Source organism: Zootoca vivipara, chromosome 9, assembly GCF_965207765.1.
Source record: "Zootoca vivipara chromosome 9, rZooViv2.hap1.1, whole genome shotgun sequence".
Classification (NCBI taxonomy): Eukaryota; Metazoa; Chordata; class Lepidosauria; order Squamata; family Lacertidae; genus Zootoca; species Zootoca vivipara.
Window position 1 is genome coordinate 24,258,832 of NC_142592.1, and position 72,089 is coordinate 24,330,920.

Below are 72,089 nucleotides of genomic sequence, written 5' to 3' on the forward strand. Positions count from 1 at the left end.
CACCATAGTTCAAAAGCATCAATTCTTCGGCGATGAGCCTTCTTTATGGTCCAGCTCTCACTTCCATACATCACTACTGGGAAAACCATAGCTTTAACTATACGGACCTTTGTCGTCAAGGTGATGTCTCTGCTTTTAAAGATGCTGTCTAGGTTTGTCATTGCTTTTCTCCCAAGAAGCAGGCGTCTTTTAATTTCGTGACTGCTGTCACCATCTGCAGTGATCAAGGAGCCCAAGAAAGTAAAATCTCTCACTGCCTCCATTTCTTCCCCTTCTATTTGCCAGGAGGTGACGGGACCAGTGGCCATGTTCTTAGTTTTTTTGATGTTGAGCTTCAGACCATATTTTGCGCTCTCCTCTTTCACCCTCATTAAAAGGTTCTTAAATTCCTCCTCCCTTTCTGTCATCAAGGTTGTGTCATCAGATATCTGAGGTTGTTGATATTTCCTCCGGCAATGGGAATTCATCCATCCATCCAGCCTTTTGCATGATGAATTCTTCATATAAGTTAAATAAGCAGGGAGACAGTATACATCCTTGTTGTACTCCTTTCCCAATTTTGAACCACTCAGTTGTTCCATATCCAGTTCTAACTGTAGCTTCTTGTCCCACATAGTGATTTCTCAGGAGACAGATGAGGTGATCAGGCACTCCCATTTATTTAAGAACTTGCCATAGTTTGCTGTGGTCAACATAGTCAAATGCTTTTGCGTAGTCAATGAAGCAGAAGTGGATGCTTTTCTGGAACTCTCTAGCTTTCTCCATAATCCAGTGCATGTTTGCAATTTGGTCTCTGGTTCCTCTGCCCCTTCGAAATCCAGCTTGCACTTCTGGGAGTTCTTGGTCCACATACTGCTTAAGCCTGCCTTGTAGAATTTTAAGCATAAGCTTGCTAGCGTGTGAAATGAGCACAATTGTGCATTAGTTGGAGCATTCTTTGGCACTGCCCTTCTTTGGGAATGGGATGTAGGCTGATCTTCTCCAATCCTCTGGCCACTGCTGAGTTTTCCAAACTTGCTGGCATATTGAGTGTAGCACCTTAACAGCATCATCTTTTAAAATTTTAAATAGTTCAGCTATTCCACTGGCCTTGTTATTAGCAGTGCTTTCTAAGGCCCATTTGACTTCACTCTCCAGGATGTCTGGCTCAAGTTCTGGCTTATTAGTGCCAGTGATTAGGTATGTGCATTTTATTTTATTTTTTGTTTGATTTATATACTGCTCTTCATCATAAGAGTTCAGGGTGGTTCACAGAATAAAATACAGGATAAAAACAAATAAATAAGGAAAACAAAACAGCAAAAAACAACACACACACCCTTTGCACAGACACATTTAAAAGGCTGTAGAATATTAATCAACCAAAGGCCTGGTTGAAGAGGAATGTTTTTGCCTGGCAATTACTATATATGTAATGAAGGCACCAGCCAAACATCCCTGGGGAGAACATTCCACAAATGTGGAGCCACTACAGAGAAGGCCTGTTCATGTGTTGCCACCTTCTGGACCTCATGTGGAGGAGGCACACAAAGAAGGAAGTCAGGTGATGAATGCTGAGTCCAGGATGGTTTATATGGGAGAGGCAGTCCTTCAGGTATTGTGGTCCTGAGCCACTCAAGGCTTTAGAGAACAAAACCAGTACTTTGAATTAGGGCCAGGATGTCTAACATTTGCTGTGTAGCTTAAGAAAACAACTTCACCCAAAAGTGAATCTGTCTCCAAATCCAAAAGATTATTGTCTCCAAATCCAAAATTGTTACTACCTGTGGCAGACTACGCCAATATTCTTTTGCAACGTTGAGAATTGTTGTTCCCGATTTTAGTGTAGTCCTGCATAATAATGACTCATCGTAGATCAGCCATGAGGTTTCACCTAATGGGATTTGCTGTGTACCAAATGCAACTAGCACTGCGGCAATAAAACTGCAAGTTCCAAGCACACAGAGGTGATGCCTAATTTCCATTTTTAGGTATGAACACTGCTATACGAGCTTTAATTCTGCTGAAATTAATTTTGCATGAAGATTGCTTCATAACTTCCTAGAAAGTCAAGGGACACATAGACATTTCTGCAGCAGGATGACAGGAATTACCAAATAATGTGACCATGTCCATTAGCAGAGATGGCTCCCAAGATGGGTTTCTAAAAAGGATTTACGGAAAATGGGTCTATCGATAGTATAAGCTAAGAATAACCTTTTTGTATTTAAACACAGTAGACCTGTGTTTACCACATACTGGGGACAAACAATAAGAAATAGTCACACTTTTTATGTATTGCTTTGGAAATGCCACATCTATCGGAGATAAATTGCTTGACAAAATGGACTTTTTGGTTTGCTCTAGGATGACCAATTCTTGGGTAAGTTTATTGTAACACGGTTGAGTCGATAACCCAACAGAAGGCACCAATGTCACACCAGTCATTGCAGCCCAACAGTCTTTTTCTTAGTAATAGCAAAAAAACTTTGCCAAATTTTGCAAATATTCTTGCAAAATACTCCCACTGGCTGCGTTCTGCAACTACCACTGACAGCTAGAGCATGAAAATGCTACCAGCTTGAATCTTTAGAGACCTGACGTAGTTTTAGTGTCTGACAGCAGAGCTGGGAGCAGCACAACAGCTTGAAAACAATTTTGCCTTGATTATTCAGGGCTCAGGTCCTTTCTAAATACCTCTGCGTCATAGCCATATCCCTCTCCTGTACCCCAACAGGACTCTCCATTCTTGCAGCATATGCAACTTCTTATCCACCATCCCAACAAGCAAATATTAAAATGACAGGTGATGGGCTGTACCTTTCCCCTTTTTGTGTGTGGAATGAATGTAATGTGCAAGAATACATATTTTGTAAATTTGATTCAGGTTCCAGCATGCAGAAATTGAAGGAAGCTGAGTAAGTGGATGGGTTAAAAAATATATATACCGTATATATAGGGACCTTCTATTTGATGATGTCTTTCTTTCCTTCCTTCCTTCCTTCCTTCCTTCCTTCCTTCCTTCCTTTCTTTCTTTCTTTCTTTCTTTCTTTCTTTCTTTCTTTCTTTCTTTCTTTCTTTCTTTCTTTCTTTCTTTCTTTCTTCTTTTGCTCTGAAATAGGCATGACCAGGACATATTTAGAAAGCATAAGTTCAAACTTAATTAGGATGGAATAATTAATCCACTTGAGACCCTATTAGTTATGCATCTAATGAGAGACTGTCAGGTTAAATTAGTTTTCACACATGTCCTAGCTAAATTTTGAGATTCATATGCAGAACCTAGTATGCAGACGAGTACTATATATCTATAATTTCCATCAGGGAACGGACAGATTAACTGATTACACATTTGGCTTTTACTCTGTGACATATTCATAAAGTTATTCTCCATACTAATTTGTTCACATTAAGAAATGGAAGAAAATAAAAACAAATAATGCACCCATGTGACTTTTGTTTTCTTTTCATGGCTATTATTTTGCATTTTTCTATTTTTTCTATTTTTTATTGATTAGCGTATGTTTTTGAAAATAAAAAATAAGCAGGAAAAAAAGAAATGGGAGAAAATTGATTGGAGTTTTGCAGCAATGAAATTAGTTTTGCGGCAAAGAAAACTAGGGAAGCTGCAAAACACAAATGCATGCTATAGTACAATCTTGGCATTTACTATAAGTGCAAAGAAGAGAGCTAGGGGTTATTACAGGTGAATGGACAGGCTTTTTATTTTATTTATCATTTGGTTTATAAGTGCCTAAGGAAGAGAGGGAGTTGCCTTATACTTATTCAGCAAATTGATCCATTTATTACAGTATTAACTAATTAGCAGAACATCTTCAAGGGTTCAGACCTGGAAGTTTCTCTCAGCACTACCCAGAGACACCAAGGATTGAACCTGGGACTTCTTCCATGAAAACCAAGTGCTCTGTGACTGAGCTATGGTCCTTCTGTCCTCTTATAAGACCATGGACATGTAAGGCTGGCCAAGCAACAGCATGTACAAGAGAATGCATGGGCTGACATGGCAGAACAGATGCTAATGGATGCATTATTGTCAGAAACCTGCTTGAGTCTCACTGCTGCTTGATCCATCCACTAAAATCAAAGAGGAAGATAAAGGCACTTACCAGCTGCTGTGTTATTATTGGTGGATGGTTTCTTTTGGGGATTACTGCCTGTGACTTCTAACTAAGTAAAATTTCACTCTGAAGGAGCATGTTGTAAATCAAGTAATGAAGCCAAACAGCAACATCCCAAAGCCAACAGGGGGAAAAACAAAACTGATAAAGAATCCACTGGTGTCAAACATATTATTAAGCATAATGAACTTCCAGACTACAATCTACAAGTATCTACAAAAGTGTTTACAAAGTTCTATATATACCTACCAAAAGATGCCATGACTAATTTAGGAGAAGTTCTGCTTTCTTTCCTTATTATTAAACTTTGAGGATGCCCTTCATATAATCAAAGTAGAACTCCCTCCTACTGCCTATATAACATCATCTGCTAATGGTCGTGACGAAGTTTTCCTAACACATTTCATTGTATTTACTTTATAGGCCACTAAAAACACCACAGATAGAACATTGTCTTTCTGTATGCTAAAAATACTACAGGTAGAGCAGGGGTGTCAAACTCAAATTCATCGGGGGCCGCATCAGCAGTTTGGTCACCCTCAAAGGGCCGATTGTATCTGTAGGACTATGTGTCCACTCTTTATTATCATAAATTAATAAAGATGCATGGATATTATTTGCTCCAATTTGTGAATATTTTTTTACAGGCTAGCATTCTCTAGGGCCATGGCTTGCTGCCAGATAATAGCCAAAGGCACAAGTGCAGTTATCAACTCCATATTTTCATTGCTTTATTTATTCAGATATCTGTGGCATTTATATACCTCCTAATTAACCATGTTCCCTGGGCAGTTTGCAAATTAGAAACAATAAAACACAGATGCAATTAACAACTAAATACAATCAATATGAAAGCAGCACCAGTACAAAAGTCTGCGTAAAACCACCATTAAACAATACAAGTTGCAGTACAGTACTAAGATTTGGAGACCATCATCCATGCTTTTGTAACTCCCACATTTGATTGCTGTTGATACATCACATGTGTGGCTTCCCTGGTATTTAAATGAGCATAAAATCATACAGTTGTAAAGCTGGAAGGAACCCCAAGGGTAATCTAGTCAAACCCCCTGCAATGCAAGAATCTCAGCTAAAGCATCAACGACAGATTCCTATCCAACCTCTTGAAGCCGAAGAAACGGGGCCTGACACACGCACACACACACGCCAGCAGCTTCGGGGAAGGGGGAAGAAAGAAAAGGGGCTTCCCCTTTTTTACCTTGCGGAGGTAGCTAATTGGCATGGGCGGTGAAGGCAGTCTCCATGCCGCTGCCGCTTCCTTCCCGCTCTCGGCCGCTCAGCGGGAAGGGGCGGCGCCCAGAGGCGCCTGCAGCTTCTGATTGGCTGCAGGAGATTTCTGTGGCCAATCAGAAGCCGTGCTGGAATATTTTTTTTGTCTGCCACATATTTTTTTGTCTGCTTTAATGTTTTTACTGCTATTTTAAATGTTAGAATTTAAATGTTGTGTTTCATGTGAGTTGCTGTAACTCACCTTGGGTATATGTACCCTAAAGAGGTGGGCTTAGAAAGCAATTTTAAAAATAATTGACAAGCCACGCCCTTGGAGAATCCAGTTATACTAGGAACCCGCCTCCATTCAGAACAGTCGCTCCTACAATCCTAGTCCTGATTGAGGACTAGAATTCAAGCCTTCTCTGCCCCGCCTAACTGAAGGGCAATGATCGCCTTCTCCCGCTAGGCATCCCAGACTCGTCGCAGAGAAAGATCAGAGTTTATTCAAACAGTTAAAAATATTCCGTTAGCCGCAGGGGCCGAGAACTGGGAGGGGTCTCCGGAGTAGTAGCTACTTGCTTTGCATTCTAGCTCGGCGCGCTGCCTGGAAACGGATTCTCGCCGAGAACAGAGAAGACCACCGTAATCGCGAGGAAAAAGGTCTGCGCCGGCTCTGGGCCCCGGGGGTTTGTTGGATCGTGCGCGCACGAGGTTGCTTGTGTGTAACCTGGAGCGGCAACAAAGGCAACCCTCGCGCTCTGGCCTTGAAGCCGGGAGCAAGGAAAGCGGGCTTGCTTTGCAAGGTTGTTTGGGCAGAATTGAATGTTCCTGGAGTTGAGCGAGGTGGAGGGGAGCAAATCTGGGCGCGCGAGGCCCGCAAAGCTAGTGAAAGCACGAGGGATGGGAAACTTCTCTTGCTCTTTGCGCAGCTTCTGATTGGCTGCAGGAGATTTCTGTGGCCAATCAGAAGCTGTGCTGGAAGGGGCGGCGCCCAGAGGCGCCCGCAGCTTCTGATTGGCTGCAGGAGCCTCTGGGCGCCACCCCTTCCTTCCCGCTGAGCAGCGCTGGCCAGCCCGCCCGCCGCCGCCCAGTGCCGCCTGCAGGGCCGTCTCTGGGCCCGGGCTGGGGGAGGAGGACGACGCAGGAGGGATCCTCCTCTGAGGCCGCTGCTGCTCAGCGGGAAGGAGGGGGCGGCGCCCAGAGGCGCCCGCAGCTTCTGATTGGCCGCAGGAGATTTCTGTAGCCAATCAGAAGCTGTGCTGGAAGGGGCGGCCCCCAGGGGCACCCGCAGCTTCTAATTGGCTGCAGGAATCTCCTGCAGCCAATTAGAAACTGCGGGCGCCTCTGGGCGCCGCCCCTTCCTTCCTGCTGAGCAACGTCGGCCTCAGAGGAGGATCGCCTCCCGCGTCGTCCTCCTTCCCCAGCCCGGGCCCAGAGACAGCCCTGCCGGCGGCGGCGGGCGGGCTGTCCAGCGCCTCTTCCATTTCATCGCTCTGGGCCTGCGCGGGCCGCATGACAAGGTCTGGCGGGCCGCATTTGGCCCGCGGGCCTTGGGTTTGACAACCGTGAGGTAGAGTCTTCAACAGAAACCCCCCCCCCCACACACACACACCTCAGGAGTAATACCTGCTAAGTGGTTTTATGACCCTTTGCATCGGATAAAACCTTCACAGTTGGGGTACTAATCTAACTGTCATTCAAGGTCACACACCCTGTGAGGAATTATGTCTAGAAGGAATACCCTTTAAGGTTTTGTTTGTTGGTTGCTAAGGATGGAAAAACCAGTCTGCTAAGGTCGGGGTGTGTGTGTGAGAGAGAGTGTCAATTGCTTCATATTGTGAGTAAAAACAAAACCTGCATTTCTTTGCTCTGTTTCATAATACCTGGATTTCTCTTTTTAATGGTTTCTTTTAAATGTTAAAGTTGCACCCAGCTTTTTTTTGTCAAGGAGCTCAGAACTGCTTTTAGTGTCACAACGTTCTCCTGAGTTGTGGGCCCACTCGCCGGGACCTGCAACCCCCAGGGACTAAAGCCTAGACAGTTATAGGTAGGCTTTGCCTCAGGCATTTGGTGTATATCCATTCTCAGCCTCCAGATGGAGTGCTGACACTGGAGCAGAGTTATGTCTGGGATTATGGGACCACATGAAGATGCGGGTCTATCTAGGTGGCCCTTTGAGGCCACTGCAGGAAGCTCTAAAGCAGGCATCCCCAAACTGCGGCCCTCCAGATGTTTTGGCCTACAACTCCCATGATCCATAGTTAACAGGACCAGTGGTCAGGGATGATGGGAATTGTAGTCCAAAACATCTGCAGGGCTGAAGTTTGGGGATGCCTGCTCTAAAGCCTTTCTGCCCCACACTTGGCTTTGGGACAGAGACTTTCATCAAGACCCCTCTGGGTAAGTAGCCATATTGTCCTGCACAAAGTTTCATGAGTTTGAGCTTCATGAATTGCAAGAAGTGTGGAGGTTGCAACATTCTAGTTATCTGTTGGGGTTCAGATCCCCATGCAAACCTTTGAGGCTGAAAGATCTGAGCTCCAGTCTGTGAGTGGAGCAACCCAAAATTCCAAGGGGATGTGTGAGTTCCTTGTTGTACTACTGCTTTTCTGCACTTCTATTGTAATGTCCGATGGAGAATTAGCCCCAGAAGAGATGTGAATGCTGCCTGTGCATCTGTAGTACAGGAAATTTAAAGTGCACATAGAGGAAGCGAAAAGCAATTTGTGCAAATGCATGCTAGTATTTCTAGCAAAATCTAAAGCCTTTCCTGGCTACAGATAGATGGCAGCTGCAATCCCTAAAACCTGGTAAACCATGTGAAACATATGCTTCAAAAATGTAAGCCTCACCATTTGTAAACCCTCCAGGACAGGGATGAGGAACAATTTTCCAGTGCTATGGCTGCATTTCTGAGGGCCGCATGCCAATGATGAGCAGGGCCAGATGGTTACCTTTGTACAGCAGGCTACAACTGAGCCACAATAAAATCAGGGGCTTACATACTTCCCATTTATCTGACCAGGTGAACAAGAAGCATTGTTACAGTTCAATTCCAACCAAGCAAAAGCAGTTGAAGGGCACAGAGCAGGGACAGTGAGGGGGTGTGGCCTGGGGAGAAGGAGGGGCTTAGGCATCATTCCCTAGGCTGAATGGAGACTCCCAGAGGATGCATGTGGGCAGGGGCGGGGCGTGCCGTCTGCAGGGGCGTGGCTCCCAGCACTCTTCTTCCTTCGCCAGTGCATGTGGGCCCCAGGCCCTGAAGTTCCCCACCCTGTTCTAGACTCCAATCTTAATTCAGGATGAGCTCAAGAGATTGTACCTCGCTCCCTCAAAGAACAGAACTGCATTATACATGTGAAGCAGAATCATACCACTTTGCACAGTCATGGCTCCCCCCTAAGAATCGCGGAGACTGTAGTTTGTGCTGAGAGTTGTTAGGAGATGCCTGTTTATGTACCTCACACCTACAATTCCCAGAGTGGTTTAACAGTCAACCCCTCTTCCTGGGGAACTTTGGGAATTGTAGCTCTAAGGGAGGGAACGGGGTCAACAAACTCCAATTCTGAGGATATTGGGGGGGGGGCATGACTGTTTAAAATGATTTGGTGCTGTTTAAAATGTATTGGAGAGAAGGGGTCTTCATCTCTTCAGTACTTTTGATAATATACAATAACCCAAATATTAGGAAGCAAGGCATTTATTTTCTAAGCATGCTTTTTTAAATAAAAAAAATCTGACAGCACCACCACTGTTGCACAACATGGCTTTTATTTTAAGATGTTGGAAAAACCCCATGCGCTTAAGGATATTTAGAGAACACATTTCAATGTATGAATAACTGGTGGAAAGTTTAGCTTCTGAGATGATGGTGTGTGCTGCTTACACTTTTCTCACATAAGAAGATTTAAGCCTCCAACAAAAAGCCTGACAGATTGTTTTGTACTGCGAATACAATATGAATGAGCTAAAATCACAGCAGCCTGAGTACTATGAAGTGCACATCTAACAGGGAATAAATGTTTTAAAAGAGGTGCTCTGTTTTCACAGGCAGCAAAAGCAGCACGGCAGAGAATATTTATATCTGCATTTTGCAAGGGGTTGTGTTGGGGATACATCAGTGCAAAAACTTACAGTTTGTTTGACTGATTCTAGGAAAGACGCTGTTGTGTCGTGGCTTAATAAATCCAGATACGCATCTTCAAGGGAACAGTTCTTTATTTAGGGCAAACAGGACTGGGGATTACGGTAAAGGGAAGCTGTATTTATAGGAACAAGGCTTGGGTGAAGAAGGACACATTTAGGCGGGAACCAATAACACACTAACTTCATGGCGGAACCCAATCATGCTGAGGATTGTGTTTGTCCCCTTTAAACAGACAAATGGACAGTACTCCCGCCAGATTACAGAATATTTGAATTAATACACAACAGACGCGATTGTTAAGTCTGAAGCCACTGGAGAGACCAAGAATTGCTATGGATGTTGCACTCAGTATCTACAGGGAGCATTGAGGAGGGTGTCCTTCTACATTAGTAGCTCACCCCCAGAGCAGGCCCAAGGCATTTTCCTGCCTGAGGTGAGCTGGCAAATGCCACCCCCAGCCCACTCAAGAGACATAGTTTTCTATAGCTGACCAAGGTATTGTGGCACCTGAAGCAGAAAAACCTCAAGTGCTTCTCCCTGAGAGGAAAATAAAATAAAATAAAGGAATAATGAAATAACTAACTAAACATGGGCTGCCCTTTCATAATACAACTGTACCCACAAATCAACTGCATGAGGGACCTCTCTCATTCTGCCTAATGGTAGGACCGGCTCTGCTTTGCTGCTCAACCTTCCCCTCACTGTTCAACCCATGTAGTGGTTAAATGAAGGAAAGGTATTTTCCACATACAAATTACAACTGAATCATAAACTGGACAATAAAGGATCCTTACGCAGAATTTGCATCAATGGGAGTGATAATACATTTAGGAGTAAAATGTTAATCTGATACATACCATGATTTCAGAAATCTGACATGTGGGAGGAACCTTGAAATACCCTTTGCCCCTTCTGCTCTCCTTTAAAAATTTCTCTCTCGTCTTGTGCTTGTGTCTGTTCCAGCATTCAGTTTATGTTTTCAGACAATCTGTTGACTTGAATTGCAAGATTCAAAATAAAAAGTTAGCTTGGACATCCTATGGTTAACAAATTGACTGGTTTATGTGATGACAATTAAGCTGCATGGATCAAATTTCCATTGCTGCCTACAAATAAACAATCTCTTTATTCCCGGGATGGCTGAACCCTGTCACCGTTGTTGCTACAGCAAATCTTTCCATCTACAAAATAAAAGTAAAGACAGCATTAGGGCTTTACATACATGCAAGCTTCTCCATGGATGGCACAAGTTGATCTGCTGTTTTTATCTTTCTTTCTCATTCAGCTGTAGCTGCATACTTTTTCTTTTTTCATCACCATTGCTGAATTAATCATAAAATGAGCATTGTGGGTCTTGTGTACTCTACAGCTGTTGGCTTTATCACCTTTTGAAAGATAAGCAGTCTAAACCATCTGTTCCTCACCTTCCATTTGCCTGTAACATGGCAGAATACCTTGTTCACTTCCCAGGAACTATTACCGTATTTTTTCGTCTATAAGATGCCCCCATGTATAAGACGGCCCTTATTTTTTGAGCCCAAAATCAAGAAATAAATATTTTACACATCAAACAGTGAGGCAAGCTGTGTAATGGTGGCTGCTTCTCTCAGCCCACCCTGGGTGCCATCACTGAGCTCTTGCAGGGGAGGGGGAGGGGCGCACTGCGCACTGCGGGGTCTCCAACTCACTTGCCCTACAGCTGGGGGGGGGGAAGCAGCGCAAAGCCTGTGCGCGCCCAAGGGGCAGACCCTTGCTTCCGTCTTATTTATTCTACCTCTCACTTATTAAAAGAACTAACAGGGATGGTCTGGGGTAAACCGAGCCTCCTCCCTATTGCTCCCCTTAGCCTTTCTGTATTCCCTCATGCACTCGAGGGTTTTATTCTATTTCCTCTTCTTTTATACAAAAGAGAGTCCTCTTCCAGCACAACCTATTAAAGTTCAGGGCTGTATCTGAGACTATCTCTTGTGTCCACAGTATAGGGAGATCTGCCTCTAAGAATCCCTTTCTGTAAAAGCTTGTCCCTTCCCTTTATGATACCCTGGGTCTGTCTGCCTGGCTCGCCCTCTTGGTGCACCCCAAAGATACAAACTAACAGTTCCACTCTTGAAGGAAATGTTGTCTTTTTAATATGTGTCCTCATGGATGAGTTTCATGTACCTTGGCTGGAAAATAACACAGACGATTTTCTGATTGGCACTTTAACACTGGAAATTTTCTCAAGAACGTAATGGTTGCTTTAAGGTATTCCTGTTGTACAAGCTTAGTTTCAATGGTAATAACCTTGTTACTCATGTACTAGATAACCTAACGACTACCTAGCCTAAACCTACTCTCCTAGATCTTCTTTACAAACACCCTCACACTCCTGCTCCCCCAGCACCCTCCCAACTGACAAAAATGACTGTCCCTTCTCTTTAAACATTCAACCATTCCCCTCCCCTCATGGAATGTCCAGTCAGTCGACATGGAGTCTGAGTTAACCCTTGATGGGTCGGGTTGATAAAGCTGTAACAAACAGCATAAAAACGTCACACCCCCATGTATAAGACGGCCCCTATTTTTTGAGCCGAAAATTAAGAAATAAATATTTTAAACATCAAACAGTGAGGCAAGCTGTGTAATGGTGGCTGCTTCTCTCAGCCCACCTTGGGTGCCATCACCGAGCTCTTGCAGGGGAGGGGAGGGGTGCACTGCGGGGCCTCCAGAGTCTGCCTGCCCCCTCCCACTCACTTGCCCTACAGCTGGGGGGGAGGAGGCAGCGCAGAGCCTGCGCGTGCCCAAGGGGCAGAGTGCAGTTTGCTCCCCCGGATGTTTGAGAGTGAAACAGAAAAATCAATTTGACGTCTGCAGTACCCGGCCATCGGGGACATGCTCTCGTTCACACTCTCTCTCACACTCAGCTGCCCGGCTCTGCGCCAGCTCCGCCGCCACTCCAGTTGGCCGAGGGGATCAAAGTCATCTCACCCCTCCATGCCTTGCCCAGTAGAGAAACTGCCCACCTGTGCAATAGCGCCGCCCGCCTGTGACTCCTGAGCCTCCCCTGATCTCCTGCCGAGTTCTAAATTATGCAGAGAGGCTCTTTGAATAGAGAATGCTCCCTGATTCAGACTCTTGCCTTCAAACTTGTGGAAGACTATAAATAGGACCAAGGTGCTATGATGGAGGGGCTGAGGGCCTGCACACCCACTTCCCGTCACATGACTGCTTATACAAATTATCTGAATACCCAAATAAAACTGGAGTGCTCCAACACAGTTGGAAAGAATTGAGCATTGTTGCCCTTAGAAGTCCTTCTGCAGCCCAAAATCATTAGTTAATTTTAGACCTCTTTAAAATATGATTACGTTGTTTGCTTTCCAACACTGCTTGCCATTGTGGATTCAGTTCTGCAGATAAAGTAAATTTATAAACTCAAAATATCATCCAAGATCAGCACTAAGTATTACAATTAATTCCTTTTAATTTCAGCCGGATTTTATTGCAGTCTCTAAGAGTACCCAGAAGAAGAGGAGGTAGTAGATGGGAAGGAAAAGATCTGTACAAGCTTTGTGAATTGTTATTTTTTTAAATCTCCCTGCAACAACTCCACTGAGTTTGTTGAGAATAGCTGCCCATCACCCAATACCAGATGAAAATCCAAATGAACAATATTCAATGTTCTACAATAATTCAGTTATCAGCAGCGAAGGAGAGAAACACTCCAAAAGAAACATATCTGTTAGACAGCTGGAATTTCTACATCATGCAGTTTATCGGGGGCGGTGAGGCGGGAGTGGGGTGGGGGGTGGAATGATACAATTTATCTGAAAACCTATGCACCACTGAAATTTATTTACAACCAGAACTTGACCAAGTATCTATGTTTGTTCTTCTGGATTTGGAAAAATGACAGGATGAAAGATGGGGGTGTCCTGGAAACATGCTTGCTCAAGCTGATGCTGAAGATGCTTGTTATTTTCATGACTGATTTGAAATAGGTCAGAGCAAAAGGCCTCTCTGGAATTGTAATTAAGTTGGTGAACAGAGAGAGAGAGAGAGAGAGAGAGAGAGAGAGAGAGAGAGAGAGAGAAAGAGAGAGGAGAGAGGAGAGAGAGAGGCTAAAAGTCTTCCAATGGTGGCAATTTCTTACTAAACAGATAATTTCCTTAGACCAGGAGAAAAACTGTATTTGGAAAAAGCACTTTTAAAAAGAACAAATTGAATAACGTATAACAGTCCACAAATGAAGGTGGCTTATCTTTGCAGAGCATATGGGTGGTAGATAGGATTCACTAAATTCTGCATACTGAATTTTAAATAAGAACAGTACAGTACATGAAACATTATTCTGTACCCAAACTATCCTATTATGCCAGAAAATAAACAGAACACATAAGCATATGCCAGTCATAGCTGGATCAAATATCCCCCTTCTTTGTAGGAAAGAAAATATTTGGTTACAAATGATGCACGTGATCTCAAGCCTATCTAAATCTCACTGATTTCAATGGGAGAGGTAAGCACAATCTGAAAACAGAAAAGCATTTTAAACAAGTCTGGTTAAAGTGATAGATGAAAAGGTTCAGGACAAAGGTCATGGTGGTGATGAAAGATATTGGAAAAACTTTGGTTCAATTAGGTATTTTTTAATGTACTAATATTGCTATCAAAATTTATTACCAAAGACAGTTTATCTTGAGGAAGAGAATACCGGTGTCTCTGTTTATATATTTACATTCCAAGTACTCTGTGGTTCCAGAAGAACAAATAATGCAAATTGGGGTGTCAATGATGTGGTCAGAAACAAACAGGACCTACAACAAAACATTGCCGCTGGCCAGCCATGCTTGTTTTCATTCCATCTCCCCATCCCCAGTATCAGAGAGTGCAGAGGGGCTGTGCTGCTTACCTAACCTCCCTCCAGCTGAGCCATTGCTGCATACTGGGACAGAGAGAGGGGGAGACGAGGTCAGTGTGGTGCAAATCAAATGCATTGGACGACCCAAACTGGTACTCCAGCAGGCACATTTGCACCACATCAGGGCGGATAAACATCAATGATTTTTTTAAAAAAATATTGGATTTTTTAAAATTTTAAATTGATTTTTTATTTAATTCAGATTTTTTTATTTAAATCAGATTTTTTATTTAAATCAGATTTTTTTATTTAAATCAGATTTTTTATTTAAATCAGATTTTTTTATTTAAATCAGATTTTTTTATTTAAATCAGATTTTTTAAATATGCTATTCATCAGGGAATAAGGATTTGTTTTAAGTTTTTCATGTGTGCTAAAACTCAGTCTAAGGTTTTTGGTTTTTTTTAAAAAAATGTTTAACCACATCTGTTAACAAACATGGATACACATGCTATAATGTTGTTGTTTTAGTTAAATAAATTGTTTAAATTGTTATTAAGGAAATGATTGTTTTTTTCCTTCCAATAAAGTACAGCAGAAAAGTTGCCAAATGTAAACAGTTAACTTATTGAACATCACAATAATTTCATAATTACCTGTCTATGTATTTCTAATAGTATAACCAAATCAGTAATTTGTGATATAACTGTAAAAACTACTCTGAAGGTTTATTATTCCAAAAATGAAACCTTCATCAGGTTGTAAATATTTAGATGATACCAGCAAGAATGAGTCTTTCTGTGAAAAAAATATGATTTAAATCAAGCCTTACTGACTAGTGATTTAAATAGTGATTTAATTCGATTCGATTTAAATCGAATCCACCCTGCACCACATGAACCTTACTGCTTCCTTGCCTTCCTCTCCTCCATCCCAGTATGTGGCAGTGACTCATCAGGGAAGTGGCATGGACCTTCTGCATCATTTGCTACTGCCCTCCTGTTTTCTGATCATTGATATGACTTTAGTTCTATGCAGCTACTTGTGTATGTTCTCCCAGGGAGTTAATACAGTTTCAGGGGGTAGTGGGGGCATTCAGATCAGGACAATAGCGTGGAGGGAAGGGTTCATTCCTCTTCTCCCAGAACCCCTGATTTTCAAAAACCTAAAACATCAGGACAACCCCTACCTTGCATCCAGTTGGGACCAGTGTAATGGGATACCAATAGCCATAACTTTGACATGACTTGACATGTTGTAATCTGAATGCGTCAACAAAATAAATAAACTGTCAGGTTATGAAGCAAGAGATAACATATCATGGGATGAAGCAGACATAAATCTCCCAAGGTGTCCTTGCTGTAGCCAGTGAGAAAACACCCACAACACAAAGGAGAAATATGTTCTCCCCTCACCCATCAAGGCTTAGCAACTAGAAGGTTCTGGAAACAGTATTATATCACATGCTTTCAGCCTGAGGGTGTTATGCTGGAGCAGGATCTGTTGGGTTTTGAGCTATTCTGGTCTTGCTGACACTATGGATCGAGAAACAGTAAAGGCTACGGAAGAACACTTCTAGTTATGAGTGCAAAGAACGAATTGCACTCAGTCAGGGAACTCCAGGGAACTGTGGAGTTTATGAAAACATTGATGATTACATATATATTCATCCTAAGCAAAGGTGAAGCAAAATGCTTTAATTTCATGCAAGCTACTGGAAAGCACCACTGCGAAAAGCAATTCCAGCAGTGGAACTGCAATGTAGTAAAGGTTCCACATTCATTGAAATGGAGAGCACAGACCTGTGTGTCCATTCTGTTGAATGTCTTTGGGCTCCTCACAGCGCTGTCAGGATTGGGCTTGGATTGGCAGGCTCTGAGAGAGGAAGCAGAGAAGGAAGAAGAAATGGGGATGAGGGCTGGATGATGGGGACCTGGCTTCAAAGACGGAGGAATCTGACTTCAGCTGCTTCAGAAGTGAGAGAAAGAATGTCTGCTCTCTTCCATGATGATCCTGCAGAGAGCCTCTGTGGAGACTGGAGAGCCAGAACAGGAGGCGGCAGTGACTGAAAACAGGAGCTTGAGGGTGCATCTAGTTGCCAAGAAGCAGGCGCTGCCTTTGGAGATAGAAGCAGTTTCACCCACCCTAATGGGAGTACATTTGCAACCTTGACATCCCCACAAAACAAGCAAGTTCCAATTCTTTAATGGGGGAGGGCATCGAAACTCATCACTCCCAAATGATGACTCCTGAGCTTCTGCTGCTGAGCCTGTGCCAGTCTGAAGAAAGTTCTTTCTTACTTACAAGTGTCTCTGTTTGTGTTTGGGTGGTGGGAGCCAGGACGATTCCTCCTATTCAAGTCCCCTGCTTCCAAAAGATCTGTGTGTATGTCTGAGGGTACAAGAGGACAAGTGTGTATGAGGGAAGCCCTTCTTAATCTTCACGGAAAGCAAAACTATGTTGGCTTTCTTTAAAATCAGAGGTAGGCAATGTGATGCCCTCCAGACTGCAAATTTCATCATCTCTGACCACTGGTCTTGCTGGCAGGGCCTGATGGAAGTTGTAGCATACCAACATCCGAAGGCCATTGTGTTGGCCACCCCTGTACCTGTTTTTTTTTTAAAAAAATCTCTCTGTGATCCAAAAAGGGCTTATTTTGAGGCTTTTGCTTTTCAAAGGATAATATCAAAATTACAGCAATTAGCCCTCGTGACATTTTCATAAACGTGTTCTAAATTTAGTCATTCATTATGGAAATTGTAGGAGCTTTTATCTTTCACCGCTGATACTCAGAGGAGGAGACTGGAATAAACTGGGATATCTGAAATATGGAATTACTTTATTAAAAGATTAGCCTGAACACGCATCAAGGGAAGGGTGCTTTTCACAACCTTTGGGATAGACGACCACAAATGGCTTCATCATCCACAGCTGACACAGGCCCAATAAATTTACTTGAAGCAAGAGGAGTGGCTAACTCCCCCCCCCACCGTGTTTTAATACACTTCTGCCACCTGCTGTTCTGGAGGCTTAAAACGCACATTTATTCATATTCCAGAGAAACTCCCATTGTGCGTGCTTGACAGACGAGGCCGACATTCATTTAGAGAGACTGTTAACACTCAGCAAAGGTCACGATTTCCATTAGATTTAATGGGAAAATATTTATTTCCAGTCAATTTAAATCATTCTACAAAGAAATACAAAAAAGAGGTTTGTACAGAAAAAAGAGTGTATGCAACACAAAATGAGAATATAAACACAAGGAACTTGTGAAGACAATATCACCACATCTGCTGTTTCTTCATATAGCCATTTGATCTTTTTAAAAGAGGGTAAGCAGTTGAAAATACATTAGAATGGGAAATAAATATTCTGCTTTCTTTTTCGAAGCTCTCCACTAATCCAAGGGTAAATTCAGGAATAATTTATCATAATTATACACAAAAAATATTCTGGTGTTTTGGATATTGGACTTAACTCCTAGCAATCTCTGGCTCCAATTAATGCTAGCACTTCTTTTCAAGGCTAGGATTTGAGCCTAGATCATGTGACATAGGGTGGCATTCCGCTAAGTGTTAATTCAGAGCAGACCCAGTGAAATTAATGAACATGACTAACTTAGGTCCCTTAATTTCAATAAGACTTAGTTGAAATCCACCCATTATAAAGAAAATGGTACATAAAGAAAATGTTGTGTATGCATGCTATAACTACTCAGTAAATACAACCGGGGGTTTGAAGTTCCAAAGTCAGAATTTATGGCTTTCATCTTAGTTTGATACTCAATAATTTTTATTTATGCACTATATGGGTCCCATGCCAAATGCCATCATCCCTGGACGTATGTACAGCTGCACATTTCCAGCATGGATATACCAATGTTCCCCTCTTGTTGTGTGCAATAAACATATCTTTTCCTTATTTTTTATTTGCCCAAATAAATTTGCTTCATCTCACAGGAATTACAGAGCTGAAATACAGAGCAGTCTTCTGAATACCTGACCTTCATGTTTTAGAATAATGTAACACTTTGACAACATGTATCATGATTTTGCATTAGTAGGACAAAAAAACAACAACATACATGGAAACTTTTAGTCCTCAGAGAGTATGTCAAACAGATGTTTCAGGACCATAATAAAATACCTACAGGCAGCTACTACATCAAAGAGAAAATTCTGATCTACTGACATAGAACAGCTTTAGTCATGATGATACATCAAGAAGATATACTAAGAGCAAGAAGGTAAGTTAAGCTGATCTCCATGTTCAGCTCAGAGATTTATCAGCTGTGTTGCCTAAATCCTCTCTATCAATTTAGATGCCAGCACTAATTTGTATGGAAGTTGTGCTTTGGTCCTATTTTGCTAACATAGTTTACTGCTGGTGGGTTACATAAATGTGCTTTTTCATGGGATGAGTTGCATTTGTTTTACAGTTAGGAGATAGGTGAGATACACCGAGAGTTTGTATTTTGTTAATTGTATTTTAACATTTTAAAAAAATATTTCTTAATCACTCTCATTCAAAATATTCCAGGGTGATGTTCAACAGTTCAATGAAACGATTCACACACTGCATAAATAATAAAATAAAATATAAAACCAACAAATAAGCATGGGGGTTTATCTGACACATTCATAGTTAGAATTGACCCACTGGAATAGTCCATGGACTAACTCATGCCCATTGATTTCAATGGGTCTTCTCTGAGTATTACTTAATTGGATACAATCCCTAACAATGATAAGAGGCAGGCTGAAAACATAGAAGAGCCGACTAAGATATCATTTAAAAATACTGGGATACTTCAAAGCTGCAACCATTCATTTTCTAGGCTGTCTGAGATTTATTAAATTTGTATACCATCTGAAGACCACAGGGCAGTTCACAGCATAAAATTACAAAATGAGAATAAATAATATATAATAAAACAAAAGCCAACCAATAGTCCCCACTCCTACAAACACATTTAAAAGGCCATAGAATGTTTATCAGTCAAAGGCCTAGTTATAGAGAAACATTTTTGCCTGGCACCTAAAGATACGTAATGAAGGCACCAGGCAAGCGTCCCTGGGAAAAGCATTCCACAAACAGGAAGCCACTGCAGAAAAGGCCCTATCTTGTGTTGCCACCCTCCAGACCTTCAGTGGAGGAAGCACACAAAGAAGGACTACAGAAGATGATTGCAGGGTCCAGGTTGGACACAAAAGGGCTGGCTGATAGGATAAGCACAATTCCCTAAGTTGGAGGAGGGCATGACACATGAACAAGTTGCAGCACCAGTCCACCCCTAATGTCAAATTTACAGCTTTTCAGTTGTTAGAAAATACCTGTATAGCTGAACACTTCAAAGCAATGGCTAAAAGAAAGAGTGAAGCCAAGTACTTAACAATATTAATTTGCTCTTTTAAAAAATAGCAAGCTGACATGGACTGTGTATAAGCATACACTGAAACAGAAATGAGCATGAGGCACAGGGCGGGGTTTTTTTTTGTTCTTATTTGTGCTGGGCCTGGCTTCTCTGCACCTTCGCAATTTATTTGTCAAGTGTCCTTGCTGACAACTCAATACTGTGTCATCAATCTTGTATGCTTCAGAAGAGCTCTCCAGCTTCACTTTCAAAAGCGCTACATGTACATTCAATCAGTGAAATATTATTTAGTTCCCTCATTCTTTAAAACAGGAAAATCAATGTTTCCCCAGGATGGATGATGAGAAGGGATTGTCACCTCACAACTGCTCACCCAATCACTGCTGTGGACAATTTGGTTCTGTTACAAACTGGTGGAACAAAATCTCTCTGAAATTTTGGAAAGAATGTGTGTTTCCAGAACAGCTATACCACTGTGGCTTACGCTCAGAATATGTATAGTTGTAGACCAGGGTCAGCAAACTTTTTCAGCAGGGGGCCGGTCCACTGTCCCTCAAAGCTTGTGGGGGCCCGGACTATATATATATATTTTTAAAAAATATGAACGAATTCCTATGCCCCACAAATAACCCAGAGATGCATTTTAAATAAAAGGACACATTCTGCTCATGTAAATACACCAGGCAGGCCCCACAAATAACCCAGAGATGCATTTTAAATAAAAGGACACATTCTACTCATGTAAAACATGCTGATTCCTGGACCATCCATGGGTCGGATTTAGAAGGCGATTGGGCCGCATCCGGCCCCCGGGCCTTAGTTTGGGAACCCCTGTTGTAGACATTTATTTAGCAGAATTTGCACAGAGTTAAAGACCTCTGTGAAGCTTGCATAAAATATAAAATGTAGACTAAAATTATCAGTACAAGTCATAAGCTAAAAACAAGTTCATATTGATCTGACCCAGCAACCTTTTATTATTCTTACAATTATTTCTCACTGCAGATTGAGCATCAGTCTCTTCTATGATGAACAAAGCTATGCTACTGAAGTAACAATTCACTTTGCACATTTTGATAACCAGAACTACTGCCTCATATATTGGGAACTGAATGTGCTCAGCCTAGCATATTTATTACAAGGGGCTGATTTTGAGGTTCATTTCCAGTTGTCATAACTGGATGACTACTTGAAGAGCCAGTGGTTATTTTATTCATGCTACTTTGCATTTTGTAATCATTTGGTGACTTAAAGTGATGGATTTTATCCTGCCCAAGTCACACAGCAATGAATAGGACTTCTAAAGGGGCATAATCGGCTGTGCCCAACCTCTAGGAAGTAATGGCTTTTCTAAGTAAAATATCCCAATTTATCAGTTAAAGACCAAATGCTAAAAGCTCAAACACTGCTGTTTCTACCAGTTTTCCATGACGAAAATACAAAATGTTCCTTCTTTACAATAACTCATTTCCTCCTTGTGCAGTCCAATTTGTCCACGCACAGATGGCACACAGCAGCAAATCCTGCAACTTCTTTCTCTCTCTCCGTCAATAAAAAATAGATTCCTTAAGCAACACTTTCTTATAAGGCTAGGTCATGCTCTTCTGAAGGTCAGCAGCAAATTCTTCATTATCCAGTGAGCTGGCTGGAACATTTCCCTTGACGCTCTTCTGTCGCACTTATGCAAAACGTCACAACTTGAGGGTTTATTTCTTTGTTTAGAGTATTTTTATACTGCCCTTTACCAGAACTGCTTCTAAGGTGCTTTACACAATTAAGATATTAAAAGGCAGAAATTTTTACACACATTTACCCAGGAGTTAGTTCCACTGAAAGCAATGGGATTTGTGTTGGCATAGATTTCCATAGAAATGTGATGAACTATCAACTCACATGGTGAAAAGAAAACAACACACACACAACACCAGAATGAATCTGTGAACTGCCAAGGTTTTAAAAGGGTGGGAAAGTAAAAAAGAGGTTGCCTGGTGCCACAAACATGACCAAGGTTAGCATTAGGTAAGCCTCCCTGGAGAGTTTTTCCAGCAACACAGTGCCACAACTGAAAAGGCCCTCCCATTGATAGGCCCCGTTCCATGCCAAGTAAGCATGGGACGACTTTGCCTGGCGGTGCTGTGGTCCATAGATTACAGCAAAGTACCAGGCAAGGCTTTGCCTAGTATCTTCTCTGGGTGATGGGCTCATGGGAAAAAGCTGTCCCATGAGCCCTTGCTGAAGAGGGGAGGGGGAAGCCTTTTTAAGGCTGCTTCCCCGGGAGCTCACAGTCATTTTGCTTTGAGAGCTTCCCACCCTCCCCATTGGGTTAGAGCAGGCACCACCAAACTGCGGCCCTCCAGATGTTTTTGCCGACAACTCCCATGATCCCTAGCTAACATGACCAGTGGTCGGGGAAGATGGGAATTGAAGTGCAAAACATCTGGAGGGCCGAAGTTTGGGGATGCCTGGGTTAGAGTCTTCACTGAGCAATTTTGGGTCACTGGTTGACAGGGCTGGAAATGAATTTCTCTCTCTCAACCTGATTGGCACTTGGCTGGGTATTTTCCCGCCTTTCCCTCAGTGAAGTTGTTGCTTTCCTTTGTTAGGCAGAAGAACGTTGTTTGTATGAGGGTGGAAATGGCATTGGTCAGGATCAACATAGTATAGGGGGGCCTGAGGGGAGGATTGACCAGGGCAACCCCAAATGTGGGTTCAGTATCTGCCTGGTTGGAATCTGCACCCTGGTCCCCCAGTGACACCTTGTTTGCTTGGCTTCACCACAGCAAGGTTCAACACGGGCCGACTCCTGTCATGCCGGCTTCCAGTGATCCAAGGCCAGCAGATCCATTCCACATGGGGCTTGTGGAATGATGATCCTGGGACCCAGTGCCATGCCAACCCTTGCCCTGCCTGCATCTGTCAATAGAGATTTGGTCTGCTTTTATCCCATCACTGTTGGACAGTCTGGTTATTGTTCTGCTCCCATGGGTCACATAATGTGCCTACCTGGGCATTACTTACATTGAAGACAATCTATTATTTCTGTGCTTAGAAATTCAACACCCAACTTCCATTCTCAAACTGAAGCTCTTCCTCTGGCCTTCTCTAGCCTAATACTGGACTACAACTCCCATCAGATCAAGCCCAAAGTCATGGGAGTGGTAGTAGAGAATACTGAGAAGATTGGGCAAGTACTGTATCTATACTTGTCAAAATACACTAGGCCATGATTTCATAGCCTGATGCAGGGTTGCGGGTGGCAAATGACCGACACTTTGAATGCAGGATTCATGGATTTAACATAGCACATTAATTTTGCCCAAGCTAACAGACTTTCAAGACGTCATTCAAGCCTGCCAAACATTTGACAGCATCCATTTCACGCCTTCCCTGAAATGAAGATGGGGGAGTGTGTGGGAAAATTCAGCTACACCCAGTATCATCTTGTCCTTTGCTATCTAAATTGTTTCAATTTGAAATGGTAAGCCATGCCTTGAGTACTTGAGAATCGAGAGCATGTTTGCAAGAGCTGAGGGGAGTTTTACTTCAGCAACCTTTGGAGGACCATACTGGTCTCCAGCTTGCAAAACTGATTACCCTATTTTTGTGTCCACTGCATTGAACAACAAACTTTTTAGGTCTAGCCTGATCCTCAAATGTTATTTAAATCTCTATGGCCAAGACAGTAAAAGTTTCCTTCGGCACCAGTTTAATCCCTTGATTATTCACCAAATAAGAGACAGCAGCTAGTCAAAAGGGTTATTTCAACATACTTTGATGCTGAATCAAAGAATTAGGTGAAGGTCATGGGGAATGTTGAGGAAACGGGATGTTTAGAATTATATGTATTTACTTTAGATTTATAAGCTCCCATGCTGCACAAGTAGTCCTTAGTTATATTCACCAGAATGAGCCCTGTGGGAGGTGAACCACTCTCAGCCCCATGTACTGAGAGAGAAGTGAAGCAAGGAAATCAGGAATTGTGTAAGCTGAGTACAGAGAGTGGAAAGCTACATTGCTTGGGTATAGACAGGATACCCTTGCTTAGGGCTGGGCGAGATATCAATATATCATCCAAAACTGGTTTGAAGTCCATATTGTGATATCAGTTTCATAATTTTTGACCTGGCAATATATTGCGAATCATGATGTGTGTGTGAGCGCTATGCAAAAATCACAATGCGGGGGGAAACTGCGAAGCCAGCCAATGCCTCTACATAGCTCCATCCTTATTTCAGACACTGTGATATATTGGCATATCGCGATGCGTAGCTGGTGATATACCACAAATATGAAAACCGGGTATTACCCAGCCCTACGCTTGATCTTATGAACTCTTATGCGAGTCCTTCCAAGACTTGAACTAAACAACCGCTGCCATCAGTGAAACATAGCTATTGGAATGGATCAGATCCAGGATGCCAGGACACTACTTTATGCACAGAGCATCACAGGGTTAGTGAAACTTTATGCCAGCCAGACACCAGACATCAAACATAACTTAGGGGTGTGATATAAAGCTGCTCCTTGGCTCAGTTGAGAAGTGGGGGAGGAGTGGGGAAAACTCATCCAAAGGCATTTCAATTGCCATGCAGAACCATACATGAGAAATATTTGACAGCAACCTTCATAAGATGATTGCAACTGGCAAGCAAAACACGAAGGCTGGCTTCTCCCAGTTCCCAAGGACACGATGCTACTGAAGCCTTGGCTGAACAAGCTATTCCATGTGCTGTTGCAGCAAAGTATACCTACTTGATCAGAGTGCAAATAGTACAAACAACACTAAGAATACTGGAGTCTTTTGTTTTCTAGAAACAACACAGCTTTTTTTTTTTTTGGTAGTCTATTTTATAACAAAAAAACCCCATACTAAAGCAGATGGAAATCACTATAAAGGCCTAATCCTACAAAATTCTAGTTCTTCTGCTAGGAATGGAAAATTCTCAAAACTGATAAGCCTAGAAATAAGTACTTAATTGACGCTTTCTATATCAAACCACGAAATGCAAATTTCATTACATCGTCATTTATATGCCTGTAAATTGATACATCGTCATTTATATGCCTGTAAATTGGTACATTAATATGTTCCGAAAAACCTGCCGAATTACTCCGATTCTTCCAAGTAAGGCTGCAATCCGGGAAGCTGGATGCAACCAGGTTCCCCCGTCAGCTGTAGAAGGCAATGTCCGGACATGCCAGCCATTTCATCGCTGATAATGAGAAGGCCTGGCTGCTCCAGGATTCAATTTGGGATTGGTGGTTTCCATTATGGCTCTCATTAAGTCAGCAAAAGTGTTCAAAGTGCAGTAGCTCATATACAAAACATGAAATTGCACAAACCCTGGTTCCTTTACTTCCAAACTAATCCTCTGCTTTCCTCTCCTAAGATATTCTGTCCTCAAGCCACACACCACATACGCAAGAATAAGTAGGTAGACTGAAGTGGCCACATTCCAGAAGCAACATAGCTCCTGTCTCTTTAAGAATGGTGAGGAACCCAGATATTCCAAAGGTGCAGCTTCTCCCGTCTCTGTGCACTGGTGGGGAAACTTTACCTGTTGAATATCGCTATGGCTCCGATTTCTTAACAGGAGCAAAGTGCTGTACCTTTTCAGAAAAAAAGCATTAAAGGCTCAAGTGGTTTCTAGATCGTAACTTTGAACAAGTGTTTTCTGTCAAAGTTTTCATATAGTGAAAGTTTATTTATACCACGTAATCATACATTCGGTTACTGGCTATTGAATCTCTAGTATTCAGAAGGAGATGACACCACTCCTCCCCCCAAAATCACAAAGCTTAGGTCATAATTTATGCAAAAGCCCATTTTGAAATATTTCTGTTGTATCACTTCCTTTGTTTCTGTTATGTGCTCAGTGCCTAAAGGCAGAAACCAGAAGTTTAGTAAATGGCTATTTCTCTCTTTCCCTATCTAAGCTCAGCTCTAGGAGCCATATTGATTGTGGTTCTGATCCCTGACAATTACAATTACACAAATTCTATACAGGTACACAGCCAAGGATCTAATCTGCTGGGAAGCTCTCCAATACAAGCTTCACTGAAGTGAATGGGAGCAGTGCACAAATGCCACTCATTGAACGGCACTCACATGCCCATAAGCACAGAAATTGAAACAGCAGTGGCATCTGTCATGATGTGGCCACTTCAAAGCAGGGAGCTGCAAAAGCCATCTAGCAAAGTGTTCCTCCCCAGCACTGGTCCAGGTTTACAGAATGAAGGGCATGTAACCACCACCTATCAGAACGACCTCATAATTTCTTTTGCTTTGAAAGAGTTTCCCCTATTCTTTTAAGATTGGCTAGAGGCAGGACAGCTAGCTGTTGAAAGAGTTAGCCATACAATGCGAATGCAGGCAGGAAGCTAAGAGGACGGCATGAAAGGCGTGTCCGAAAACACCGAGTTCATGGAATCGGAGTCCGATTTCGTTCGGGGAGTTTTTAGGATACTTTCTGCAATGATGTTCTCACCAGGAAACATCCTTACTTTCCCATTCTGTCCCAGCTTTGGCTCCTTCACGGGCTCAAGGAACACCACCCTCTTGCCACTGCTGGCTTTTTTCTCATCAGCTGGAAGGTCCAGGGGAGGATTCGAGGTCAATATGGAGGCATGAGGGTTACTTTGGCTCGGCTGCCTTTTCCTTCTCTTGGACCTGCACCGACAAGGGCACGGCGTCAGGTAGAGGTAAAGGAGGACCAAGATAATGCTGGCTACACAAGCGGCAAGGGTGGTGAAAGCCGTGTTGAAGGTTTCGTGAGAGTGAGACCGGTCCACAGTGACATTGCTCACGTTGATCTTCACCTCGATTGTCTCATTCAACAGTCTTTTCCTGTTTATTGCAATGCAGGAATAAAGTCCAGCATCCTCATACTGGACCTCGTCGATTTCCAGACTCCCATTGAGAAATACTCTGAAGTGTTCAATATCTTTGCTGGGCTCCAAAAACTGATTGTCTGGGCTGATCCAAACAAAGTGGGTGCCTGCGTCGCTGATTTTAGTGTCGCAAGGTATGATCAGCCTCTCCCCAAGTTGGGCTTCCTGAATAAAGCCAAACGCATGGAAAGAGCCATTGATGGTGCTTTCCGAGCAATTCAAGTAGTTGTCGTGCAATAAGGGCAGTTTATTCGTTTTGGAGCCTGACCGCAACACACATGTATACTCAGCCTTGAAATCCTCCACCGAGCTGAAGTGTCTAAGATACCAGAAGCTTAGCATGGAGTAAAGTGTGCAGTCACAGTAAAAGGGGTTCCCGTGAAGATAAATCCCACTAAGATGTCTGGCTGGTACTAAGCTCATGTAGTGAATGGGTATCGACTGGATTTGGTTGTAAGAAATGTCTAACAGCACAAGTTCGGAGAGTTTACGTTTCCCAATGTACAAGTCGATTGGGAACTGGGAGAGAGAATTGTAACTCAAATAGAGCTTCTGCAATTTGGGTATTCCCCCAAAAGCAGCAGAATCGATATGGGCAATGTGATTGTTATACAGCAACAAAATCTCCAGAGCTCTCAGTTCCTGGAAGACAGGACTGCCAAGGGACCTCAAGCTGTTGGACGACAAGTCGAGGTACTTGATATTGGGAGTCGCGGAAAAGCTTCCTGGGTTGATACTCGTGATGCCGTTATGGCTGACAATGAGGGTGGCCAGTTTATCAAGCAACACTGGCATCCAGTCGTGATCCAAAATCCCAATTCGGTTGTGACTGAGGTCCAATCTTTTCGTGTGCTTGAAGAGGGTTGTGGGCACTCTCGAGAGATTCTTGCTGGTGCAGCTCACAATGTCGCTGGCACAAATGCAAGCGGCAGGACACATCGCAGAGGCACTGCGGCACAAACTTATGGCAACGACCAAGAGGCATATCAGTTTCTTGTAGTTCACGTGAAGAGCTGAAATGGTGTGCCAAACCAAAGACATGACTGTGTTTTAGCCGTCTCCCAGTGCTCCTTGCCACACTTTATACATGTAGTTAGCTTTGCGCCAGTCGCTGTCAAGAGAAAGAGAAAGAATATTAATCTCTACAAATCACCCAACGTCTCAGAGTGGCATGGTTGTCACCAGAAAGCATAGGGTGGGAGAGAGACAGGAGTCTGTGTCGCTATCGTTTCCTTACACGAGTGAGCTATCCCATAGCTTTCCTGAACCAATTTTAGGGCATGGAGCTAATTTTTATAAATCAAAATACTGTAGTTTCTAAACTTGGTACCTGCCAATTTACATTACTCTCCAGTTAGACTGCCCATCTCTTTGCAAAGCCTAGCATTACACACCGTGTCATTTTGTATTTCTTTTTCAAACTCTATGGGTTTTCTCAAATGCAGAACTGGACACACCATGTCTCGAGGCTAAAAGCCTGGTGCCGAACATCTGACTGGGTCAATGTGTGGTTTTTCTTCCAGCCACTGGTGCATGGATGAATCAAAATGACATCTTGGAAACAAGTAAAACAGGTTACTAGGATAAATATTTTGTATACAAATAATAGTGTGCACTACCACAGTGTTTTATGCAACACAATGCTCTTTCCTGAAATCCTTTTATACCTTTTATTTCAGGGGATGGCCCCAAATAGACACAGATATGTACTTGATTTAACAAGATGCCAAACATATGAAGGCTTATTCATATGCTCCTGAGAAGAAGCATATGGGTAGGGATGGAGAGAAATTCAATTCAGTTCACATGGGAAGCTGCATTCACCAGATTTGCACTTTCCAATCCAATATGAGAACAGAAACAGAGCCATTCCTTAAAATTCACACTAATCTGAATTTTGCGATGCTGTTCCTCACTCTTTTTTTAAAAAAAATGCATGCACTAGGTGAATGTGTGCATTAAAAAAGTAATATTTAGCTGAAATGTATTAGGAGAAATTGCTTGCAAAATGTGTACATCAATGTGTGCATACAAAAATATATTCATTAGTAGAACATTTCACTAAAATGGTGAATAATTTTCATGACGAATATTAAAATGAAAATTTGTAAATGTGGAGAACCAGATTTAAGACTGGGAAAAATGAGAAACGGAAAGAAATAGAATTGGCAGATCTTTTCATTTCATCCCTACCTGTAGGCATATTTGAATTGGTTTCCCATATGGGTGACCTGGATGAAATGCTGGCATCCTAGCTGGCAATGCTAGCGTCCCAGGAGATCCAGTGTTAGAACTGCACTAATGCCTACTCTGGGCAAGCATGTTCAAACGATTCTACAGCTACGTAAAGCCCAGTTCTTGTGGAAGTGCTTTTTGTAGGTTGAAATATATGATCATATTGCTGCCCTCCCCATGCAGTTAGTCTGCACATACTTGGCATGTTTTGCTGCTATTGTCTGGTATTGTCTGCTTTATATTCTTCTACAAACACAGGCAGTCTTTGTTTCATGGTATTAGGGTCACTTTTGGGGGAGTAGGGTGAAGGAGCAAATTGGAATTTAAAACTACCTTTACAAGATAGCAAAAAGTGAATGATAATGTGAGCTTACAGTATAAGAAAAAATGTGTGTTTTTAGAAGGCTTGGGCTCCCTTAAATATGCCTGCACTGCTAAGTGACTTATTATTATGAAGCACCAACACAGAACAGCCTGGTTATTTCTTCTTCGTCTCCATTGCCTAGCAACTTGCATCATAAGCAGAAGATACCTCCTGATTAGGTAACACTGTTACTCTGCACCTTGTGGAAATTCTGAACCAGACAGTATACATTTGCAAATAGCATTCTTTTACTGTAACAAACTAACTTTGAGTGCCCAAAACTTGCTGATCCATTCATGCCAGATCATTCGGGTTCCAATGACCAATTCCAGCATAATCAAGTTTTTTTACTGAAGTTTCAGTCCACTTTTACTACTTTGCCTAGTTTGGTGATCATAAAACATGCACATATAAAAATTCTAAAATGTATACAAATAAACAGCCATGTAAAAATATGTAACAACAAGTATTTTAATTGGAGTTTCTTCCCGCTAAATAGTGCCATTCACCACTCTAAGTTTCATTCTGTATCTAGTATGTTTCAGCTGTATTTATAATTCTCATGGGCTTATCCTCAAGTCAAGACTATCCTGTGACATGGGTCACTACTGTTTCCATATTACAGGTGCATAGCAAAGTTCTTGTTTACTCATCGCCACGAGTGGTACTCGCTTGATAAAAAGAATGACTGTGCCATTCCCCCCTATATCCCCCTTGTCTAACACGGAAGGAAGATATTCAAGTGAAGTCTCTGTGCAGTTGAAGGGAGGCACATAAAACCACTGCAAAAACAAACAAACAGGCACACTATTGCATCCACGCAATCAATATCACATCAGTTCAGCCCAAAGCCTGCAGATTCTCAAGAGGTCCTCAGAACCCAAAACAAGATTAAGAACATAATCATTCCCCTCAAGTAGGACATGAGTGCAATATCCATCTCCTGCCACCGCTTCCCACAGACTGGTATCCAGGAGCATACAGCCCATGACCGTAGAGAGTTTATGAAAAAGCAGTACCAAATTCAGTGAAAACAAGTCTAAAAAATGGCAGCAGTTGAAGCTCTGGTTTGGAAACTTTTCTGTTCATAGTTTGAATGGCTTCCCACTAACAAAAGTTACGTTATAGTAAAAATCCAAGCTTCCCTCTTCATTTCAACTATATTTCAACTATATTTGGAGGGAGGGAAGAAGGATGGAGTATATATATTATGTTTTGTCTTGTTTTGTTTATATTAAAATCAATAAAATTATTATTAAAAAAATACAACTATATTTGTTCAAATTACATTCTTTTAATGTTCATAATCTTGACACTGGAAGCCACAACAATTGAAATGCTTGTGTTCTTGGGAATTGCTTTTAAATAATTTGAAATAATGTTGACTTTTTTAGCAAAATAAACAATCAGAAATGTACTTCTAATTAAAATGTTCAAATCCAATAGAGCTTGGGGACATTTTAAGAAAGGATCAAAATGCCAGTCTTACATTTGTACATTTTTCCCCAAACTCCAAAATTCTGTATTTTCCCCATTTCAAATCTCCTTCAAATGGGAAATAACAACAAATATATATTGCTTCCCCATGTGTTTTGAATTTTCTACATGGGTAATAAAGAAAAATGTGTTTGGTCTAAATATAAGGGTGATTTCTTCTGTGCCCTAATATGAAATAAGTGGGAGGGGGAGAAAATAAAAAAATGGCAATTTTAGTTGTTAGACTCACAGAAGACTCACTAGATTTTATTGTTTTATCTTTTTGTAAACAACTTTGAGGTTTTCTATAATCCAGCAGGGTATCAATTTTATGAAATAGGATAGAAAGGTCTCTTGCTAGGATACTCTCTCCCCCTCCTGATCAAAGACATTTTTTTAGTTGTATTGTAAAAGAATCAGGAATATTATGGCTTATTTTCACTGTGTTGTTGGAAAGAACTAGATGACCCAAATGCGCATCAGGAGTTCTTCCTTTTTTAATAAAATGATATGGATGCAAACCCACCTGCAGCAAACAATTCTCTTATTATGGGACTTTTAGAACAAATACTGTAAGTGTTGGGACGCGGGTGGCACTGTGGTCTAAACCACAGAGCCTAGGGCTTGCTGATCGGAAGGTTGGCGGTTTGAATCCCTGCGACGGGGTGAGCTCCCGTTGCTCGGTCCCAGCTCCTGCCAACCTAGCAGTTCGAAAACACGTGAAAGTGCAAGTAGATAAATAGGTACCACTCTGGCAGGAAGGTAAATGACGTTTCCGTGCACTGCTCTGGTTTCGCCAGAAGCGGCTTAGTCATGCTGGCCACATGACCCGGAAAAACTGTCTGTGGATAAATGCTGGCTCCCTTGGCCAGTAAAGTGAGATGAGCGCCGCAACCCCAGAGTCATCCGCGACTGGACGTAATGGTCACGGGTACCTTTACTTTACCTTTTTACTGTAAGTGTTACAACCAAACATTTAATAATAATAATCATCATCCTCATCCTCATCATTCCTGTCACTCAAACAATGGCTCCTTTATTATAAGAAATTGAAGGATTATTCACACCCACATCCACACAGAGAGGGGTGGCAGTGATTAAAGCCTAACAACAGATTCTGTTTTATTACTACCTTTTACAAACATTGTAAAATTCAAAGAATATTTGGACTTGGTGTTCTAGTTAAATTAAATACAAGTAAAATAATATTTGGGCTTTTATTATGCTGTATAACCAGGAAGGGCTGTGTGGGTGTTCTCTTCCTCACAGTGCTGAAGCGAATGAAACATTCACCCGGAGAGATCTGTCATGCGCCTCTTTTCTTTTTCTGGCACAATGGATTAGAAAGATCTGGGAAAGGTTGGTACTGGACCATCCTGCTTTGTGGAAGAGATGGGAGAATTTCTTATCCCCTTTAAATAGTCTACTTGCAGCGCTGTTGGCTTTTGTTAAAAAAAGGCACCCAAAACGATTGTTTCGACTGCGAATTCTATGACAGAGGCCTGCTTTGTCCTGCACTCTACGTTGGGATATTAGAGTATTAACATGCCACTCTGAAATACTAATGGAGAGTACATAATACCTTTTGAGGTTGCCAGTAATCCAACTACGAAGCAGGACTTTCAGAACTTGGTATAACACTTTTGTAATTCTGCACCAAGTTAAGGTAAATTCGGCATCACAGAAACTCAAATTATGAACATGTGGTAAATTCTCAAACACCTGTTTAAGATCCTAGGCAAAAGATGGGTCTTCTAACATTACAACACTGGCTAGACAAGGAGTAGTCAATGAAGTGCCCTCTTGATGTTGATGAACTACATCTTCCAGCAGCCCCAGTCAACATGGCCAACAGGATTTGTAGCCCAATGTGAGACACCATATTGGCTGCCTCTGCACTAAACTTAGGGAAAAACTGAATCCAAATTAGGGCAATTCAGATGCAGGCTCCATTAGTTCTCAGTAAAAACCACCAAGAGTCTCACGACATATCAAAGACTTAACAAATTCATTCTGGCATGAAGTATCGCCGACATGGGTGTGGGGTTTGAGGAATGGAAACAGTGATGTCAGAGGAGAATGAAATGCAAAGAATACAAGACTGTGTTAATTACATTCAAGCTTAAAGGTATGTAAACTAATAATAGAGACCATTCACGAAGCAGTCAGATACAAACACGCCGACAATGGCCAGCTGATTAACACATCAAAGGATAAAACCCATTATTTTGATTCAGGCTACAGGTGACAGAATTGAACATCTGATCGGTCTTAATTCAGAAGTTTCATGATGGAGTATTGACTTTGTCTGGTTTCACTTATGGGTGAAAAGATGGGCAGTGAAGGTGGACATTAAGAGGAATGGGGACCGGAAGGACTGGAACGTCCAATCCTTTCTTTTCTCCAGCTCATCAAATCTGATAGTCATTTGGGGATGGGAGATAGAGAGCATTAATGGAGAAGAGGACTAAGGATCTGTGCTGAGCCATTATCCACAGAACAAGCAGAGATCCACCTTCATTTTCCTCCAGTTTATGCAGTTCAAGAGGCACTGAGCTCTTGGAAACTCAGGGCTTTGGTTCAAATGGAGCTTTCATGAAATTTTGATTACCAATCAAACAGGAACAATTCAGTGTGATAGGCTAACTTTGAGCTGTTTCTATGTTTCTGGCTACAACCAAAATAGAAAATTTCCCAGACAACCGTTCTGCATGAATCTTCGGTAGGAAGAGTTTTTAGATGGGTAGTTAAATTAACCATGCCCTAATCATTTGGATTGTTTATTAGGCAAAAATTGACTCCTACCAACAAGCATGGTACTGGCTGCATTAAGAAACATGCAGTGACAAACATTATGTTTTGAGTGTTGCTTTGCTCTGTGTTAGTTTTGCCCAAGTATTCACATTTCTAAGTGTTTAATAAGCAACCTGTATGCCACATCATACTTTCCAAATGATCTGCTGATCCTTTCTTTTCTTTTCCCAACACCAGTGCTTTTCCGGTTTGTGTGTGCCAAACACAGTGGCAGTAAACAAGCAACCAACACCAGCCAATGAGTTACTTAGTAATAACATATGGGTGTGCATGCCACCAAGACATAGAATCATAGTTGGAAGAGACCACAAGGGCCATCCAGTCCAACCCCCTGCCAAGCAGGAAACACCATCAAATATGGCTTGACATATGGCTGTCAAGTCTCTGCTTAAAGACCTCCAAAGAAGGAGACTCCACCACACTCCTTACATGCTAACAAGCATGGTGGTACATTATTAAAAACAAAATCAGCAGCCCAAATGAGATGCTGAGAATCACAAAGAACATGAAGACTTACAGCAGAAAATTAGGGGCAAGCTCACCCTGCCACCCATTTAATTGGATGGAGGAAATAGGCTATCCCAGGGGTCAGCAAACTTTTTCAGCAGGGGGCCGGTCCACTGTCCCTCAGACCTTGTGGGGGGCTGGACTATATTTTTTGGGGGAAATGAACTAATTCCTATGCCCCACAAATAACCCAGAGATGCATTTTAAATAAAGGGACTACATTCTACTCATGTAGAAATACCAGGCAGGCCCCACAAATAACCCAGAAATGCATTTTAAATAAAAGGACACATTCTACTCATGTAAAAACATGCTGATTCCTGGACTGTCCGCGGGCCGGATTGAGAAGGCAATTGGGCCGCATCCGGCCCCCGGGCCTTAGTTTGGGGACCCCTGGGCTATCCTCTTGTCAGATCTAGAAACTGAAGGTGTCAGGTCTGATTTCTACTGGTCTATGTGATGACTCACCTAGGACTGCAGGTTATAAATTCCTATAGGCTGTGATTTTCTCTCAGGCTCCAGTGTGAATCACTCAGGCAAGCAGCCCATTTGCTTCATTTGAACTTGTATGGCAATAGATAATAAATGATAATAATATTAATAATAAGAATAATAAAAATAATTTATTATTTATTCCCCAGCCACTCTGGGCGGCTTCCAAACAAAATATTAAAATACAATGGTCTGTTAAACATTAAAAACGTCCCTAAAGTCAGCCTCTATGTCAGACTGGGAGGCATTAAATGCTGCTTGCTTGCAGGATTTCTCCTTACGGCAGAATTCCAGAGACTTGTGTCTCTTAATTTGCACTCTGTGCCTCTTGCATTGTCTCCTCCCAGTTTTCTCTGATGTCCCAATGTAGAAAATGCTGATGGTGTATTTGCGTGAAAGGTATAATGGGGACAGGATGGGGAGAGAATTCTTGCAAATGTCCCTCTTACCATCAGGGATGAGGAGAATCTAAGCAGATGTTCACCCCTTTTATAACCCTTCCCTCCAGTTTCTAGAACCACATATCAAAAGACAATAGTGTCCCATGAGTGCTACATTTAATGCTCAGGGTTATGAAGATTGGTTTACATTTAAAAATATTTGATCAGTTGCTTCAAAACTGCGGGATGACCACTGTCACTGACCTTGAAAACTCCTGTTCTCTAAGACTCTTCTCAAAAGTATGCTGCCAGTAGCAATGAATACAGGGGGCAACATGGGTTTATGACTTTTTCTATTTGCTATCTCATGTACTTGGCAATAATGATTCTCTGCCTCTAAATTTTAAACCGAGGAGAAAATATCTTCCACTTTTGAAAAGAACAGACCTACTGTGTAACCAGATTATAGCATGGTGCTGATTATTTATTCAGAAATTACTCTAATGTCCCATCAAATTGCTTCAGGATGGCAATATCTCTCCAATCTAATTTTAATGTCACATTAGCACTAAAAAAATAAGGTCAGCCAAGAGGCAACCATCAAGTCCAACAGCACCCAGTAAGATTGCTAACCAACAGCTTTCTCATATATGATGTTGCCAGAACCATTTAAGAAACCCAAAAAAACTCTGAACTGCTTCTGAACGTCATTAACACAAAATGGAAAATGGAAGATTACAAAATCTAATGTAAATATTCATCAATTATGGGTTGCCCCCAATTCAGAATATAAAAGAGGAAATTCAAACACCATTCTTAGTACAATGGTACCTTGGTTTAAGAACAGCTTAGTTTATGAACAACTTGGATTAAGAACGCTGCAAACCCGGAAGTAGGTGCTTTGGTTTGTGAAATTTGCCTTGGAAGCAGAACATGTTCCGCTCCCTGTTGATTGTGTTCCATTTGTAAATTGAGTCCCCCGCGGCTATGGGAAAGCACACCTTGGTTTAAGAACACTTTGGACTTCCGGAACAGATTAAGTTCGTAAACCAAGGTACCACTGTATCACTGATGAAAAAGGAAGGGGATTCTAACCCAACGTTAGAAACCCATTAAAAGCAGAACAGTCTCCATGATTGGCTAGAATAATGGAGTTACAGTACTGCTTCACAAGCTTTTGCCTATTGACCCTTAAGATAAATACTGTTTATGACTATTTACCTATTTTTATTGGTCAGCTACTTTAAGGATTCTATATACTTAAAAAGTTGGATATTAGCTCTCTAAATAATGTGCTCTGTTTCTGATGTTCAGAGGGTGAGCACCATTGCATACACATTCAAAACACTGCTACGCCCGCACACGCAACAGAGAGCTCAGCAGGACTGTATGAATGCCAAGTTTTGTAGTGGTACAAAAAAAATTCTAGAAGAGAAATCCTAGAGGGAGGACCCTCAAAACAACCCAGTGAGTACTGAGTGTGCCCAGTAGTCATGAAATTCTGATTAACTGTAGGGGGACAATAATATTTATTTTAAAAAAATCAGAAAAGAGGTGGTGGTGGTGGAAAAGAGCGGCTGAATTCCTGAAAAGAACACTCCGTATCACAACATCTTGACACAGCTCCCACTTTGTAAACAAAGAAAACTGAGATCAAAAAACCCTACCTAGAAAATTAGATGCTGGTGAACAGGACTGTAATCTACCATGCTCCCTGTCATACAAGCTTTTCTGTTTACAGGGAGCAACATTCAATTATGTGAGCCCTCATTTGGAACCTGAAATGATGCAGCCCAGAGGAAAAGTGGACAGTACATTTTAAAATGAATCTCCCCGTGAGCCCACGGGGCCTGCTCCTTGCTTATCTGGCCCATTTCTACCTGGTCTGAGGGGATGGGGGCTTGACTGACTCCAGCTGCAAAAGCTGCTCCTAAAAGTGCCAGAAATAATTCATTGAGAGCCCTGGGATACCTGCTCATCTGTCTTATTTTCACCTGGCCTGACTCCAGCTACAAAAGGCTGTTCTGGATGTCAAAAGCCGCTATTGAAGGTGCTTTACTGTGAGTCCTGCTCCCTGCTTGGCTGGCCTACAAAGGCTGCCCCTCAAAGTGTCATCGGATTGAAAGTCCCACAAGACCTGTTTATCTGGGCTATTGTGATCTGGTCCGAAAAGGGGAGCCTTGACTGACTCCAGCTACAAAGGCTGCTTCTGCTGTAGAGAGCAGGAGGGTGGGGTATCACTTGTTGCTGATGTCAGGATTTAGTTTTGGAAATGCATTGTTTTTCCTGTTAATCTGAAGTATTTTCTGGTATTTTTGTTGATGGACCTTGGAAATTATCAAAGGACTGTTTAATTTAATGTTTATTCATTAACAGATGATATGTTATCATTGGTTTATCAATTATATGGCTATTTAAACTTCATGAGCTAGATTTAAGTTACTTTGTTTTCATTGTCCTTGTTACTGCTTTTTTGTTTTGTTCTACTTGACTGTGTCCCAGGGAAAAATAAGAATGAGCTCACATTAATAATATACATTTAAAGCACATGGTTCCCCCCTACCCCCCCCAAAAAAAACCCTGGGAGCTGTAGTTTAAGGGTGTTTGGAATTGTAGCTCTGTGGGGAAGAATTACAGTTCCCAAGAGTTTTTGGGGGAGGCTAGGTGCTTTAAACACATGGTGTGGATGTGACTCAATTTAATTCATGCATTGCTCTTGCATTACAAACAGCAATTTAGCATTTCTAGAAAACTATTTTGATTTCTTTGCCATTGTAAACATATTATATTTGTTAAAGTTTAGGGTCAAGTTCAAGGTGCAACTCTTTTGCATTCCTGACATTTAGGGTTAAAACTGTTCAACAGAGAGGAAACAAAGAACTTTTGAGCTGTATATAGGATGGTTTTTTTGGGGGTAATTGCATATGGTGTTGGCCAATAAATGGAAGAATAAGATATTGCTTGGGATACTTGAGGATTTAATTTGATAAGCATTTTAAAGTGAAACTAAGCTGACCGACACTTCATAAAGTAATATGTGGATCCTTCAGATCTCACTTCTTCTAATCTTGCACTATAGTTCTTGGCGGAAAAAATAGTACTACCAAAATGTGTATGAAAATTTTCTCATATACCATGGCTGGAAAAACAATGCTCCTCTGAATGAGTACTAAGCTAAACAGCAGCTGCCTAGTCCCATACTGTACAGTATATGGAAACCTATGGTTTCCAGCAGTTTTCCTTAGGTGAAAGCAAAAATACACATAAAAAGCACAGTGAAAATTTAAAGCATAATTTGGGAATGAGGAAAAGATGAAATGTCACGGAGGGAGATGTGAAATGTACCAATTATTGCAATAGGTTGACTAAAATATACTTTTGGACTGAATTATTTTCCAGAAATTCTCTACAGTCACAATGACAGTATTATTGGGAGGGGGGCAAAAAATCTCACCAGGATGTTTAGAATGCACTAATCCTTGTCGGAAGAATCAGCATGCTATTTCTCGAACGCTGCATTAGTGAACGACTGAATCCTGGAACAGGGCTTTGTAGGGAAGTGATTAAGGATACTACTATGAATTTATGTCAAAGCCAGATAGAGGAGCAGATTCAAGTCTGTTCAGCTAAAATGTCATGAAAGGCCAGGCAGATCTCTTTTACAAATTCCTTGACTGCAGTATGTTAACTCCGCAAGGGCATGCTCCTGGTTTCATTCAACAGAGATGTTCAGGCACCAGAAAACCCAAGCTTAATATTCAGATGTAGGGATCATTACTGGCGATTACACAAAAAAGCACAAAAGGTCAACAACTCATAATGCTATCTTGTCATCCTTTTCAATCACATGGCTAGCTCCAGCAAGCCAACAAACATTTTATAAACATAGAATCCAAGAAGTATGAAATGCCAGGATCACTTCTGATCCTAAACCACTAAGCTTGAGGTTGATTGCACTAAATTTAATACAATTTAAGTCAAAGAAATAAAAATGGCCTGCTCATATTTTAAACATCTATTACCGGGCCCAAAGTATCCCAGATGCCTGCCATTCATCCCCGATGATGATGATGATGATGAGATACCCAGGAAACTAAAACTCACCATTTCTACAGTTCTAATCTCTTCTGTTATAACAATTGGGCAAGTTTGCATAAAAGAAGAGAAACCAAAGCGATCTTCCACATTGCCTTAAATATCCGTAATCTACAAAGCACTGACACACTGCTTAATTCACTGGTTCAAATAGTTACAGATAGCATTCATAGTCAGGTATTGAGGGGGGGGGCAAGAGGCAGAGAGATGTGATGCTAACACAGGGAAATTATTTAGCATAGTTTACATGCCAACAAGGACTAGTTTTCAGTACACCAAGCATTCATGTTTGCAATAGATGAAACACACAGTTTGTCTGCTCTCATTTACTGTGATACTTCCAAAGATTTCCTGAGTCATAGCTGTATTGAGTAAAGCAATAACATTTTGTGCCACCACCTTGAACACCAACAAGATAAACACCCCAAGATATTTGAAAGGAAAGGAGCAGAAAAATAATGAAGAATGAAACTGTGGGTGAGTTGTTCACGTGTCTGAGAAACTGGTCCATTGCCTACTCTGGATTCCCCCGAAGGAGAAGGTTTGACGTTTGGGGGTTCTTCTGGATCCAGGAATTGCCTGTCACCAACTGCATCTGGTTTGGCAACTGCAGGCATTCATGGATTGGGAAAGCCTTGCCAAAGTAGTTCATGTGCTGGTTTAACTTGGTTACTTCCAAGACTGCATTACTGCAATGCGCTCCATGCAATGCAGCCTCATGCTTGATCCAGAAGCTACAGTTAGTGAAGAATGCTGCAGAACAATTGCTGACAGGAGAACACTTCAATCTCCCAGGACATTCTATACAAGATCTCAAAGTAGCTGTCTTACTACAAAATAATTTCAGAAATAGACTGGAAAGAGAAGTTGCTGAATTGCAGCTTATCACCAAGCTTAAAACCATGGAAAGACCTGGTTTGAACAGAGACGTTGGATTCTTATCTCATTATACATGATAAAGCGATCTTCAGACATCTCCCCCCTTGCTTTTTCATGCAAGACCATTTGCAGTCATTTACAGTCGTCAACAGCTATCAGTCAGTCAATCACCCATTTCCACAACCCTTCTGAGTGATACCCCTCCCCACCCTTTCTCTACATATGAGCATCTGGGGACTTCTATTTCAGTGTATCTGAAGAAGTGTGCATGCACACGAAAGCTCATACCAAAATAAAAAACTTAGTTGGTCTTTAAGGTGCTGCTGGAAGGAATTTTTTTATTTTGTTTCGACTACATCAGACCAACATGGCTACCTACCTGTGACAGGAGTGAGGTCTTGTCAGCATATAAGACCTGTGCTCAGAGATTTGCATTGGTTGTCGATTTGCTACTGGGTCAACCTGGGACCAGTTTGTCTTGCTAAACCAGGCATCCCCAAACTGTGGCCCGCCAGATGTTTTGGCCTACAACTCCCATGATCCCTAGCTAACAGGACCAGTGGTCGGGGAAGATGGGAATTGTAGTCCAAAACATCTGGAGGGCCGAAGTTTGAGGATGCCTGTGCTAAACTGTCAAGCAGAAGCAGCCCCTGGATTTTTAGGAATCAAGCTTTGGGTTGATTCTTACAAATCAAGCTGTGGAAAACAAGTTCTGGATTTCAAATGTGAAAAACACCTATCTAGGGCACAAACTACTTCACTGGTTTATTATTTAAGGCATTCTCTTTTTAAAAGCACAAAAAACACCACTCTTTAACCAAGAGTGCTGCTATAGTTTTATTCTAGTTCCTATGTTCTGTTATCCTCTGAGTTATAAGAACAAAACCAAAAACACAGACTGATCCTTCACAGTCAATCATAAGCAACTCTGCTAATGACTGTTGAGGAGAAAATCTCAGGAGAAAACCCCCTGTATGGTTTTATCTACACACAGAGACTGTGAGATGCAGGTTTTGAGTTTCAAAACACAAGGAGCTGAATGCTGCAGCTTCTGCGCTCTCTATAAGGTTTCTGTCTCTATTGGACACCCAGAAAAATGGAGATTATCCTCCATTCATCCTTTTCAAGCTGTGTGGCCATTTCTATTCCAAAATCCTCTTCACAGATGGAAACAATGCTTTAGGAAGGGGCTTTCAAGTTTTTGGCACTATTTTAAAGCCTGTTAGTATTGTAATGACATTTTCAGAGAAAAACTCATATTCTGGAGAAATCGCAGAATTCTTACATGGGTTCAATTTCCCCAGGCCTACTTTTCCTCCTTCAGACAATAATCTCAATATTGCTGGGTTGATTAGAAGATTTCTTTGGGGGGATTTATTCTGCAATCCTACTTTCTTGAGACACAGCAGCTGCAACTAAATCCACAATGCTGACAAACCTCCAAATTGTGATGACGTTGAAATCCCATAATGTTAAAAGTCAGACCATGTAATGCACCCCAGCCTTCTCCAGTCTGGTGCTCTGCAGATGTTGTGGGACTCCAGCACCCATCTGCCCCAGCCAGCTTGGTCAATGCGAGGTTTATTTATTAAGGTATTTTTAATATATAATCATAGGGACCCAGGTGGCGCTGTGGGTTAAACCACAGAGTCTAGGGCTTGCTGATCAGAAGGTCGATGGTTCGAATCCCTGCAACGGGGTAAGCTCCCATTGCTCGGTCCCAGCTCCTGCCCACCTAGCAGTTCGAAAGCACATCAAAGTGCAAGTAGATAAATAGGTACCACTACAGCGGGAAGGTAAACGGCGTTTCCGTGTGCTGCTCTGGTTCGCCAGAAGCAGCTTTGTCATGCTGGCCACATGACCCGGAAGCTGTCTGCGGACAAACGCCAGCTCCCTCGGCCTATAGAGCGAGATGAGTGCCACAACCCCAGAGTCGGACACAACTGGACCTGATGGTCAGGGGCCCCTTTACCTTTACCTTTATATATATAATCACCCATTCTCCCACAACAGTCACAAAGCAACAAAATATAGAATACAATTATTAAAGCCAAATTCAAATAAAATGCTTAGGTTTGTCTCTGGTGTTAGACATACCCAGAGTAGACTCATTGAAATCTACTGACATTACTCATTTGGGTCCATTAATTCAAATGGATCTACTCTGAGTCAAAATAAGTTGGATACACCTCATTCATAACTATTATAATAGCAGCATCTTACTTAAAATGGAGGGTGAAGATTTCTAGAAGAACTCACCTCTAGAAGGCTGGCAGGAGAGAGACATCCTCACCTGTCACAGCAAATACCGTGTTTCTCCAAAAATAAGACACCGTCTTATATTTATTTTTCCTCAAAACCCCCCACTATGCCTTATTTTCAGGGGATGTCTTATTTTTTTCCTCCTCCTCCTGCCACAGCCGGCATTGCTGCTGCGCCTATCACTATGTCTTATTTTCGGGGATGGTTTATATTCCTTGACTGCTTAAAAATCCTGCTACGGCTTATTTTATGGCTACGTCTTATTTTCGGAGAAACAGGGTATGTTGTGGAGGCAAGGTGCACTTCAGTGGGGAGACCACCACAATGGGGCCCCACCAAAATGACCCTTTCATGGGTCGCTACACTGCTCACATCATTCAGAGCAGAGAACACAAAGAGAACCTTACCTACTGATCCTAACAAACAGGCATGTACATAGTCCAAAGTATCTGGAGGGTGCCAGGCTGAGGAAAACCAGCCAACATCATTGTAATTATTCAGCTTAAAGAGGGAGAGGACAAGTGGGCAAGTTCCCAAATGGTTTTATGACCACCCTATTCCATCAATGCCTGAGTCTAGATTCATGTATTGAAATGGTTGTAATGGACCATAAAGAAGGCTGATCGCCGAAGAATTGATGCTTTTGAATTATGGTGCTGGAGGAGACTCTTGAGAGTCCCATGGACTGCAAGAAGATCAAACCTATCCATTCTTAAGGAAATCAGCCCTGAGTGCTCACTGGAAGGACAGATCGTGAAGCTGAGGCTCCAATACTTTGGCCACCTCATGAGAAGAGAAGAATCCTTGGAAAAGACCCTGATGTTGGGAAAGATTGAGGGCACTAGGAGAAGGGGACGGCAGAGGACAAGATGGCCGGACAGTGTTCTCGAAGCTATGAACATGAGTTTGACCAAACTGCGGGAGGCAGTGCAAGACAGGAGTGCCTGGCGTGCTATGGTCCATGGGGTCACGAAGAGTCGGACACGACTAAACGACTAAACAACAACAACAACAACATGGTATGAATGTGGCCAGAGTAGTGTCCCTCGATCACCACTCCTGTGTGGTACTGCTATACCAGTTACATTGCTTTATGTCATGTACCTTGGAATGTAACAGGCATAGCCAGTGCTATTTTTATAGAAAAAGAGGTGCCAGAACTCACCATGAACGCCTTCCTTGTTCTCTTGTAATGGCAATGGTGCCCACCTGAAAGGTGCCAGAAATGAGTTCTGGTGAGTTCCGGCTGGAAAAAAGTCCTGGGTATAACGGGGGGGGGGGGGGGTCCTACTCAACATGGGATGTACAAAACATTTCTGAGGCCATACATCTTGAGACAAGACAAATACGGGTGGCAATGATTCATGAGAAACGGCTGTAACAGTTGCTGGCTGTTGGTTGGTTGGTTGGTTGTGTCCCCAAGAAACACCCTGCATCCTTGGAGCCAGCTGCCCAAGTCTGCCATCACTGGTAGTCCCCCTGGTGTCTACATATGGAAAGTCATTTGTGGCTGAAGACAACATAGTAGTTTAGAACAGCAGGCTTTCAATAGCAAGAATTGCACTGAAATTCTTTATGCCACTTATGTTCTGCTTCAAATACCCAGGGTCTCCCCTCCCTGAAAAAAAGAATACATCAGAAATGTAGGACAGGACAGCTATGATAAAGCTATTCTATTTAACTGTCACTTGAAATTGTTGCTAAGCTTTTTCTGCAGTTGAACTTTAAAAGAGAAGCATATGGTTAGATCGTGGATGGGGAAGCTGTGGTCCTCCAGATGTCATTGAACTCTCATCAGCCACCATGGCGACTGATCAGGGATGACTGATCAGCACTACAGCTTCTCCACCCCCAATATAAATGAAGTTCAAAAGAGAGGCTTCCAACAGCTTAAGGCAAGGATAGCTGATGCCACACCCTCCAGGCGCACTACAACTTCCATGTTCCCTGTCCATTGGCTTTGCTGGCTAGAGCTGATCGGACCATCTAGAGCAAGCATCCCCAAACTGCGGCCCTCCAGATGTTTTGGCCTACAACTCCTATGATCCCTAGCTAACAGGACCAGTGGTCAGGGATGATGGGAATTGTAGTCCAAAACATCTGGAGGGCTGAAGTTTGGGGATGCCTGATCTAGAGTCAAATATCTAGAAGGCACCATGTTGACTACCCATAGCTGCCTTAGGCAGCCAGCCAGAAGAGTTTCGTATCATTTTCAGACAATACTAAGGCAAAAACAGTGATGCATTTCTTACGAAGATATTCTCTGTGCCTTTGCAAGTCCTCGTAGAAAAATAAAATAGAAAGATTTCCATCTGATTCTTTAACAGTCAGCCATTCCAACTCAGGCTCCTGGTTTTGAACCAAGTCCAACTTTGTAGTAATGTTGATGGATATGAGTAATAATTACATATTTTCTTCTCTGTAAGTCACTTTGAGAGAGCTGTTTTTGCTGAAAAGTGACCAATGTGTTTATTAAATAAACACCAAAATAAAGGCAGATATGAATAAAATGGGCATTTTAGACAGCACAAGTATTTTGTGATAAAAAGCAGAAAGGCAAATTAATTAAACTACTGGAAGGTATTGATGGGTTGCAGATTTCCCTACCAATAGACATGATTTGACAAATCCGTGGGAAGTAAGAGAAAAGTTAAAGAAAGTATGGATTCAATGGTTTTAACAAAAGGAAACCATCCTGCTCTTGTAATTATGTCTAATGTTGTTTTTAAAAAAAGGAAAGAGAAGAATAATTACGTACCCTATACAGGCCTCACCAGAAATGCTATTTCCTCTTTGGGACATGTTCCAAAAAAACAATGTAACCAATTTAGAAATTAACCAGATGCCAGCAACAATGATAAGCAAATCTTTGGGATACATTATCAAGTTTGAGAATTACCCAGCCAAAATTTGATATTAATTCATTGATTTCCACAGGAGTATTAAGCACTTGCTGAAATCTCTCTCCCTTAAACTGCTTAACTGGTTGGATTACGAGGTTTCTTGTTCTCTATTCACCCATCCTATGCGTACAGAATCTCTTAATCATGCTTTGCTAAGGAATACATTATTTGAAATTACACACATACATTGACTCTGTGAGAATGTATTTGATTGCTGTGCATTATTTTGAACTTAATGTTTTGTTTGATTTGAAGTATTTAGCAAAAAGAATGGTTTGCTGTTCCTGAAGGAATTTTATATGCATATGTCTCCATGCTGATCAGGACGAATGTTAAGGTCCTAATGGAGCTTTGTATATTCAGTTATGATAATAATATAGGATAACAAGCATGGTTCAGCATGTTACGGGGGGGGGGGGATAACCTCCCTAGTTTTCAAATTGTGGCAATCCACTGCATTTGATATAGTTACTGATTTGATCATCCCTGCCTGATGCAAAAATAAACCCAAGTGGCTGATATCCAGTCACATAGAAAAATGTGCTAAACCACAAGAATCTGAACTATGTTTTGATTCCCGGGTAGGAATCTTGATATCTATTTAATGCAGTGTTTGCCAAGCAATTACAAGTTGATTAATCACATGGATTTTAATCAATTAATCAACTGCATTTAAATACAGAGCCTTTATGAGGAAAGTTCCTTCTACTTGCTCCCCTGCATATAAGTTACTCAACAGCTGGATAAAAGAAAAGCTACCACCCCTTGTTTGAAGGGAATATTGTCTTTCATATGCTATTTCCCATAACACTTGAACCAGGGTACAAAATGTTCCCTGCAGGATTCCAGTTGATCTAGGTCTAAGCAAAGATAGTGACATTGATTTCAACTGACTCAATTGCTTGTTGTTCTTATTGCTAGAAGAAAGGCCATAATGGTTTCATTCCAAGGCACAAAATGTCTGATAGCTTTGGATAAAAATGGGAAGAAAGTTATCTGATTATTCTCCCTTAACCTTGGCACAAGGAAGGAGAGGGTCCATCTGTACAACCTGCCCAGTCATTTGCTCTTCCACATCAGCCCTTACCAATCAGCTGGGGGATGAATTTTAATCTGAAACTCAAACTATAGGCTGCAGTTTGAGCATCCTTACTTGAAGGTCCACAGCAATCGATGGGACCTACTTCTAAGGAAAGGTGTCTACTTGGGACTGTGGTGTTAACTGATAAATCTACCAAGCAAATTCCAAAAAAGCTTGCAGCCATATTTTACTTTGAAATAATTGCTTTGTATCTCACAAATAAAAAGAAATGAAAGGTTGTATCCAAGTCATACTCAGAAGTAGACCTCAGAAGACCTACTGAATTCAATGGACTTACATTAGCCACTCCTTTGCTTTCTGTGGGTATGCTCAAAGCAAAGGAAACAAAATTCAGGTACTCTTTGATTGTACGCAAAAGACTTTGCAGAAGTTTGCATCTATATTATCGGCATCTCTCCTAATCACTTTTATGTGAATGATAAGGGAGAGGGACAGATGTAAACACTAATAATTGCAACCCCACCAGTTTTATACCAACATATATATCCCCCGTTTTTCTGATTATAATAGACTCCTGTTTACATAAATAAAAAGGGACTATATAAATAAAGGGTCATTTTTGGCATTTGTAATCATTACTTCCTTGCACATTTTCCCTTCTTCCATTTTGCCTGGGGCCTACAGTACCATTGGGTTACAACCTACATACTGCTCACTGTTACCTAAACTTAATCCCACCTGTCCCAGCCAGCATCTGACTCACCTCCTTCTTTACCGAGTCTGATTATTAACCCACCTCCATGCAATTTCGACATCCCGCCTTCTCCCAACATATTGCTGTAGGGAATGCATGTCTTCCCAATTACCTAGCCAGGTTTGCAGCTCCCTACTGAGATTTGCCTCCGCCTGCAATTCGTTTCCCTTTTTTATGTTTTCTGTCTTGGCGCCTGAAAATGTGCTGCTCTTAAAGGCCCACGGAAATCTACCCCAGCTGCCCCCATCTTTCTCTTTGGGGCAAGTAGGGATCTGCCGTTTGCTGTATCAACTCCCCTTGAACTGTAACGCACCTCCGCTTCCTCTCCTTACCATTTTGCCCCTTCCTTTTCAACCCCGCATTCTACTCTTTCTATCCCCCACCCTAACTTCATTTTTAGAAATCTGGTGCCAGAGGCTTTCCTTGTCGCCACAGTTGAATATCAAAGTTTCAACAGCAAAGGGATTTTACGGAACCGTGGAGCCTCGACGTTCTAATATATGGCCATTATTTTCTGGAACGTTGTCATGTATAGGGGACACTGAATAAATCTCAAAATAATCGCCACGCCACCCCCCAAACAAAAACCTATCTCCAGAGTTTGCCAATACGTCGCTTCTCTGTCTCTCCCCTGGCATTTCATTTCACTCCACTCCCGTCAGAATCCCATTCCATTCATAATTTCGCACGTTACGAAGCCTACCCTGACGCGACGGATCTCCCCGCGTAAGATTTACACCGCGATGCCCAACTCTTCGACGTAAATCCCTCTGGAACAGAGGGCGGATTGCTTCCGAGTAATCGTGTGTAGGATCGCGCGCATAATCCTTAGGGCGTGCGCGTGTTTAAAGGGTGAACGAGACTCCGAAAACTCCCTGCCCTCCCTCCCGGGTCAAAGCACCCTGAGCAGTGTTACGTCTGGACGGCGAAAGCGCAGCACGAAGGACCCTCCAAAGGACCACCCCTTCGGCCAAGCTTACCTCTGATCCTGAAGGTGCGGGAGCCAGTGCTTCATGGCAAAGAGCTGCGGAGATCCGGCGTGGGACCAGGGGCCTGGGCTTTCGCGCTGCGCCTCCTCCCGCCGTGCATGCTCCTTTTCCCGGAGTGCGCTGGAAGTTTTCGAGATCCGCAGGAGGGAGCAAGGAGGCGGCGGCAGGGCAGGCGGCGGCGGCGGCAAGCGAGCGAGCAATCTAAGCGCGCACAAGGCATCCCCTGCGCACCCGCTCCGTCGCCTCCGCCCACCTATCCGAAGCGGATTGGCTCTCCGGAGTCGGGAGCCTCGCGATTGGCCGAGCGAGCCGGGCTCGAACCAGCGCGAACGGCCCTGGCGACAGAGCGCGTCGGTGAAGCTGCCGGAGAGCTCGCAGTGGCGGGAGCGTTTCGATTCTCGCGCCTGGGTTGGCTTGCCAAGGGCCGAATCCTTAGCGGCAGCGCAATGCCAGGGGCGAACTCCAGGCGCAGAATCGTTCGCCCCCGCTAGAGATGAATGGGGCGGCGCCGCGCAGTCGGTGGTGGAGCGTTCCGCACGTGGAGAGGTCCCCCAAGGGAGGTTTGGGTTGGAAAAGGCTCTAGAGGAAATTGAGCAGCGGGTGGGGAAAGTTTTTATATTGCATGATAATGATGATGATGATGATGATGATTTATTACTTATACCCAGCCCATCTGGCCGGGCATGCCTAGCCACCCTGGGCGGCTCCCATCAGAATATTAAAAACACGATAAAACATCAAACATTAAAAAACTTCCCTAAACAGGGCTGCCTTCAGATATCTTCTAAAAGTCAGATAGTTGTTTATTTCCTTGACATCTGATGCATGAGAAGCAGCCAGCTAGCCAGACCGTCAAATAATAAGACCATAGCAATTTCTCTTCCTTTGCCCTGCCAGCAGATGAAAGAGGAGGGGATGACGGGTATCTGAAGAAGTGTGCATGCACACGAAAGCTCATACCAAAATAAAAACTTAGTTGGTCTTTAAGGTGCTACTGAAGGAATTTTTTTATTTGCCAAAAGGAATGATTGTGAAAATATTACCGAAGTCTGCTCCTGATCTTATCCTCCCCCATGTTCTTGGCTGGAAGGGGTTTGGGTGGTGTGTTGGTGCCTTTCTGTCAGCCTTCATTTGCAGAGAGGAGCACCACTGTTGGTGAAGGTTCTGTTATGGAGGATGCTCCCGCTGTGTACATATGGATGGAAAGCTAAAGGCAACAGCAGGCAGAGTGTCCCAAAATGGGTTGTTGACAGAGTTGATCACCAGAAGTTTTGAATCCAGCAAGAGGTTCAGTCTCCTCAGCTACATCAGTATGGAGCTGTGTGTGTGTGTGTGTGTGTGTGTGTGTGTGTGTGTGAGAGAGAGAGAGAGAGAGAGAGAGAGAGAGAGAGAGAGAGAGAGAGAGAGAGAGAGAGAGAGAGAGAGAGATTCACTCTCCATCCTAGCAAGCAAGTCCCCCTGGTTTCAGTTGTGGCAGATCGTCTTCTCTGCTTCTCCCATGCTCTTTAGGATTGAGTGAATTTAAAAACACCTAGGCTACAACTGCCTGAAGACGTCTGATGAAGCAAGAGGCTACTTTTTATTCTCTTACTCTTTACGTTCTCCAGGGTTCTTTCCGCTGATGCAAATTAACACCTGTTTTGGAATGAAAGCTGCAATCCAATAGGGTGTTAGCTTAAGCGCCATTGAACTCGGTAGGGTTTGCTTTTGAGTAGGCCTGCATAGGATTGTGCTATTGTGCTCTTAAGCAGTATGGATATAATAGACATACCTATTATTAGAATTCATGAGGCTCAATATGTACATTGAATTTGCACATTGTATGTAGGACCTGTGATATTACTTTGTTTTCTACATGGGAAGTTCTGCAGAAATAAGGGATTAAAATTTAAAATGATTAACATTTTAAATAATAAGCTCTGCACATTTAATGCTTGGATCTTACTGTAAGAGACTGTGATGTTCTCAAGCAAGGGACACGGAGCTCAGTGGGCACTGGTTCCGTAGGTATAAGAGGGCAGAAATTTTCTAAAACAAGATATATAATTTATCCAGCAGAGTTATCACCCAGCGTTTGTCCCAATGGAGCTAAGCATACTGCGGGCTTGTTTGGATTTTTGTGATGGGTTTTCATCAGACAATAGGCGATTGCAATCGTGAGCTGATCATGATGTTCCCAAAGCCTGTGCCTGTTCTGAAAAAAGCAAGGTACAAGCCCTTAAAGTCAAGGCCAGATGGCAAGCCTTCTGATTGTGTTCATGCAAGAGTCTTCCTAGAGGGCAGAAGCAAAGCCAGAGAGGATTTCCTTCCAGCTAAGCAGAGAACTTCAGTGTTGCTGATGCGTTTTACTAACCATCTGTCTTGTGGGCTGTTTGTCTTCCCGGACTGATTTTGTTGCTGCTATTCCCACCGCTCTTCCACTCAGGCTTCGCCTCCTGCACTGATAGGGGCTTCCCTGTGTTCCTGGGAATTAAATGAAGCAGCGATGCTTCTTAATTTTCCCAGGCACTTTCCCTAGCGAGCTCATCAGAAACAGAAAATACAGACGCTTCCTGCTATATGAAACATTCGCATTTCATAAAGCTGGCCATCGTGCTGCATGGCCCTGATGGTGCATGAAAGCCCCTTGATCGTGACTTTAAGCAGAGCATTATATGTGGAAATGTCCTGATGCACTTCACTGTTATGTTAAGGCAGAGTTTATCGCTTGGGGGGCTTGTCCCTTCTCCAAGTCACCTTGCATGAGGTAGGACCCTGCTGGTGTGCTGCCTTCCTGGCTGCCTCTTGCTGGGACCAGAATGGGGCAGGGAAAGTGCAGAGACATCATGGCTCACTGCTGTCAAACTGGTGTTCCCCCAACATTGCCACCACCCTCCCCTGTCCTTGCTGTCAGTCCGGAGGGTGCAACAGTGGGGGCACCCCACCTGCATTCCGACTGGTTGCTGTTAGATTTTACTACAAGGTCTAAATGCTGAACTCCTTGGAATATGGATTTGCTCAGCTTTGCAGGAATTCCTATCGGATGAAATCTCAAATAGATGAGCTCATATTTCCTAGATGAATTCACTACTATGAAAGGAGGATTTCAGCTACCCTAGCAGTTGGATCCTTACCCTGGAGTGCATGGAGCACAGGCGATATCTGGTTTTGCAAGACCCAATCTTCTTGTCTTATTAGACCAGGAGGTCTGATCATTCTAGTGACTGCAGCTGCAGAGTCCAAATAGAATTACAGGAGCCTATTTGCTGCCATCTTCTGGGGTGCCCCATAATACTCTCAATGTTTTCTATGTTGGCAGAGCAAGCAAGGAACGCCAACTAACAGACTGTGTCATTGGATTAATCATTAAGAGAAAAGGACACAGACTCTCATTAGAACATATCACTCTTGGGAGGAAGTGGGAAGTTTTGAACTTGGGGATATCATTGCGGTTTTTCATCTGTGCTACTATTTTGTAATTTGTAATTGCTACCGCTGTTTGTTAATTTGGAAAAGAATAAAAAACTCTGGTGTTTGTATTCAGGTGGGGGGCAGGTTATCTACACAGATACCCAATGTGGTTATCCAGATTTTCCTGGGTGGGGGCTCAAGCCAGAACCAAAGAGAAAAAAAATGGAAAATAACCTCTAGACACTAAACGTGGCTCTGCATTCTGAAGCCATGGCTTCAAATATATTAAGGTAATTTATAAAGAGATCATCACGACAGCAGCTGCTAAGCCAGGCACCCCCAAACTCAGCCCTCCAGATGTTTTGGGACTACAACTCCCACCATCCCTAGCTAACAGGACCAGTGGTCAGGGATGATGGGAACTGTAGTCCCAAAACATCTGGAGGGCCGAGTTTGGGGGTGCCTGTGTTAAGCCTTGCATCAATCTTTTCCTCTGCCCAAGCAATGGGTGGGTGGGAACTCTTATGCATTTGTTGATTTTGGTGCCTTCAAAGGAAGTTAGGAGTATATTGTTTTACTGGTCTAACAGCCTAGATTCCTTCTGCACTGTTTGTGGAATCCTCTGTGCCATTTTTGGTTCCCCTGCAACAGAAATTGACTCATCATAGTTGGAAGAAAGGATCTATTAGCTTTTGGGGGTAGGTTTGCAAATTGGAAGGTTCTGGAAAGAGACACCTTATCGTGGACTTAGATCTTGTCAATTAATTGGAAGCATTCTGCCATAGACAGCAGCTCATTATCTCTAGCAATTAGTGGCAACACCTGCTGAAAAGCAGCCCCATCTTCGAGAAGGAATAAATCACTCTATTTTCTCCTACTAAAAATGGCTGAAGTCAAGGAATTAAGCCTCTGAACACAACTTGCAATGGGGAAGGACACATATCGCAATGAAGGCTGCAATCCCAGTTGCGCTTGCCTGGGAATAAATCCAAGTGAACTCAATGGGGCTGATTTGGGACTAAACATTTATAGGATTGAATTGTCAGATGTTTACTGTGAGGCTCAGGGTGATGAAGGCTCACCTCTCACACTTGGAAAACCATCATGTAGCCTATTCCTGCCCACCATTTGGTGACCACCCTTTGACCTCTACATCTTATCAGTTGGACAAATCTGTTCATTTAATTGTTGCGCTTCGTCTATCACACATATATGGACAGACGGACAGTTCTCATTGGTAAGGCTTCTGTGATCAGTTGGTTAAGCTGATTAATTGACCAAAACTCAGGATTGAATTTAAAGGTGCTGCCAATTAATTTGGTGCCCCGATTTGAAAACTGCAAATAGCAATCCTTAAAGGAGGCATTCCTTTCTGTGTGAAGAGAAAATGGAGACACCTCTTTCGTAGTGCAAGCAAGAACGTGTGTGCCTCATTTAGAAACAAAGAAGCAATGCTTCTTTCTTTAATGCTTATGTAAATTTATGCAGATTTAATTAATTGCTTAAGGGAATACAACCTGTATGATTAACACACACAAATATAATGTGGTAGGTGTACTTATTTAGGGATAGCCTAACTTCTGTTGTTTATCCTTTGGTAACCTTTAGGCTAGATTACTGCAACACATTATACGTGGGGCTGCCTTTGAAGACAGTTCAGAAAGTGCAGCTGGTATAGAAGTCAGCAGCCAGATTCATGACTGGGGCAATACAGTCTGAACATGTAACACCTACATAGTCTTGACTGTACTGGCCGCCAATAGTTTCTTGGCTCAAGCATAGATGTTGGTTTTGACTTATAAAGCCCATTATCTCAAGGACTCCATCTCCCCACATGAACCAACCTGGACACTGTGTGCCCTTTCTGAAGGTGCCTTTCAGTGGTGGATCCTCATTGGTGGAATCCTGTCCCTAGGGAAGCATGCCTGGTGCCCATTGTTTGCTTTTAGGTACCAGGCAAAAACATACTTATTTATCCATGCTTATGGTTTTTAGATATGCCACTGGCTTTTGTCATGTTCATCCTTTGTCATCGTTTAGCCTAAACACTGAGATCCAGCTCCAAGGGCCTTTTCGTGGTTCTCTCACTGTGAGAAGCAAAGTTACAGGGAACCAGGCAGAGGGCCTTTTCGGTAGTGGCACCTTCCCTGTGGAACGCCCTCCCATCAGGCATCGAAGAGATGTGTGCAACCTTTAGAAGACATCTGAAAGCAGCCTTGTATAGGGATTTTTAAAATGTTTAATGTATTTGTTTATTTCAGTCAATGACCAGTAATGTTAAATGTTTTGTTATGTTTTTACATAAGTTGGAAGCTCCCCAGAGTGGCTGGCGCAACCCAGTCATAGAATCATAGAATCATAGAGTTGGAAGAGACCACAAGGGCCATCCAGTCCAACCCCCTGCCAGTCAGATCGGCGTGGTACAAATAATCATTATTATAATTAAGTTGGGTGAGTAGGCCTTGCTCCTTTAAAACGCATTATGTATTGAATGAGTATTTTAGTTCTTGTTTATTGTTGTGATGGTGATGATGACTGACTAGGAGAAAGGATTTAACCCTGGTTCAAGTTGTGGCATTCCCCTGCTCCCTTAACAAAGTTAATTTTTCTATTAAAGATTTTGCTTTGACCAAATTCACATGCCATGTAAAAGGCATTAGCAGCCTCTCCTAAGTACATTAGAGCAAGTGTTAGCCCCCACCCATGGCTTAGATTCCTTTAAAAGGAGTAAAGACTCTGAGATTTCATATGTCATGCTGAGGGGGTGGGGGGAGCTGTTACTCAAATACTGCAGATAACCTAAGCCAGAAGAACACATTGAAATAAATGCTTTGAGACAATACTATTCCTATGGTAACGTCAGTGAAGGAATCTGACTTACCGCAAGGATAAATTTGCCTCAGTGTGTAGAAATAATCCTCAATTCAGAGCAAGCTTTTCAGCTTCCTAAATCCCTGGCACTGATAGGGAACCAGAGCTCTGGTTATATAAACAGGGAAAAGCAAGGTTCTAATCTTGGAAATAGCACTGGAATTGATGGTATAATGTCACCGTGCAGATTTCATCCCCCAAATCTTGCCTCGGTAAAGGCAAAAGCCTCTGACCATGAATAAATGCAAGGATAAATAGATGCAAAACAGATTTTCTCTTAATGTATTAAAAAGCTTACTTCAGTTAATTAAATGATGATATTCAACAGAATCCCGGTTCCACAAACTAGGCATTTTCATTGGAACAAAAGACTCCATCAAATGATAAAAAAGATAGGTTTAAAAATAATTGCTATGAACCCTGATTATACTTTACATAGTAGCTCAAAATAGGATTGCATCAGAAGGTGAAGGCTTGGTTCCAATAATTACTTTCTTCCCTCTCCCCAAAAACTCACAGTAACATTTCCAGTGGATTTTTCACTGTATGTCAACAAGTAAAAGGCTGATTTGTGGAAGTTCTTTGGAAAGCACTGGAGCAACTCAAAGTAAATATGTTTAGGGTAACAATGTCAAACAGCAGACTAGCAAGTGCTTGAGCACAAAGTAGGAGAAGTGGATTTATGGCCAACGTGGCATGCCATCTAGAGAATAACTCTTAGCTAGCATGCTTTGTCAGAAAGCTACTGCGGATCAAGATTTCTTTTCAGGGGCGAGCAACTAAACTAATTTTTCACACTGTACTTGGCTGTTCCTTCCAATGTTTCCAGGAACATTGCCGTTCTGAAATTGCTATCTTGCGTACAAAGAATTAGATTTCATTGAGGGAAATGGCACAGACTCAGCAGTGGACAGAAGTCTCAGGTGTTATGGTTCAGGAGTTCAAGAGCAGAGCAAGAAGTTCAGAATGGAATAGAAGAAACAAAGATGTCCTAACAAGTTTTCACACCTGCCAGCCAAGCTTTTAAAGATAAGGCAAGGTGTACTCACACGTGAGATGCTCTCATCTTGCAGGGATGTCAGGATTGCAAACAGGCACTCCTATGGTGTGGGTAGGTCTGCTCCTATATGCAAATATGGCACCTGGTTCTTAATGACAGGACTGCACCCTCCTTTTGGGGTACACATTCAGCCATTCCTGCCTCCGGTTCCACTTCCCCATATGGCTGCCCCCAGCCTCCAAGCTTCTACTAAGAACTCAGTTATACAGCTGCAAATAAAATGTTTTAAATGTGTTGTTTCGTGCAATATACAAATGTGACACTAGATGGCAACAGTGAGCTATGCCAAATTCAATGTATTTTTCAAAACTTTTTTAAAAAAGCATTTTCACTGTGTGTTTTATATGTGTGTAGATTCCACCTAAGACACTCTGCTTCCCAGGGAAGTCAGGTTTCCACATTTGTTTCCTCCTCCTCCTCCTCCTCCTCCTCCTCCTCCTCCTCCTCCTCCTCCTCCTCCTCCTCCTCCTCCTCCTCCTCCTGTTAACGCAACCCAAACACAACTCCAGGCCTCATGGCTCTTGTCTTTCTCAGAACAGCAGCCCCATCTCTTCCCAACCACCACATGGCCAACAGCTTTGAAATCTGTGGAGACTTTTGGAAGCAGATTATGATATGGCAGGGGGGATCCGATATACAAGCAAAAAAATAAATAAAACCCCATATATTTTAAATGACTCTTGGGGTTCCGGCCTATAATCAGTCTTTGACACTGACAATGTTTGAAAGCAATTCAAGCGCTGCTGAGTTCTTGCAACTTTTGTCAAGTTGTGGGTGACGTTACCGGCTGTGCTCTTGTATAAATAAAGTATATTATGTACTGTGTCATGTTATAGATTTCAACAGAAATAAGTCATAAAATACAACGGAAAAAGCAGAAGAGTCAGTAGATCAGTACACTCTAATCAGTTCATGGATCAGCTCCAAGCATGTGCTAGTGTCAATTCCACCTGCGTCTGTTCATCAGGTCCACACAATCCACAAAAAGATTGTTATAGTTCCACAGAATCCTTTCACAAAGTCTAAGACAAAGATTTCCGGAATATTAACCTTGTTTTGCCATCCTGGGCTTCATCAGTAGTACAAGTGCTGGGTACTGTAAGATCAAATAATAATAATAATAATAATAATAATAATAATAATAATAATAATAATGGCTGAACAATGTTGTGATCACATACATTTTCACAAAAAGAATAATATAAATACCATAAACAACTGTACATACCATATGTGATGTAACAAGATAGTGGATCTATGGCATAGTAGTAGCTGTGATAAACAGCAACTGTTACAATGTGGGGTTATATGGACAAGCACAATATTGATTTAAGTTACATGTGTTGGCAATCCATGTAACCAAAGGTTTGGTGTTGTTTTGCCAAGTTGCGGGCGACGGCATCTCCACCTTGTTTCACTTGAGCTGCACAGTGGGAAGCTTCAAGCGAGGGTGAGTGCTGTCAGTTCTTAAGTTATTACCATGGTTCATTCAATTTTCCAGAAAACTGAAGCTACAGTGCATCAACATTATTAGGCATTTGGTGTTAAATAAAAGCACTGCATGGTAGGCTGTGTCTCGCAGTTCCCTTTGCAAAATGTCATTTTGGCTTTCTTTGATTAAAGGAATGATGAATGCTTTGAATTAAAATAGTAAAATATTCTGTATGAAAAATGGGCAAACCCATACCAGGAATCACTTTCACAGGAAACTGTTACTGAAGGAAACCTAGCTTTTCCACAAGATAGCAGGGCACTGGTGTTAGATCAGGCATCCCCAAACTTTGGCCCTCCAGATGTTTTGGGACTACAATTCCCATCATCCCTGACACTGGTCCTGTTGGCTAGGGATCATGGGAGTTGTAGGCCAAAACATCTGGAGGACTGCAGTTTGGGGATGCCTGTGTTAGATGCTTCTCCTCTCCCAACTTCTCATTTAGAATGGTTTGTCCTTCATGGGGTGATTTGGGTTTTTCCCTTCTGCATTCTGTGCAGTACTAACTACTTTGTCAGTGCTAAGTAAATTGGCTGTAATGATTTTCCTCAGTACGCCAGATCAGAGCCTTGAGGCTGTTTTGGGAAAGTTTAATAGCTTTTTGTATCCAATAAAACTTTATTATTATAGGTCTGTTCCACAGCACCAGCACTTTGCATGAGAACTTGGAGCCCTCTGAACAAAACAGAATAATGGAAAATTTTAAAACTGATTTTAAATAGCACCTTTAACAAACAAAAGGGGGGGGGATGCAAAGAAAAACAGAAAGGAAAAAAGGGGGTGAGAAGAAAGGAAAAACCTAATCTGCTCACATTTTAGCTATGAAAACTCACAAGACATCCATCCTAATTTGATATATTACATTGATGTACTCCAGGCAAATGTCCATATAAGTACCTACATGAAGTAGATGCTTTTAAGTTTAAATGCAGCAATAGCAGTTAGGGCCTCAGAACACTGTGTCGTAGACTATGGTTTATTCTTCCAGTCTATTTAAATAAATAAATAAATAAATAAATAATAATAATAATAATAATATATTATTTACACCCTGCCCATCTCGCTGGTTTCCCCAGCCACTCTTGAGATATAAGTCTCTTGGCAACCATAAAAACTCACAAAATCTACTTTTGTTGTCCTAATGATAGCCCCCATATTACAGGAATGTAATTAAAAAGTGCACAGATATCTGTTTATATCAATTATTTTTAGCTTGATATATCTATGAAATTACAGAGGGTGCCATTTAAATCCTACTTGTGGTAGACTGGAAAGCAAAGGGCTTGGGCAGAGTCACAGAAGCCAGGGAATTTTTGACTTCACCGAGATGCAACTAAGTTCAGCGCCACCTAGTGACTAAACTATATGATTACACTATCCACATAGGTAAGCGTTACATTTTCATGGCTCAACCTGTCCCTTCCTTTGTGCATGTTATAAAAGTGAGGTGGAAAGCAGATCTAGGAATGCTGTTCTTTTTAATATCCCCACAGTTGTGCATGAGTAATAGATTACAGCATGTCTTAATGTCCTGTTTTAATATTAGGTATGGTAAAGGGGGAAGATTAGTATGCATCCTTGCATTCAGCCTGCTGAACTTGTACTGATCACCTGGACTGAACTTTTCAACCTAGGCAAATGGAAAGCATTTAAAGAGATGGTCTCAGTACCTGTCTCTTTGCTCTGAACATGCTGCCACCCAGGAATGAACTATTCTCAAATAGTGCTAGAAGACCTGTTATATAATCAAGCTTTAATTGGCTAGAGAATCGGTACAGGAGGTATTTTAGTCGTGAACATTTCTCTGTGGCATTAATTATATCTCATTCATTCATTTCTCTCCTACCACCAGATGGACCAGAGTGCTTAATACATTTTAATTTTTCTGTTGTCAAACTCTTGCTGCCTGCCATGAGCCCAAAATAGCACAGGGTGTTGTTGTTGTTTTAAGGCACTTTTGAAACTTTTGTTTTAAAAGTTACAGAAAACAGAGATTAAACATATCCAGAGAAAATACCTGGAACACAGCTGCAATTCTGTAAATACTTACCTGGCTGGGATTAAGCCCTGTTGTACTTGATGTAGCTTACTTGTAATGTTTAGGATTACATTAGCAAGATCATGTAATGATTTTGGTTGGGGTTGTGTCTGGGGTGTATGATTGACATAACTTGAAAAGGGTGGACTTCGAAGACAAATAAATGCATAAATTGCTGCTCAAATACTAACTGTGCTGGACTGCTGCCAAGTTTGCCTTCAGAGACTGAGCTATATCCTTCACTTCTTGAAGAATGTTGAAAACGTCCATCTAATTTCTGCTTCAGATGGGTGTTTATAAACACACAAGTTAAAGCAAACCGCACAAAGGAAGGTTTATTTGCACAACACATAACAAATTAGCTTGGGCTGTCGAGCCCACACACCAGATGGTATGGATATGGTTATAACTGCGATGTAATTTAAATACTGTGCAAGTCTGGTAAACCTAAACAACAACATTTAAAGAAGGCAGCCGTTCTTTTTAGTAATGATGTGAGATGGTACTACAAGGGGTTTTTCAAGGAATGCTGTAATATACACAGCGAGCCAAGGAATAATTCAAGCACCTTTGTGATGCTGTTTTAAATGCACACCTCTTTAAATGAAAAAAAAAATGGCCTGAGAATTTTCATTGGTGAAAAGGATGTGAACAGATCAGCCACTGAAATATTTATCCACCTGAGACAGGAAATTTTTATTGCATTAGCAGCCAACATGGTGTCGAGATGCTGCTGGACTCCAAACCCCGTGTCCAGCCACCATGAGATTTGGGAGATGTTGGGAGTTGTGCACCCAGCTGGTTCCAGGTCTCCTACCTCTGCCCTACTGGCTTGGCTGAGACACCGGCTACTACTTGGCTCCTCCTCTTCCTCAAATATCACCTGTCAGCAGGATGTCCACCTGGCTGTCACAAAGGGAGAGATGTATGGCAGAGCTAAATCCATCACATCTGCTGAGAGACCACCTAGAATTTGCTGCCCTTCTCCTCTCTGATTTGATTCTATTTAAGCTCACCGTTATAAAATCGTTTTGTTTAATTAGCAGGGCCATAAAATGGTTGCAATGAATGGTAAGTGCAAAGCTGCGGTAAGTTCGCTTGCCTGATACATTCCTGACCACGTCGCCCCACACCCTTTAAAAAGATGTAGTGGTAAGGCCGTCTAAACCTGTGGATATGGCGCTGCTTTGCCATTCAGCTGAAAAAAAGGTCTGTGGTATGAGAAAAGATGGAAGAATCTCAGAGAAAATGCAGGATGATAATGATTGGGTGGCAGTGTTGTATGGATGCCCTGTAAAAAGTCACTGAATGCCCAGGCTAGAAATATCCTTAAAGTTATGCCTATGACTAGAGTAGCAGCAAAAATGGTTATGCAGATGTGTCCTCCACACCACTTACACATAGAAAATCTAATGATTCATGACTGAATTTTGTGTATTTGTTGGCTACTAGGATAATCTCTGAGCAACTTTTGAGACTGAGAATGTGCACAGTATGTTTCCATAGGTAGACAGGCATAAGAATTACATGGCTGCAAAGTGATATTCAAGACTGGTTTTGTTATGACTCTGCAAGCATCTTGTTTACAGTCTGCTGTCTGGCATTATACAGACTCCTTTGAATTCTCTCTCTTGCATGTTGCCAAAATGTCTTGTTTGGATTTTTTCGCAGTGGAATCAAATGAGAAGCAGCTAAATGTGTACAATGGCACAAGATGATAGCTATTTTAAAAGTTGCTTTTGGCAAACATAAAAATTAAGACTGAAATGTAATTATCCTTTACCAATTGAGCAGGAGTGGAGAAGTTTTTTTGGCCTGATAGCCGCATTGCCTCATGGGTAACCTTCTGGGGCAGGGCAGCCCAACATGCGGCCCTCAAGGTCTTTGTTGGTGGCCCTTGGTGACATTGGACATCCCCTGACCCTGCACCTCTTGCACTGCCTTACTCACAGCGTATCCAAAAGTTGAAGCAAACAAGTCTCCACCCACTGGCAGTAAAATAAAGATGAATTTTCCCCCCAAATGGCTTAAAAAGAAAAGTGCTCGGTTTTCTTATAGGTTAGCAAAGATGCAGGTTTTAATTATCTTCCTTTTGTAGAGATTCAGTTCACCTGCAGGGAGCCATGATTGTATGGCTCCTCCTTCACTTGTTCCAGGAAGCACAGAAAAGAAAGAAAGTGTGGGCAGAGGAGCAAAGGCTGCTGTGAGCCAGCCAAGACACACCCACTCTGGCAACTTAAGCTCTGGGCTCAGGTTAACCCTTTCATGCATGCATATGTGAGCCAGTAACTGTACAACAGAGTCTTGTCCCCTAGAACCAGGGGGCACCTTTGCATAGGGAAGCAGACCCATCTGCCCTGATGGAGTGCACTCTTGAAATTCTGATCTCCCCAGAAGCTGCCCTACTCCAACTCAGGACAAGCAGGCTGACCTGACCTAGATCTTAACTGACAGTCAAGCAGTTGGGAGGGTGTGTGACATGAGATGTGCCTCTCCTTCTTCCCAACTGACCATATGTTTTAAACTCTGATTAAATGAGTGGTTACGAGTGGGTGAGATGCACGCCAGCTGCTTTTTCTCCACAGGTTCACAGATACGTTACACTGGCCTTAGCTGTGGTATACTGGTGCCATTTGATCATGCTATGATTATGCTTCTATAATGACCTTCTTAATCTTATATATGCTTCTATAATGACCTTCTTAATCTGGCACTCTCCAGATGTTTCTGGACTATAACTTCCATCATCTGACCATTGGTCATGCATGCTGGGACAGGTGTAAATTGTAGCCCAAAGTATCTGAGCACACCAGGGTGAGGAAGGCTGTTCTTCAGTGATTTGTAAGAACTATTTTCAGTAGGCAACTCAGAGTTTGCCTTAATTGTAATGGGTAAGGAACAAAGAATACCTCAAAAGATTATTTTCATGCTGAATTGATAGTTTTAATAAACTATATGTGATTATTTGTTGCTGTTGTTCATAAGGATAATGACAATAGCAGCAACAACAGCAACAACAACAGAAACGGATCGTTATGCAGTAAGAAAAGTAATCAGATATGAAAAATAATGGCACCCTTTTATCTGCCTAACCCATATTTTGATTCAAATTTAGTAGAGAGCATTGAATTGTCATACCAGATTGCTTTCTTTCAGAAAAAAAGTGTAATCCAAGGATTTTCTGTTTACATTATTTGTGCAATTAAAACTGACAGTTGATGTCAGTGTATTAAATTCCAGCAAATTGGAGCAGTTGGTTACCTATTGGGACTAAATCCCAGAAGATTCAGCAGCATATCTAAACTAATCCATGATTAAAAGAGTGATTAATTTGCTGTGATATGAAACAACCCCATTGCAATTGGAGCAGAGTTCCTGCATCATCATCAGCATAATCAGCATCAAAATACTCCATTGCCATAGGCAAATGTATCCCTTAATTTAGATGTCTAAAGCAAATTTATTTCTGATTCTAAGCAAAAGTCCCAAGGTCTCAGTAATTTTAAAGATCAGCTGAACATGGCTGAAGATATGTGAAGATTCAGCATGGCCTGCATAATCCGCAGAATCACACTCATAAATGAATTGAAAGGAATTGACCACCTTGGCTATGAGTCCTGCTCCCTGCTTTGCAGGCCTATTCCCGCCTGGCCTGGGAGGGCAGGGCCATGACTGACTCTTGCTACAAAAGCTGAGGCTGCTGAAAAGGTCTTTGGGAGGAGGAAAAAGCAATGCGACGATGGGGTTTGGCACTCGTCTTGCTTCAGGCCAAAGGAGATGGCGTTAGTCCACAGACAGCTTTCCGGGTCTTGTGGCCAGCATGACTAAACTGCTTCTGGCGCAACAGGATAGCGTGACAAGTGCCAGAGCGCATGGAAATGCTGTTTACCCTCCTGCCACAGCAGTACCTTTTTATCTACTTGCAATGGTGTACTTTGGAACTGCTAGGTTGGCAGAAGCTGGGACAGAGTAACGGGAGCTCACCCCATTGCGCAGATTCGAACTGCTGACCTTCCAGTTGGCAAGCCCAATAGGCTCAGTGGTTTAGACTACAGTGACTTTACCTTTTATAGCACTGTGGTGGGTTTTTTTTTGTCAAATTTAGTTTTGGTTATGTACACATTAGCAGCTTGAAATGCAACAGGGATATGGGCTCAGTCAATGCATGGCAAGGATTCTCCAACTAGTCCCACACTGTGCCTATATGTGCAGACACCAGGCTGTGTGGCAAGTTGACACAGCTCTACGATACATCAATACAATGCCCGGGCATCGATTTCTGACTAGGGCTTATATCTCCAATGCATTACAATAGTCCCCATTAATGGCTGACAGATGTTTCTGGGCTCCAACTCCCATCATTCCTGACGACTGGCTGAGGTTTCTGGGAGTTGGAGTCCAACATTTTCTGGAGAAGACAGGTCTCTTACCCTGCATGAGGGAAACATCCATCAGCCCCTCTGGTCCATTAACAAAAAAAATCTCTTGAACAAAGGAAGGTTATCCGCCCTGTGGAACGCCCTCCCACCAGATGTCAAAGAGAAAAACAACTACCAGACTTTTAGAAGACATCTGAAGGCAGCCCTGTTTAGGGAAGCTTTAATGTTTAATAGATTTTTGCATTTTAATGTTCTGTTCTGTTGGAAGCCGCCCAGAGTGGCTGGGGAAACTCAGCCAGATGGGTGGGGTATTAATATTATTATTATTATTATTATTATTATTATTATTATTATTATTATTAATCCAATTACCATACCCATGCTTAGTATTTAGATAGTACCTTTATGATTCTTTGAAACACAGGAACCCCTGCAACATTCCTGTAAGGTACATCAATATTATTATTCTCACACTGCAGACGTAGGGATTGAGACAGAAAGCTTTGACCAGGCTTCCTCAAACTCTGCCCTCCAGATGTTTTGAGACTATAATTCCCATCCTCCCTGACCACTGGTCCTGCTAACTAGGGATCATGGGAGTTGTAGGCCAAAAACATCTGGAGGGCCGAGGAAACCTGGCTTTGACTAAGGTCACCTATGGTAGCAAGTTCTGGCTAAGGGCTTTCTGGAATGTTCTCACAACATCTCCCACCATCTGTTAAGGATGACATACAGTATAAGAAAATTTTAATTAAGTTCTAGTGCTTTGGCTTAATTGAATAACTTATTGTGCTTCCTGATACCATTTTTACCTCTACAAATTTATTTTGCTTTCATTAAACTAAAGCTTTGATGTAATTGATGACCCAACAGTACAATTAATGTGGCTTTGTTTCTCTCACAGGGGAAACAGCTGCCAAGCTGAAAGGTGCTATAGAAGTAGCTGACACAGTGTGTTACGCTGACTTCCTTCATCATATTTGTGCCTCTTCATAAATATCAAATTTCATGCTCTTCAGTGGGTTCGTTGTCTATAGAGTGCTAAAAATATCTTCAATCTTTCAGCATCTCTAATTAAAAAGTTGCTCTCAAGAACCTTCATGGGGCATTATTTCAAGCCTTATTTGATTCAAATAATTCAACACAGAAAAAAAGATGACCTTGTATTATATAGAAACCAACATATGAGGGAAATGGGTACCAGTTCATTTTCTGGGAAACAGGGATAGCTGCAGGTCTGAGAGGGCCCTGAATTTTTTAAAACAGGCTGGATATTGTTAAATATTTATTTGAGTCCATTTGGGGATTTCTAATGGATGGTGCTTGGTTTATTCTGTTTTTCTTGTGGTTTGTTTGCTGCCTTTGGAGAAACAAGAGGATAATCTACTCTTTACTAAAGTATGGCAAACCTGTGACTCTCAAGATACTCTCTGAGTCAGTCCCAGCCAGCATGGTCAAGGGTCAAGTATAACGGAAGTTGTGGAGGACCAGCTGTTACGTATCTACTCTAGAGCATTCTCTTGATCCTATCCACTTTATGTCTGAAACCACAAGGTCAAGTCACCTGGCATGAGCAAGGCTAGTTCATCTAAACCAGGCACCCCCAAACTGCGGCCCTCCAGGTGTTTTGGCCTACAACTCCCATGATCCCTAGCTAACAGGACCAGTGGTCAGGGATGATGGGAATTGTAGTCCAAAACATCTGGAGGGCCGAAGTTTGGGGATGCCTGATCTAAACTCACACGGCTTCCAACACACAAATTAAAAGCTTCACTTCCATATAAGTACACCTTATATACTGGGATTGTGCATTGGTGCTAATTTTTATTATCATTTCATTATTATATTTTTATCATTGATGTTCTGTAATGCTTTTCATGTTGAACACCACACTGGGACCTTTAGATAAAGGGTGGTATATACATTGAAATAATAATAATAAAAATAAAAATAAAAATAATAAAATTTACATGTAATTTAGACTGCCATCCTAAATGGATTTATATCAGAATAAGCCCCACGGAACTATGCAGTCTACATGCATAGGACTGCACTGTTAGTTTAAAACTACGATGCTATCAAACTAACGTACACTATGTAAATACTACATTATTATCAATTATAGTTATATCCTGCCTCTCCTCCCAAGAGCTCAAAGCTGTGTATATAACTCCTGTTTTTATAGTCACAACAACCCTGTGAGGTAGGTCCAAGGGCACCCTAGTGAGCAGGGGTGCCGACTATAGGGGGCTCTGGGGGCCTGAGCACCCACAAAAATTTTGTTGTGGGTGCTCAGCACCCACACCGCAGGGTGTGAAGCTCCAGAAGTCATGTCCAAAGCCTTGCGAGACCTTGGAGATACTGCCCGAGGCCCAAGGCCTTGCGAGACCTTGGAAACTGACTTCCAGTGTCACTGAGGTCGCAGGGTGCATGATGTCATGTGCACGCACTGGGCACCCATAACTTGGGGCCCAAGTCAGTGCCCCTGCTAGTGAGCTTGATAGCTGAGCAGAGATTTGAACCTGGGTCTCCCTGGTCCTAGTCCGATAATCTAAGCACTACACACCACCCTGGCTCTGATCATTATAGCCATAGATATCATTACAATCATGATTGTCATTAGAATATTTACACAGAAGGATAATGTGAAAATGTTTTTATAAAAAAATATATTCAAAAAAATATATCTCTGCCTACTTTTCAGTAAATGCTTGAATGTTTCCATGCTCGTACACAAGTCGCTGGAACACCTTAGACGTCTGATATCTGTTTTGTTAAATGAGCCGCTTAAAAATTAATCTTCCACCTCTTTAAAAACATGGCATTAACTGTAGCTAAGGACATAGCTGAAAAAGACAATTTGGAATGAAAAGAGGTATAAATTTTGCTCATCCTTTTCCTGCGTAGTGCAAATATTTAAAGTTTCTGCAGTTCTTTTTTCCTCATAATATTTCTCATGGATGAACAGAGAGTTTTAATTAGAAAGAAGCCTTTCTGAGACCTGAAGCTTCATTAGACTTGTTTGAATTCCTTGGATAGTGTAATTTCAAATTTAATAACACGCTATGCCAAAAACAATGATATGGTTATAGGGAAAAAATTACAGTGTGCTCTCAAGCAGGCAGGCTGAAAGTAATATTGGGGAAGTGTTATATGGTCGGGCAGACTTTCAAAAGATCTTGGAATCCAAAACTTGGTGACATGCAAGTTATAGTCTATTATTGTACTTAAGATGATATGCTGGAGCAGAATAATCTTCCCAAAGTCTCTCTGTGGGTATTTCATATCATTATCTCATTGTAGCCCAACACTACAACAATGTTGTAGTGTTCATGGATATCTATCTATCATCTATCTATCTATCTATCTATCTACCTACCTACCTACCTACCTACCGTATCTATCTATCATCTATCTATCTACCTATCATCTATCTATCTATCTATCTATCTATCTATCTATCTATCTATCTATCTATCTCTATCATCTATCCATCTATATCTGTCTGTCTGTCTGTCTGTCTGTCTGTCTGTCTGTCTGTCTGTCTGTCTGTCTGTCATCTATCCATCTATATCTATCTATCTATCTATCTATCTATCTATCTATCTATCTATCTCTCTATCTATCTCTATCTCTATCATCTATCCATCTATATCTATCTACTTATCTATCATCTATCTATCATCTATCTATCATCTATCTATCATCTATCTATCTATCTATCTATCTATCATCTATCTATCTATCTATCATCTATCTATCTATCTATCATCTATCATCTATCATCTATCTATCACTGCAAATCAAAGTCTTTAATCACCATGGGCTTTCACCAAGGCAAGAAGTAATATGTCTATCCCTTGATAGCTATCTCCAGTTGTATCATCTCTGCTATTAGTGTGTATAAAATGGGCAAGGAATCAGAGTACCAAGTCACACAATTTCTTGTCTTTGGACAATACTGCTGAAAGCCCAGGATAGACAACCTACAATCCTAGGGCTACATGGCAGCCTTTTCCTAATTTTATATGTTCCTCACCAGTGGTGTGCGGCCAATGGATGAAAGGGGACTAGGCTAGTTTCCTAAATGTTCCAAGTAAATTAGAGTATTAAAGCCTAGCGCCTCCCTCCTAAAGTCCAGGAAACTTATGCCCAGCTTAGGGAGGTAGGTGCGATGCTCCCATGTCCAAGAGCCTTCCTGCCACCTTCCCAAAGCCCACCCGGCTTGGAGGAGGAGGGAGGAGGGCTCCAGCATCATGCCAGAGGCCTAGTATCTCCTAGCTTACAGAGGAAGGAGCGATGCTCACGCGCATGGTGTCGGGATGTCAGGATACCACACACATGATGTGTCCCCCCCATCACCTTTGCAAGCTGACCCTAACTGTTCCCTTACCAAAGAATTCACCTCATGCCACTGTTCGTCAGCCTGATTCAAAAATTCATCTTCAGGCAATAATAAGTTCAGCCGCTCCCGAGTTGAGAAAGGAGTTACTTCCCCCAATAATTTCTCTACTTTCCTTCCATATGGTAATTCCATCTAATTCTATGGGAGGCTCTTTAGACTACAGCTTTTTGGTTTGTAGTGCCTATGCTTTACAAGATGAATTAATTAAAATGACGTACACAATGAATATCTGACACCCAGATCGACTTTCCAAGCGATCAAGAAAACAATTTTTAATCAGTCAGTATCTACTAGAGGAACAAATTAATCTTTGCCAAATCATTTTCTTGTATGCAGAATGATTGCATAAAACCGTTGCAGAATTGTGAAATGTAATTTATCTAAAAATAAAATGGAATTGAGCTCTTGGAAAGTTATTTTAATACGTCTTTGGGGAGCATGCAAAATTACCAATAAATGAACTGCAACATCAATCTTAGTTTGTGGAGAAAAAACATTAGAATATCTTTGGGTCTCTGATACGTTCGTTATGCTGGTATAGAGACTCACATGAGCGCACCCAAGAACGAGTTGTTGTGAATGGGTTTGCACTAGTCTGCTCACTGAAAAAATAACGACTCAATTCTCATACGGTGATGACAAAAAACAATTACTTTGTCAACAGCCCACAAACCAGGTTATTAAATGCAGCTCATTAATGGCCTCATTCCCGGACATTCAGGTGGCAATGCACATTTTTCTAGGAGATTACTTCAGGGTAGAAATGTATAGGATTGCACTTTCAAGCCATTCAGAATAACTTCCTGAGTTGAAGAGAAGCGCTTGAACATAAAAAACATCTATACAGAACCCGGTTGTAGAGGAGCAGAGGAAATATCTCTATACAGTATACAGTAGCCCAGAGCTTTCCAAACTGTTTGTCTTGACACATTGGCTACAGTGTGTAGGTGTGTCACATGAATGCTCCCTGCACTCCTCCCGGGGCTGGAGAGGGGTTAGTTTAACCTCCGGTTTGCTAGTAAAACTGAATTACTGTATCACGAAATGATGCATGTCTAAAAAGTGTGTCACCAACATGAAAAGTTTGGAAAGCTCCGCTGTCGCCCTATGAGGATCCTATCCCACATAAAGAAAGTGGCAGTTCGGGAGAATGAACCATAGAATCATAGAATCATAGAGTTGGAAGAGACCACAAGGGCCATCCAGTCCAACCCCCTGCCAAGCAGGAAACACCATCAAAGCATTCTTGACATATGGCTGTCAAACCTCTGCTTAAAGACCTCCAAAGAAGGAGACTCCACCACACTCCTTGGTAGCAAATTCCACTGCCAAACAGCTCTTACTGTCAGGAAGTTCTTCCTAATGTTTAGGTGGAATCTTCTTTCTTGTAGTTTGTATCCATTGCTCCATGTCCGCTTCTCTGGAACAGCAGAAAACAACCTTTCTCCCTCCTCTATATGACATCCTTTTATATATTTGAACATGGCTATCATATCACCCCTTAACCTTCTCTTCTCCAGGCTAAACATACCCAGCTCCCTAAGCCGTTCCTCATAAGGCATCGTTTCCAGGCCTTTAACCATTTTGGTTGCCCTCTTCTGGACATGTTCCAGCTTGTCAGTATCCTTCTTGAACTGTGGTGCTCAGAACTGGACACATAACTGGACCATACTCACCCTGTGGAATGCCCTCCCACCAGATGCCAAAGAGAAAAAACAGCTACCGGAGTTTTAGAAGACATCTGAAGGCAGCCCTGTTTAGGGAGGCTTTTAATGTTTAATAGATTACTGTATTTTATTTTTCTGTTGGAAGCCACCCAGAGTGGCTGGGAAAACCCAACCAGATGGGCGGGGTATAAATAAATTATTATTATTATTATTATTATTATTATTATTATTATTATTATTATTATTACCCTGCAAACTGGCTGAGAATTACTTCATGGCTTTTGAATACTTTCCTGTGCAATAATACATTTTATCAGATGGGAGATGAAGATATCTGACTGCTTATAAGGGTCTGTCAGTGAACATGAGCAGGCATCTTGAAACCATTAATTCAAAGGAAAAAAATATAGCATATTGCCTGGAGGGAGTGAAATAAAATAGTGATTCAAAAATTGCTTAGATATTACACTAAACTTTAGACAAAAGGGGAAATATTGTTGATGTAAAATAAGAAAACCATAACCAAGTACCAAAGTGACAACATCTGAAACACTCATTGATTGTGGGGAGCACTTTTTAACATATATATTAATGTAGATGTTAAGAAAGTGTTAGGTTAGGTGTTTGTCCACAAGATTGTACGCAGCAGGAATCATGGAATAATTAGAATGAAAGTACCAACTTACCCTTTAAATTTTAAAGGGCAAACTTGAGTTGTGTTCTAGACTGCTGTCTTCAAGGCGCCACACTGGAGACAGAAATCCTTACCAACGATATCCACTCTGGACAACCTGTTTTAACATTGGAATATTATTAACAAACAGATCTGTATTTCACTTCTCAGATTGTTTCGTAAAGTGTAAATTTGTTAGATTCACCTTTAAATGCAAACCGAATAAATTTTTTTCCTTTATCCCTGGCTTGGAGTGTTGGGTCTGAGCTGAAGTTGGCAGCACTCTCATGGAGGTGATGTTTGTGGTTGCTGTGATCTGCAAAGTCGCCAAAGCCCTCTACTGGGCCTCTTGTGATTTTGGAGCCTGCGTGTGTTGTCTTCCCATGGACATACCCGTACTCACCAATCACATCTCAATATGTGTAGATCCTGCCTGTCGAGTTGATAGCGACTTCTATGTCAACCATGCTTCTGCATAAACTTGCAAAGTCAATGTAACTTAAGGCATCCCGATACATACAATATCCAGAAAGGGAGAAATTTCCAGAAAGGAGAGGCAGAACCTCAAGTGGAGAAGAGGGAGAATTAACTGGGCAAACCAACACACGTCTTCCCTCCCAGACTTCAGCACAACAAAGGAGATGCAATTGTGTATATAAAGTAGGGGCAGGGAGGTGGAGAGAAGCCCCACTGTGTAAAAAGTTACTAAGATATAAAGCAGTCAGAATAGCTTCTATGCATCATGTCAAGGATATGGTATTATGCCTATTCGCATTCATTGTGTGCGTTCAGAATGTTCCATGAATGTTGTATAGTCAACAAAATGATTGACGCCTCAAAGGAAATGCCTTTCCATCCATTTTAGAAAAAAAAGATTTTGGACTATAGCAGATTTTGAATTGCTATATTTGATCTTCCCTGCTCCGAATGGAGAAAATGACAAAAACACCCACCTACCCTACAATTGCTTTCAGGTCAAGCTGGGATCAATACCCACCTCTCACTTCCATAGTTATGTATCCTGCCTTTCAGGAGCTGTATGCTTGCAAGAAGACTTTCAAACAACATAAAGAGATATTAATAAAGCCACGGTAACCATATGAAAATGCAGCGACCACGATCGTTTCCACAGGGCTGTTAGTGGTAGAAGGCCCTGTGGCTAGGAAAGGAACGTTCAAGCTGGAGCAGGCCCTGAGGTGAAGGCCCTGGAAGTAAATAAGTCTGGTAAAAATTGTCTGAGGAGACTTTAGGTTGCAAATTTACTCATGGGGGAATGGCACTTCAATTATTCAAACATTTTAAGATTTTTTAAAATAATTGTTTTCACTCATTTTTTTTCCATTAGTTTCTAATCATCACCCAACATTTTGCCACTTTTTGATGCTTTTCCCTCACCTCCTCCTACTAATTGAACCTTCAGCCAATTAATATTCCCTTCCGTACTATTACTGCTTTCCACAACCTCCTCTAGATTAATATATCTTTGCCATTATAATTCCCTGCTCATTTCTTCCCTTTTAGTCATCCTTTGAATAGTTTTGCTCGCTCAGCCCCTACAAGTCACTGCCCCCGATGTTGAATTTTCCTGTAAAGTGTTTTGTGATAATTGGAGGAAGGCAGGGGTGGGGAGGGGAACGGCTGCCTTGCGCTAAATACTTCAAGTAGGAGGACTTTAATTAGAAGGGATTATATCCTCAGTCAATCAGGCCCCATTAAGGTTAATGGTTAAATGTCTTTTTATAAGACATTAATAAGTTTAATAGCATGCTTGCTCTGTTGTCTGCCTACTATTAATGCTTAGAGTTTATACTAGAGTGCTTTTGTGGGTGTGTTTTCCAACCATGTCATACATATTACTTTTTCGCAGGAGTCTTTACAGTAACTCTCTAAAGTTGGTCAATAGTATCCTATATGTTGCAAATGAATAGCTAACGTTTAGAGCTAATGGCTCATGCAAGTTCACCTAGATGTCAAGTTCACCTAGCACTTCTTAAAATGTGTGTCTGTGTGGAGTGCACATTTGTGGAGTCTAATGGTGAAAAAGTCCTTTCTCAGCTGCATAAAAAATGTACATTTTGGAGTTCTCAACCAAGCTCTATTTGCATAAGGACTTCCACTCATGCAGTGATGCTTAGGCCAACTTTACCCCATACATTTAAAGGACTATGATACCACTTTAAACAGCTGTGGCTTCCTCCCGCCCCAAAGAATTCTAGGAGCTGTGGTTTGTTAAGGGTGCTGCAAGTTGTTAAAGGTAAAGGTAAAGGTAAAGGGGCCCCTGACCATCAGGTCCAGTCGTGTCCGACTCTGGGGTTC

The 72,089-nt window shown here is 42.0% G+C and overlaps 1 protein-coding gene across 2 annotated transcripts; it reads right to left on the reverse strand.

Annotated features, from left to right (window-relative positions):
• Nucleotides 1-17,470: 17,470 nt before the first annotated feature.
• Nucleotides 17,471-48,069, reverse strand: AMIGO2 (adhesion molecule with Ig like domain 2). 2 transcript variants are annotated; one of them, XM_088676664.1, is made up of 3 exons: nt 47,790-47,999; nt 43,276-43,319; nt 17,471-27,717 (listed from the first exon to the last, which is right to left on the reverse strand). In XM_088676664.1, exon 3 carries the CDS (start codon nt 27,645-27,647, stop codon nt 26,097-26,099), a length of 1,551 nt encoding a protein of 516 aa, XP_088532790.1. In that variant the 5' UTR covers nt 27,648-27,717; nt 43,276-43,319; nt 47,790-47,999; the 3' UTR covers nt 17,471-26,096. The 2 variants fall into 2 exon arrangements, with proteins under 2 accessions (XP_088532790.1, XP_034984371.3); XM_035128480.3 differs by lacking the exon at nt 43,276-43,319 and having other exon boundaries at nt 47,790-48,069.
• Nucleotides 48,070-72,089: the final 24,020 nt, after the last annotated feature.

What these genes read in the sequence shown, in the direction of transcription:
- AMIGO2 (XM_035128480.3), bottom strand. Translation starts at nt 27,647, where the DNA reads ATGTCTTTGGTTTGGCACACCATTTCAGCTCTTCACGTGAACTACAAG.